The 72,089-nt window shown below is 41.2% G+C and overlaps 1 protein-coding gene across 1 annotated transcript; it reads right to left on the minus strand.

Moving 5' to 3' along the window:
* Positions 1–11,579: 11,579 nt before the first annotated feature.
* Positions 11,580–48,386, minus strand: MAB21L3 (mab-21 like 3). Its single transcript, XM_064282378.1, has 6 exons — positions 48,274–48,386; positions 37,941–38,081; positions 31,275–31,566; positions 25,139–25,320; positions 24,135–24,329; positions 11,580–19,254 (listed from the first exon to the last, which is right to left on the minus strand). The coding sequence occupies exons 1-6, from the start codon at positions 48,319–48,321 to the stop codon at positions 19,021–19,023; spliced, it is 1,092 nt and encodes a 363-aa protein (XP_064138448.1). The 5' UTR covers positions 48,322–48,386; the 3' UTR covers positions 11,580–19,020.
* Positions 48,387–72,089: the final 23,703 nt, after the last annotated feature.

A 72,089-nucleotide genomic window follows, 5' to 3' on the forward strand; every position in this document is an offset into this window, starting at 1 on the left:
CAGCAATGGAGGTGCTCACTCGTCTATGTCCAGAAATTTGCAAGACAGCTACCTGGCCAACTGACTGGGAGAGATCTGTATTTGTGCCCATTCTAAAGAAAGGTGATTCAACAGAATGCAGAAATTATTAAACAATATCATAATATCACACAAAAGTAAAATTTGCTGAAGGTCATTCAAAAGTGGTTGCAGTAGTACATTGACAGAAAGTCAATTGTCAGAAAGTCAACCCAGATTCAAAAGAGGAGGTGGAACCAGGGATATCACTGCTAATGTCAGATGTACCTTGGCTAAAAGCAGAGAATACTAGAAAGATGTTTACCTGTGTTTTATTGACTATGCAAAGACATTCAACTGCGTGGATCGTAACAAATTATGGATAACGTTGTTAAGAATGGGAGTTCCAAAACACTTTAATTGTGCTCTTGTAGAACCTGTATAGATTAAGAGGCAGTCATTCAAACAGAACAAGGGGATACTGCATGATTTAAAGTCAGGAAAGAGGTGTGTCACGGTTGTATCCTTTCACCATACTTATTCAATCTATATGCTAAGAAAATAATTTGAGGAGTTGGGCTATATGAAGAAGAACATGGCATCAAGTTTTGAGGAAGACTTATTAACAAACTGTGATATGCAGATGATACAAACTTGCTTGCTGAAAGTGAAGAGGACTTCAGGCACTTACTGACAAAGATCAAAGACCACAGCCTTCAGTATGGAAATCCTCACAACTGGACCAATATGCAACATCATGATAAATGGAGAAAAAACTGAAGTTGTTAAGGATTTCATTTTCCTTGAATCCACAATCAACACCCATGGAAGCAGCAGTCAAGAAATCAAAGGACATACTGCATTGAGAAAATCTGCTGCAAAAGACCTCTTTAAAGTGTTAAAAGCAAAGATGTCACTCTGGCAACTAAGGTACACCTGACCCAAGGCATAGTATTTTCAATCACCTCACATGCATAAGAAAGCTGGACAATGAATAAGGAAGACCAAAGAGCTGATGTCTTGGAATTATGATGTTGGCGAAGAATACTGAATGGACTGCCAGAAGAACAAACAAATCTGTTTTGGACGAAGTACAGCAAGAATGTTTATTAGAAGAGAGAAGGGTGAGACTTTGTTTTATGTACTCTGGACATGTTATTAGGAAGGACCAGTCCCTGGAGAAGGACATCATGCTTGGTAAAGTGGAGGGTCAGATGAAAAGAAGAAGACCCTCAGTGACATGGATTGACACAGTGGCTGCAACAATGGCCTAAAGCATAGCAATGATTGTGAGGATGGCGCAGAACCAGGCAGTGTTTCGTTCTTGTACATAGGGTCACTATTAGTGGGAACTAACTCAAGGCACCTAACAACAATCCTAAGTGCTATGGAAAGAAATAGAGAAGGAGAGTAGAGCTTATCAAGACTGGGGCAGCAAGTCATGGGACCAGTGATGTATTTTACATATGGAAGTTAAGGAAGGCCTTCAAACAGAGAGAGTAGCAAGTAAAAAAGTCCAAGACGGAATCATGCTTGTCATGTTCTAGGAAGAGCAAGGAAGCCAGTATGTCTAGAGATGAGTGAGCAAGGGGGGAAGGAGGTGAAGATAGGTTCAGATACATTGTGAGGCCCCAAATCATGTAAGGCCTTTGTATTTTAATCTGAGTGAGTTTGCAAGCAGTCAGAAGGTTGTCAGCAGAGGAATCACATGATGTGAAAAACTGAAAGAGGACCCAATTTTGAGTGATACATGGAGGCAAAGGAATCCCTGGGATATCAGATACCATGTCAAGATGCTTTCTGATCTAAAGAAACCACACGTATTTGTTCCTACAAATGCTTAAACCAAAATTCCACCCCTGCTAGAAACATCATTTATTCATCCACTGGAGGGTTATTGGTTGTTGCTGTGTGCCAGATATTGGATATACAATAAAGGTAAGACATAATCTCTACCCATGCCACAGAGAAGGGAGTCGAGGTTTCACAAAGTTTATTAGTAACTAAAGCTACCAGCAAGCAAGTAGTAGAGCTGAAATTTCAACCCAGGGATGTCTTGCTCTAGAAAAGCAAAGCAACATTTAGCTGGCTTTTATTTTTACCAAATACTTCTGCATACATCATTTTATTTAATTCTCGCAGCAATCCTGCAGGATATTCAAATGAACAAAAGCCTTCTGAGAAAGGAAGAGACTTGCTCAAGATCACAGAGCTAGTAAGAGGCATAACTGAGTCTCACATAGTCTCTCAGTGCACCATGGAATGGGAAACAGGCATCCCTAAGCCTTTTTTAGGTTACAGAAATATAGAATCACATGTTATAGTTGACTTTCTAAAAATTATCTTTAGGCTCTATTTCCTACTATATTTCCCATTAAAAATGTTTTCTTTACTTCTCTCTCATTCTATTTCTTTTTTCCCCTCATTTGACCAAATCTCCTTCTTTCCTTTTTGTCTTTGCTTTTTGGAGTTTGTGGCAATGGAGAGGGCGATACTCACGTGTTCTAATAAGACAGTTCCCTTTGTACAATTCAGAAAAAAATTGAGAAATGCTGCCTTTTGTATAGAAAACTACTGATGGCCAGTAGAGTATTAGCTTGAGAAAACTTCTATAAGAAGTACATGATTCTGCCTGAGCAAAGTCAGGGGTGTTCATCTTTGGCAGTAGGGGTTGTTGTTGCTAGGTGTCATTGAGTCAACTCTAACTTATAGCAACTCCATGTGATAGAGTAGAACTGCTCTATACGGTTTTCTAGGTTATAATCTTTACCAGAGCAAATTGCTAGCTTTTTCTCCTACAGAGCTGCTAGGTTGGTTTGAACTGCCGACCTTTCAGTTAGCAGCTGAGCACTTAACCATAGCACCATCAGGGCAGTAGGGGTTATAAAAGTTAAGTTGGAACTGGCTGTGAAACATCAAGGTAGAGGTGTTCTGTAGGAACTATCTGGAGTACACAAGGAAGGTCTGACTGCAGCTATGCATTTGGGCATTCATGGTTTATATATGGTATTTTGAGCCATGGGAGTGGGTAAAATTGTCTAGGCTGAGTGGCCAGGCTCAGGGCCAAGCCTTGCAGAGAAGGATGACAACATTTAGAGGTGAGCAGAGAAAGAATCAAAACAGAGAGTAGGAAGGAGTAATCTGAGAAGCTGAAGGAGAACTAAGAGGAGCAAGAGTGATTCAAGGAGGAGAGGTCTACTGTGCTGAATGCTTCTGAGAGGCTGTATAAAATGGGAACCGAGACGTGACATTTGATTTGACTTCTAGGGTCAGGTGGTGGGACAGAAGCTTCATTCGAAGTTATGTTTGAATGAATTTTGCAGCTGTCTTAGGACAGACTATGGACCTAACAGTAGGACAAATTAGGTCTGCTGGATGACCCACCCAACCTGAAAGAGCTAAAGTGCTTGGTTAAATATACATATTTAAAAACTCTTATAAATGCATCCTTGAGGTGGAATGGAAGTAAGGATTATACAGACTCCAAAAATGAAGTAAAACCAGAAAACCTGGGAGGTGAGTAAACACCAAAGCTGGCTTTTGCCCTGAGGGGTTTGCTGAACTGCAGAGATTTTAAGGTTTTTTTTGGGGGGGGGGGGATTTTTCCAGAGATTTTTGAGGTCTAGAGGACAGATGAAAACATCTAGGACCTGCCTACAGTGGGAAACCTAGAGGATTTTCCTGCAGAAATGTGGAGCTCAAAAGGCTATACACTCAGAATAAGGGTAAATAAGGAAAAGGCCTGCCATGCAAAAGGAAACTTGTTTATCTTGATCTTGGCAGTGGACAGAGGGGAAAAAAATTCCCTGATGATTTGTAACCACAAGCTGATCTCAAATGGTTTCTGTCTGAATTCTTCTATCTGTTGGCCTGAAAAACCTCAAGCATCAAATTTAATTTAAGTGGTCTTGGGTTGATAGTGCTCTTAGATAGCTGAAAGAATCAAAAGCAAATTCTTTCTAGGTACTTCAACTTCAACCAGACTTCAAACAATCTTCGCAGATAAAGTCTTAAGGCAAAATGAGCAGTTACATTTAAAATTTAGAAAGCAAACAAAGAAGTAAGGCACGATGATTGACAATCAGCACAAACAAAAAGCAGAAACAAGCCCTGAAAGATTGCAGGTATTGTAATTTTAAGACTTGAATGTAAAACAATTGTTTATTATGTCTAAGCAAATAAAAGAGAAGCAAAGCATGATCAAGAACAGGAAACCTTAAAGAACAACTGGGCAGATTTGAGAGAGAACCAAATAGAACCCTTAAAAAGGGGAATTCTAACACTTGAAATTTAACACTCAGTAGATAGATTAAATGTTAGATGAGATTCAACTGAAGAGAGAATTTGTCAACTGGAAGAAACTATTAATAATGCAGTTCTGAGAGATAAAAAGGAGTAAATTATAAAAGGGAAGCTAAGACCACAAGGGAGCCAAGATGGCAGAATAGCTAGATGCTTCCAGCGATCCCTCTTACAACAAAGACCCAAGAAATCAAGTGAAACGATTATATTTATGAAAAGCTAGGAGCCCTGAACATCAAAGGCAAAGTCAGAAAATGGACTGAGTGGAAGGGGGAGAAAGAGATGGTTCAGAAATGGAGAGGAGTTGCCGGACCTGAATTGCTGAGATCCCTCAGGCACCATTCCTGGGAGCAGCTGTGGTGGGCTGGTAGTAGCGGTAGTAGTGCTCAGCTGCAGTTTCCTCAGGGAGAAACAGCCAGCTTCACAGCCTACTCACACCTTTGGAACCAGAGAAGAATGGCGCTCTTGGCAAAAGCTAAGTACTTGCGTATATTTAACCACACTTGCTGCCCCCAAGCTAGCTTCAGTGCCTGTTCATTTCCCTGGACCTGAAATAGGCCCATTTGAGCATCCTGTGCCATGCTCCCGGACTTGGAGAAGGAATAAATTCACAACAGGTGGAAAGATAATTTGCCAGCTCCACTAACCTGGGCACCTCAAGGCAGAAGCAGCTCCTGTCCAGGCATAAATGGTCCATGAACTTTGAATACCTTTCCCCCCTGCATGGACCTGTGTGGGCCTATTTCAGGAGAATAGGCCCTTGCTGGCAGACTGCAACTGTTTAAGCTGTGCAGTGAAGAGATGGGTGTTTGATATTTGACACCACTTTGCCTATTAAACAGGGTCCTCATCTACCCACATCAGGGGCCTAGGGACTGGTGGCTCAACACCCAGCCACCCACAACAGGGGTCCAAGGATAACTGGTACCTCCCAGTCCTTACAACCAAAAACATTTGGTGCCCATGGTCCATCTGCAGAACCCACCCACCTGCATGCTTTAGGGAACAGGGACGTGCTTTCCTCAGAGACACTTAGGGGATGGATCTCAGCCCCCTGCCTTGTTCAGAGTGTGATCCCCTGCTGCAACCAGATACCGGTACCAATACCAAACACCCCTGCCCCTCTAAGACTGTAGGACAGAGGCTGTACCACATACTTGATGACCAGCTACCTGGACACCTGAGCTGAATCCACACAAGAAAAGCAAATGGACTCATAAGCTCATATACCTGATAACAGCTCTAGCCATCTGGTGACAGGATGTCAGAGCTCCAAAGGTGAAAATAATCAAGCAACTCACTCAAGCAATACATTGGGGCATATCAAAACTAAACAAATCAAGAAACTAGGATACAGTAAGCAAACATAAAATAAACTAATACAATATCTTGTAGATGACTTGGAGACAACAGTCAATATCAAACCACATAAAGAAACAGACCATGATCGCTTCAACAAGCTCTCAAAACAGAGAATCAAAGGATCTTCTGAATGAAGATGCCTTCCTGGAATTACTGGAAATAGAATTCGAAAGATTAATATACAGAGTTCTTCAAGACATCAGAAAAGAGATCAAGCAATATGCAGAACAAGCCAAGGAACACACAGATAAAACAGCTGAAGAAATTAAAAATGTTATTCAAGAAAATAATGAAAAATTTAATAAGCTGGAATAATCCATAGACAGACAGCAATCAGAAATTCAGAAGATTAACAACAAAATTACAGAATTAGACTACTCAATAGAAAGTCAGAAGAGCAGAATTAAGCAAGTGGAAGGCAGAATTGGTGACCTTGAAGATAAAGCACTTGGCACCAAAATATTTGAAGAAAAATCAGATAAAAGAATTTAAAACAATGAAGAAATCTTAAGAATCATGTGGGACTCTATCAACAGAAACAACCTATGAGTGATTGGAGTATCAGAACAGGGAGGGAAAACAGAAAATACAGAGAGTTGTTGAAGATTTGTTGGCAGAAAACTTCCCTGATATTGTGAAAGATGAGAAGGTATCAATCCAAGATGCTCATTGAACTCCACATAAGGAAGATTTTAAAAGAAAGTCACCAAGACATATTATAATCAAACTTGCTAAAACCAAAGATAAAGAGAGAATTATAAGAGCAGCTAGGCATAAACGAAAAGTCACCTATAAAGGAGCGTCAATAAGAATAAGCTTGGACAACTTGGCAGAAACCATACAGTCATGAAGGCAATGGAATGACTTATATAAAGCATCAAATGAAAAAAAATTACCAGCCAAGAATCATATATCCAGCAAAACTCTCTCTCAAATATGAAGGTGAAATTAAGACATTTCCAGATAAACAGAAGTTTAGGGAATTTGTAAAAACCAGAACCAAAATTATAAGAAATACTAAAATGAGTTCTTTGGTTAGAGAATCAATAATATCAGATATCAACCCAAGACTAGAACACTGGACAGAGCAATCAGATGTCAACCCAGATAGGGAAACAGCAAAAATAAATCAAGATAAAAAAAAAAAAAAACCAAAACAGGGAAACAGCGATGTCATTATGGAAAAGAAGACAACATTAAAATAATAAAGAGGATCAAAGAAATGTAGTCATAGATCTTTCATATGGAGAGGAAGACAAGGCAATATAAAGAGGTAAAAAACCAAACCTACTGCTGTCAAGTCGATTCCGACTCATAGCGACCCTATAGGGCAGAGTAGAACTGCCCCATAGAGTTTCCAAGGAGTGCCTGGTGGATTTGAACTGCCGACCCTTTGGTTCACAGCTGTAGCACTTAACCACTATGCCACCAGGGTTTCCAAAGAAATAAAAGTTAGGTTTAAACTTAGAAACATAGGGGTAAATATTAAGGTAACCACAAAGGAGACTAACTCTCCTACTTATCAAAATAAAATACGAGGAAAAAATAGAGACTCAGCAGAAACAAAATCAACAACAATGAAGAAGAGGAAAAGATAGTATATAAACTACTCACCACAAAAAATTAAGTGGGAAATAGAATCTGTCAACAACACACAAAAAAAAGACATCAACATGACAGCACTAAACTCGTACGTATCTGTAATTATGCTGAATGTTAATGGACTAAATGCACTGATAAAGAGTCGGAGAGTGGCAGAATAGATTAAAAAAAATGATCTGTCTATATAAAAAAAAAAAATTTTTTTTTTTTCACTGCCTACAAAAGACGCACCTTAGACTTAGAGACACAAACAAATTAAAACTCAAAGGATGGAAAAAAATATATCAAGCAAAAGGGAAGTTAAGAGATATAGAGAATAGAGAGAGAGAGTGAACTACCTACACATTTAAATTGGATTTCCTTCCAGAATGGAATGATAAAGAGAATGGGGACAAGGTAATATTCAAAGAGTTAAATTCTGATAATTTCCTACAATTGCTGAAAATGATTCCTCAGATTCAAGAAGCCTAACAAATCCACAGCAGAATATATAGAAATAAATCCACCATCCTTTATTATAGTAAAATTGAAAAATACCAAAAGTAAAAAAAATAAATAAATAAAAGGGATGGGTGAGAGAGAGAGAGAAGATATTAAATGCAGCCAGAGAGAAAAGCAGATACCCTACAAAGAAACAACAAATAACCTGATGATTGACTTCTAAATAGCAACAATGGAGCAAGAAGATAGTGGGAAAATATCTTTAATATGCTTAGAAAATTGTGAACCTAAAATTGAATACTCAGAGAAATGATCTTTCAAGAATGAAGGTGAAATAAGGACAATTTCAGGCAAACAAAAACATACAGAGTTTACTCTCAATGCCCTCACTATAAGAAATCTAGAAGAAATAGTCCAGGCAGAAGGAAAACGATCCCTGATAGAAAATGTTAGATGCAAGAAAGAATGGTGAACAAAGATAGTGACAAATATGTAAGTGAAATAAGAAAATGTGGACTTTATAAAATAATTATAATAAAAAAATATCTACTTTGTATATGTGTATGTGTGTAGGGAAATGGCAAAAACAGGCTAAAATGAAAATCTAGATCATAATAGCACATTAACTGGGATGTGAAGTGATAGGAGCCAAACCCTCCTATGGAACTTCTTAGAAAGGAAAATAAAGATATTAACTTTCTATAGTCTGCAAAATTTAGTCTATATGTGTAAATAGCCTTGGTAACCATTAAAATGACAGAGGTAGAGTACAGATCTTTCAAACTAGGAAAGAAAAAATAAATGAAATGAGAAAAAGAAAAAAAAACTTAATTTTTAAAAAAGACAAGAAGTGAGGCTCACCCTCCAGCCAAAGATTAAACAAGCCCATAAAATAAAATGAGACTAAATGGGCACACCAGCCACAGGGGCAAGGACGAGAAGGCAGGAGGGAACAGGAAACCTGGTAATGGGGAACCCAAGGTCGAGAAGGGGAAGTGTTGACATGTTGTAGAGGTGGCAACCAATGTCACAAAACAATATGCATATTAATTGCTTAATGAGAAACTAATTTGCTCTGTAAACCTTCATCTAAAGTACAATTAAAAAAAAAGACAAGAAGGTGTGATGGTGGGGTACACAGAGGAAGAAATAAAAATGGATCCATCGGAAAGTAAATAATAAGGTAGAAGCAATAAATTCAAATGTATTATTAACCACAATAAAAGGAAACGGACTATACTCCAGAGTCAAAAGACCATGTGATGGTTAAAGTTGTGTGTCAACTTGGCTGGCTATGATTCTCAGTGGTTTGGCAGTTATGATGTAGCTTGGCAGCTATGTAATGATGTAATCACCTCCATAATGAGATCTGATATAATGTAATCACCTCAATGATGAGATCTGCTATGAGCAGCCAATCATGTTGCTGTAAAAAAAAATTAGCGTAGCACACTTAGGAGAGTACCTCAAGTGGTGAGAGAGCAGATGGCGAACAAACATAGAAGGTACATGGTATTTGCATAAAAATACAGTATTTAAGCAAAACTATTTACAAGAGTTAAAAAAATCACCTCATAATGATAAAAGATGCAATTAACTGGAAAAATATAAAAATTTTAAACCTGTATGTCCCTAATAACATACTTGCAAAGCAAACAAGCAAAATTTTGACACAACTATAAGGAGAAATTGAAAAATCCATGATAAAACCGAAACAACCAAACCCATTGCCATCAAGTCGATCGCCATCAAGTCAATCCCAACTCATAGCAGCCCTATAATACAGAGCAGAACTGCCCCAGAGGGTTTCCAAGGAGCACCTGGTGGATTTGAACTGCCGACCTTTTGGTTAGCTGCCAAATTCTTAATCACTACGCCACGAGGGTTTCCAAAATCCATGATAATAATGGAAAAATTTAAAACAACTCTCTCAATAAGTATTGGAAAATGCAGATGAAAGAAATAAGTAAAATATAGAAGGAGCCCTGGTGGCGTAATGGTTAAGAGGTCAGGAAATACAGAAAATTTGAACAGCAAATGATATAACTGACATTTTTAAAACATTGCACTCAAATTCGCACATCTTCTTTGTATGCATATAGAACAATGAAGAAGTGCTAGCCAAAAAGTTAGCCCTAAGATCAAGGCCATAGAGACTATTCTCTCTGACTGTAATGCAATTCAGTAAAAAATCAACAACAAAGATATAAGTAAGAAACCCAATGTGTTTGGAAATAATAATTTAAAAAACCTTCTAAGCAACTCTTGCATCAAAGAGAAAATCATAACAGAAATTAGAAAATAAATAGAACTGAAAGAAAATGAAAATACAATATACCAAAACTTGAGGAATTCCACCAAAATGTATTAACAGAAAATTTATATACCAAGAAAAGAGGAAAGCTGAGAATTTATGAGCTAAGCATCTAGCTTAAGAAGTTATGAAAAAGAACATCAGAATAAACCCAAAGCAAGTAGAAACAAAAATATAAGCAGAAATTAATGTAACAGAAAACAAATATACAATAGATAAGATTAACAAAACCAACAATTAATTCTTTGAAAAGACTAATCAAATTGATGTCTCTAACAGATTTATCGAGAAAGATGGGTACAGATGCATCAGAATTTAAACAAATATTATGAATAACTTTGTCAATTTGAAAACTTACATAAAACGGAAAAATTCCTAGTGAAATACAAATTAACAACACTCACTCAACAAGAAATAGAACATCTGAAAATTCTTCATCCCTAAAAGAAAATGAATTAATAATTTTAAATTTTCCAACAAAGAAAACACCAGGCCCAAACAGTTTCTTAGGTAAGTTCTATCAATCTGTCAAGCAAAGAAAGTATTCCAATATTGCATGAACTCTTATGGAAGATAGAAAAGCAGAAGACACTCCCTAACTCTGGTGAAAGGTGCAACTATAAAAATTTGAGAATAATATAGGAGAATATCCCTGTGACCTTAAGATAGAGAGCAATTTCTTAAAAAGATGTAAAATATGCTCTGAATGGAGAAAGTCACTGAAAATTCAACTATATTAAAATAGAGAATTTAGATCACTGTAATCACTTTGGAAAATATTTTGGCATTACCTACCAAATTTGAGCATGCATATATCTTATAAACCTGAAATTTTATGTATATATGCTTAACAGACTCTTGCACACTTGGGTGCATCAGAAAACATATAAAGAATGTGCATGAAAACATAGTTCAAAATCACAAAAACCTAGAAACAACCCAAATGCCCAATAACAGTAACACAAATAAAGTGTGGCATATTCCCACACTGGAATATTATAGAACAGTAGAAAGAACACACCAATGCCATAGTCATCTATGTAGGAGAGCTTCAAAAGCACACTGTGGACATCAGAAACAAAGTACAGACAATTTCATACAGTATGATTCCATTTATATAAAGCTCCAAAACTGGCAAAAATAAGAGGCATGCAGGCCATTTTTCATTGATTCTAAAACATATCTTTTTTTCACATTTTAATCTCTTTAAGTTTGGGATGCATCTTATAATCAGTGGTGTTTTACAATTACATTTGGCAGCACTTTTTCCTTTCTTAACATGCGTGAAACAATGACACATCTTACAACTGTTGGGGGCTTAGCCTTAATGAAATGTGGTTGTTGTTGTTTGGTGCCGTCAAGTCGATTCTGACTCAGTGACCCTATGTACAACAGAAGGAAACATTACCTGGTCCTGCACCATTCTCACAATCGCTGCTGTATTTGAGCCCATTGTTGCAGCCACTGTTTCAACCCATCTCTTTTTCTGTGGTTTAAAAAAAAAAAAAAAAAATCTATTGCTATCAAGCTGATCCCAGCTCATAGCAACGCTAAAAGACAGAGTAGAACCATCCCATAGGGTTTCCAAGGAGTGCCTGGTGGATTTAAACCGCTGACCTTTTGGTTAGCAGCCATAGCGTTAAACCACTATGCCAAGAGAGTTTAAAAGAAAAGCAGCAGAACGATTGACACAAAATTTGGAATCACGATTACCTATGTAAGGGAGGAGAGGACACGTAGGGAGGTTCTAAAGAACTGGCAATGTGCTATTTTTTCACCTAGGTTGTGAGTATATGGGTATTCATTTTATTTTATTATTGTTCTTTAAACAGTTTAGACTCTTGTATGTATGGTATTTTTCACAATTGAAAAAAAACAGTGTAAAAGGAAGGTGAGAAAGTGGCGACAACATGTATAAATGACTCAGGAAGCTGCACAGTGAAATGGGCAAGAGAGACAGGCAGTAGCTAGGAATAAGCAATGGAAGATGTCACCAGGAAGCTGGGAGGGATCAGTTCCATCACAGCTGGAAGAACTGGACTTTCAGAGGAAAAGATGAACTTAAAGAATTTGCAGTGGAATTTTGTGCATGTTTTCCTTATAATGGTTTCTGTTTCCTCTGGGAGGAATTTATATATGGGGTGGGGAAGTTATTGAGAATGGCTGAGGTGAATGAATGGCCTGAAGGGGGTGGCATCTAAAGTGACAAACATTTATTCAGCAGTTACCCCATGTGTTATGGGCTGACTTGTGTTTCTCAGAAGCATGTGTTGAAATCCTGGCCTGTATACCTATAAATATACAGGAATCAAATTGACTACATGTGTGGAAAGAGATGATGGAAAAGCTCGATATCATCTGTCAGAACAAGGCCAGGGGCCATTAGAATAGACCATCAATTGCTTACATGGAAGTTCAAGTTGAAGCTAAAGAAAATTAGAACAAGTCTACAAGAGCCAAAGTATGACCTTGAGTATATTCCACCTGAATTTAGAGACTATCTCAAGAATAGATTTGACTCATTAAATACTAATGATCGAAGACCAGAAGAGTTGTGGAATGACATCAAAGACATCATACATGAAGAAAGCAAAACCACATTAAAAAGGCAAGAAAGAAAGAAAAGACCAAAATGGATGTCAGAAGAGATTCTGAAAGTTGCTCTTGAACACAGGGTAGCTAAAGCAAAAGGAAGAAATGATGAAGTAAAAGAGCTGAACAGAAGATTTCAAAGGGCAGCTCAAGAAGACAAAGTATTAGAATGAAATACACAAAAACCTAGAGTTAGCAAACCAAAAGAGAGGAACACACTCAGTGTTTCTCAAGCTGAAAGAACTGAGGAGAAATTCAAGCTGCAATTTCAAGTTGTGATACTGAGCGATTCCACAGGGGAAATTTTAAATGATGCAGGAAGCATCAAAAGAAGATGGAAAGAATACACAGAGTCGGTGTACAAAAAAAGAATTGGTCGATGTTCCACCATTTCAAGTGGTAGCATATGATCAAGAACCAATGGCACTGAAGGAAGAAGTCCAAGCTACACTGAAGGCATTGGTAAAAAACAAAGTTCCAGTAATTGATGGATGCAGCACTGGAAGTGCTCACTTGTCTATGCCAAGAAATTTGGAAGACAGCTACCTGGTCTACTGACTGAAAGAGATCCATATTTATGCACACTCCAAGGAAAGGTGATCCAACAGAATGCAGAAATTATTGAACAATATTACACACAATTAAAATTTTGCTGAAGATCATTCAAAAGTGGTCGCTGCATCACATTAACAGGGAACTGCCAGAAGTTTCACCCAGAGTCAGAAGAGGACATGGAAGGAGTGATATTATTTCTGATGTCAGATGGATCTTGGCTGAAAGCAGTGAATACCAGAAAGATGTTTACCTGTGTTTTATTGACTATGCAAAGGCATTTGACTGTGTGGACCATAACAAATTATGGATAACATTATGAACAGTAGGAATTCCAGAACACTTAATTGTGCTCATGCGGAATCTGTACATCGGCCAAGAGACAGTCATTCGAACAGAACAAGGGGATACTACATGGATTGAAATCAGGAAAGGTGTGTATCAGGGTTGTATGATTTATCATACTTATTCAGTCTGTATGCTAAGCAAATAATCTGAGAAGCTGGACTGTATGAAAAAGAATGTAGCATCAGAATTGGAGGAAGATTCACTGACAACCCACGATATACAGATGACACAACTTTGCTTCCTGAAAATGAAGAGGATTTGAAGCTCCTATTGATGAAGATCACAGATACAGTCTTCAGCATGGATTACACCTCAACATAAAGAAAACAAAAATCCTCACAGTTGGACCAATTAGCAACATCATGATAAATAGATAAAATATTGAAGTTGTCAAGGATTTCACACAATCAATGCCCATGCAAGCAGCAGTCAAGAAATCAAATGATGTATTGCATTGGGCAAGTCTGCTGCAAAAGACCTCTTCAAAGCGTTAAAAAGCAAAGATGTCACTTTAAGGACTAAGGTGCACCTGACCCAAGCCACAGTGTTTTCCATCGCCTCGTATGCATGCAAAATGAATAAGGAAAAGCTGGACAATGAATAAGGAGGACCAAAGAAGAACTGACACCTTTGAGTTATGGTGTTGGAGAAGAGTATTGAATATACCGTGGACTGCCAGAAGAAGGAACAATCTGTCTTGAAGGAAGTACAGCCAGAGTGCTCCTTAGAAGGGAGGATGGCAAGACTTTGTCTCACATACTTTGGACATGTTATCAGGAGGGACCAGTCCCTGGAGAAGGACATCATGCTTGGTAAAGTAGAGGGTCAGTGAAAAAGAGGGAGCCCCTCAATGGGGTGGATTGACACAGTGGCTGCGGCAACAACAGGCCCAAGCATAACTATTGTGAAGATGGCACAGGACCAGACAGTGTTCCATTCGGTTGTACACAGGGTCACTATAAGTCGGAACTGACTTTATGGCATCTGATAAGAACGTACCTATAAATATGATCCTGCTGTGAAATAGGGTTTTCTTTGTTACATTAAGTAGGTCATACCTTAGTAGAGTGGCTTCTAAATCTTATCACTTCCAAGTTATAAAAAGTGCAGAATAGACACACACATACACACACACGGGGGAAGACTGACACCGTGTGAGGACGACTACAAGCCAAAGAACCAAGGAATACCCAGGCCTACTGACAAAGAAGAAGTCGGCATGGCCGAGACCCGGATTTGGATGTTTAGCCTCCAGAACTGTGAGGAAATAAATTTGTTCTTTAAAGCCACCCACTTGTGGTATTTGTGTTACAGCAGCAGTAGGTAACTGAGACAACTGTGACAGGTACTAAAGTAAGAGCTTTCAATCCATTTTTTCATGTGTCCCTCTCCTCAAAGCTATGAGATATGTATTCTCTCAGGACGCCCATTTTCAAGGTAAGGAAGTGGAGATTTTTCAAGGTTAAACAACTTGCTATTAGGCAGCCTCAGAGCTGGGACTTAAATGCTAGCAGGTCAACTGCAGTGCCTGCATACTCAACCGTTGGCATGAAATGTAGTCCTGTGCTTGGAAGGGTGGTCGCGGATGGAAAGTGTATTAGAGAATAAAAGAAAAAGCTGACCAAAGTAAAGGAGTGAGAATATCAGTCTTCTCCGAGCTGTGCAATCTGTCCCAGGAAGCAGAATGGAGCTGGGTGCTCCACAGTCTCCAGGATAGACTTTCCTCATAGAAATAAAATCTGTTTGAGCTTTAGGCAAAAAGACTGTGACTGGCCAGAGTGGCAGCAAAGGTCAACAATTAAAACATCGACTGGAATCCACTCTCCCTGTTTCCTTTTTTGTTGAAGCTAGGTGTAAGTTGTGGGCTGAGTGGGGGTGACACCTGCTGGGCTCTGGGAATGAGTCTGGGCAGGATCTAGCCCTTTTCATATGTTGTCCCCCACTGGCCTCTGCTGGCAATCAGTGGGAACACTCAGGAATCTGCAAACAGCTCTGTTGTTAGCTGCCAGCAAGTCTGCCCCTACTCTGGAGATGCAGGGAACAAGATGCTGCCTGGTTCTTGATCAGTTGCAGATCGGACGATTATGATCCATACGATTTTCATTGACTGATTTTCGGAAGTAAATTTATAGGTCTTTCTTCCTAGTCTGTCTTAGGAAAACCCACCGAAACCTCTTCAGCATCATAAAGCATTGACAGGAAACTGAACCCCAAGTCCTTGCCACTGAACTACCACTGCTCCCATGCAAACAGTTCTACTGGGGAGAGGTGGAAGAACCTACTGGGCTCTGATGGGGGAGTATGGCAACCCCACACTTCTCCCACACAGACACACAGTTTGAATCAATGGTACAGTCATCTTTATTCTTTGCCATTCTGGGACTATAAAGGTGTTTCAAAACTTGCTTCAGTTGTTTTCATCCTTTAAATAACCGTGTTTCATCTGACGCCTTCTCAAAAATGATGCTTCCCCAGATCCAGGAATACGAGAATTAAAAAGCAAGTTTTGATGACTTAACACTGGTTCGTTCATCATTTAGTGTTTTCAAAAATTGTACACTTACTATATGCTTGGAAAGGCTCTTCCCCCCCAATATTTTAAAACCATGATTTCCTTATTGAAAACCCAAGGACCCCACCATCTGGTTACAGTGCTTTTGCAAGAATATTTATTTTTATTTTCAAATGTAACTTCTTATTAAACAAATCAGTAGTTCACGCTTTTAGAAAATTTCCTTTGTTATATATTTGGGACAAAATGTTCAAAAGTAATATAGGACTCCCTTGAGTTAAAAAGCATAAATAAATTCTAGGAAAAAAACATTACTCTCATTGAGAACTCTACCAATTCCCAGTCATCTCTGCTGGGCAGGATGTGTGGCTTTGAGGTGTCTCAGTGAATTCAAAATAGGTGCGCTCCAGGGCCTTCGGTGCCCTGACTTTTGGGTGAGCCCCAGGCCCTCTTTAGGAGTGGCCACATGATCATTTAAAATGCATTTCAGATCATAATACCCCTCTAGTTTACCTGTTGGCAACGAGTTGATCTGATTCCGACTCATCACAGCCCCACAGGACAGAGTACAACTACCCCATAGGGTTTCCAACGAGTGGATGGTGGATTCGAACTGCCAACCTTTTGGTTAGCAGCCATACTCTTAACCACTGCACCACCAGGGCTCCCCCTCTAGTTTGGCAGAGGCTAAATACCAAACCACTGGTATTAGACTAAAATAGAGATCCCTTATCAGCTTTACAAGGCTGCTGTGGAGTGACCCATGCCAAGCCCTCCAGGCCTTTTGTCGGTCCCCTTCCCTTCCCCTCCAGCTGTCTGCACTTGCATTCTTTAAACCAAACACAAACCGAACGCTGTGCCATGGAGTCGATTCTGACTCATAGTGACCCTATAGGGATCCTTCAAATCTCAGCTTACATGGTAGCTTCTTGTTTTATTTCAGGAGGCACAACATTCTGTTTATTTCAACATTTTGTTTACTTCCTTCACAGCACTTATTGTTGTTGTTAGCTGCCATGGAGTCGGCTCTCAACTCATGGCAACGCCACGCATCACCAGATAAAATGCTGCCGGATTCTGCACCATTCCCGTGACCAGTTTTGGATTGGGCCATTGTGATCCACACGGTTTTCACTGGCCGATTTTTGGAAGTAGATCACCAGGCCTTTCTTCCTAGTCCATCTTAGTCTGGAAGCTCCACAGAAACCTGTTCAGCACCGTAGTAACACGCAAGCCTCCACTGACAGACAGATGGTGGCTGCACTTGAGGTGCGTTGGCCGGAAATCTGTAATAATTGTGTTTGTTCATTTCCTGTCTCCATCCTTAGGCATCATCCCCATCAGGGTAAGTCCTTGTCCATCTTGCCCTTGCTGTATTCGCAGTGCCTAACAGGCACACATTTATCAGCGAGTGAGTGAGGTGAGCAAAGGAATGCATTGAGAGAGAGATGAGTGACATCAAAGCCATTCCATGCAGATCCCAGCACACAGCCCATTCCGTAATTATAAGGAAGCTCCATCCTTGTCTTATGGCACAGGAAGCAGAGGGGGCGGTGGCTTGGATCAGGCTGCCAGAGTCACGCTTTCATCTGTGGCTTACACTAGCCGTCTAAATCACTGTCTCCGTGTTTCCCTACTTTGAGAACACCAGGGAAGCAGAGCCAGCCACAAACCACTGCTTGGGAGAGCATGGAGGGCAGAAAATGAAACACAGGTCTTATGGATTGAGTCGTGTCCCCTCAAAAAGATATGTTGGAGTCTTAATCCCTGTACCTGTGAATGTGACTTTGGGTTTTGTTTTGTTTTTTGCAGATGTTACCAGTTAAGTTAAACATGGTCATACTGGAGCATGGTGGCCCCTAATCCTAACCCCTTCTGAGTGGTGTCTTATAAAAGGAACGGAAACAGTCACACCAAGAAGACACCACATGAAGATCTGTGTGTCAAGGAACACCAAGAAATGACCAGAAGCTGATACAAGGAAGGACCATCCCCTTGGAGCCAACACAGCGAAAGACAGAGCACAGCCCTACCCATACTGTGAATTTTGACTTCTACCCTCCAGAACTGTAAAAAAGTAAATTTCTTATCTTTAAAGCCACCCACTTTGTGGTATTTTCTTGTGGCTGCCCTAGGAAACTAAGGTAGCAGGCATGCTAACTCAACAGGCCTTATCATTTAATCAGGTGTGTAGATAATGATCCAGGATACAAACCAAACAAACAGTTACCATGGCTTCTATTCCCATTCAAGGTGACCCCATGTATGTCTGAGTAGAACTGTGCTCCGCAGGGTTTTCCATGGCTGATTTTCCAGAAGTAGAATGCTAGACTTTTCTTCTGAGGTACCTCTGGGTGGCCTCGAACCTCCATTCTTTGGTTTGCAGCCCAGCTCATTAACTGTTTGCACCACCCAGGGACTCTAGGATGCAAACACTGGCTACTAAACCAAGTAGTAACACTTTGTGTTGATCCGCTGCCTTTCCCTTGGAAGGGCACCAGCACAGTCCCATAGGCTCAAAGCCCTGAACGAGTATGCAGGGAGGCATGTTCACAGTCCCATTTTACAAATGGAAAAATAATGAGCCTGTGGTCAGTAACCTGGAGAACTACTTCTGGGCAGCAGGTTAATGCCTGCCTCCGGGGGTTCTCGTCCCCATCCTCCCTGGCAGATCATCAGAGCCTGAGCAAGGGAAAATAAACTCAGAACTGTCATCAGTTCATAATCTGTGACTTGGGGAAGCTTGATGAGAGCTGTCCCCAAGAGAGGTAGTGAGAGCTGAAATGCTTGATTGGCTCTGGGTAGACCTGAATCAGACATCATGGGACAGTTTTCCCCTGATGTCCACTTGTAAGTGTGACTGACTCAACAGAATTTCCTCTGTGGTAGTTAGCCTATCTCCTGGGCAAGATCCTGGCACTGGACTGAGGAATGATCCATAGAGAGGGCGGTCATGCCCATATGAAATGTCCAAGAGCCTTCTGCGCAGGGGCTGCCCTCAGGGCAGGTTGATCTGGGGGTTCTTCAGGAAGGTGGCCAGTTTTTGAGCTACAGCATCCAGTTCAACCGAGTTGGCATACCGAAGGAGGTTGCTCTTTCGCACGAAATAGTGTCTCAAAAAGTGCTGGCTCACACACTTGTGCAGTTTCTGTACCAGGCGCAGGAGTGATTTGCTGAAAACCTTCCAGTCCTTGGAGTGAGGGTATTTCTCACAAGTCCAAAAGAGCACTGTCTGAGGAAGGAAGAGATCGGTGTCAGACATTGGTTTCAGCCATTGAAGGGAATCTCTTCAGAGGCATAATTGAGTTTACACTAGGGAAAGAGGGAGCAAGGAGTCCCCCAGGGTAAATGGTTTCTGCCATGAATTCATGATCCTCAACCAGGGGTGACTCTCAGCCTTGCCCACCTAGCCTCCTCCGCCTCTTTGTTGATTTATTCTTTCATTCTACATGGACATTTCCAATGATCACCATTCCCCTTAAAGTGGCAATACCCTACCCCTGTCAGATGCCTTTGCCTTAGACTTTACAGGAAAATAGAAACTCTCAACCTCCCCAACCAGACAAGCCTGCTCCATCTGCATCCTCCTATCTTCCTGCTGGGGCTAATCCTTCTGCTGAGCTCTGAGTCCAGTCTTGCTGGAACTGTATATGATTGATTACCCTCCTCCTCACTATTTAAAAAAAAAAAAAACATTCAAAGCTCTCCTACTCCTTCATCCCTACATCTGCCTCCTACTTAACTCTTGTTTTTAGCTGTCATCCATCCTAATTTGGAAGCTCTGCTACAACCTGTTCAGCATCATAGCAACGCGCAAGCCTCCACTGACAGATGGGTGGTGGCTGTGTATGAGGTACAGTGGCCGGAATCAAACCTGGGTCTCACACGTGGAAGGCAAGAGTTCTACCACTGAACCACCAGTGCCTCACCCTAACTCTTACCTCTCTGTAAATCCAGACTTCTCCAAAGAGTCATCTCTAGTTTGTCATTTCTCTGTCATTCCCTACCTCAATCCACTGCAATATGGATTCTTCTGCCGTTAATCCTCAAAAGCTACTCTAATTAACATCCAATGATCTCCATGTTGCAAAACACCACAGGCCTTTTTTAACTTTCCCCTGATTACCTTTCAGCAGAATCTGACTCTCTTGTCCATACCCTTCCTCTTGAGCCATTCCTCACCTGCTTTCCAAGCTATCATAGTCTCTTGGTTTTCTCTCAACATTACAGCTACTCTTTGGCAGACTTATTCTTTTCAATAAACCAAACCCGCTGACATCAGGTCGATTCTGACTCATAGCTACCCTACAGGACAGAGTAGGACTGCCCCTTAGGGTTTCCAAGGATTGGCTGGTGGATTCAAACTACCAACGTTTTGGTAGGCAGCTGACTTCTTAGCCACTGCACCGCCAGAGTTTGATCCTCCTTTATCTACTTCTAAATGTTGGCATTCTGAAGAGTTAGTCCTAGGCCCCCTTCTCCTCTCACTGCGTTCATTCCCTGGACACTCTAATCCGTGTCAGTGGCTTTACTTACTGCTAAATGCAGGTGACTTGCAATTTTTTTTTCTTTTTTCTCCAGCCTAGTTTTCTCCTCTGACCTGCTTACTGGATATCTCTTAGATATCTAAAAGTTACTTCAATCTCAACATGTCCAAACTGAACTCAAAGTCTTCCACCACAAACCTCGTCTACCTCCAGAGTTGTTTACCCTGTCAGTTTTGCAAGACACAAACCTCAGAGTCACCTCTCTCCCTCACCACCTCCTATCAAGTCCTGCCAATCTTTCTAAGTATTTCTCAAGTCTATCCCTTATCTCCATTCATCCTCTTCCATGTGTCATCATATCTGACCCTGACCTCTACAACAGTTGTCTAACCGATCTGCGTACACTTGTCTACTTTGCAGACAGAGTGATCTATTTCAAAAATAAAAATATATTCATTTTTATTCCCTCTTCTTTAAAATACCTTAAGGGCTGACTCTTGTTTGTCAATTAAAAATACATTCCTCAACATGGGGTGATTTGGTCTCTACTTTCCCTCCTAGCCTCATCTTGCCCCATATTCTCCCTTGTTCTCTCCATTGGGTCCACAATGAGTTCGTTTCATGCTTTCTTCTACCACAGATCCTCTGCACATCCTATTTTTTCTGGAGCACTCTTCTATCTCTGCTTTGCCCAGGAAACTTAAACACCAGGTCAGATTTCCCCTAATACACCCATGACACATACTCTTGGCCATGTACTTCTTATAAGAGGCAATGATCACATTAGTAAGGCTTTTTGTTGTCGTTGTGGTTATTTATGTACGTGATTATTTTATTTTTTTCATTACTCCTACTAGGGTATAAATTACATGAGAACAGGGAAATGTGTTTTTATGCATTGTTAGGTCACGAGTCCCCAGAAGAGGGAGTGGCCATGGGAGACAGTCGAATTTTATTGAATAAGTAATATGTTAATTATTTAATGTCATGGTTTAGATATTGAGTATATTTTGATTTAGATTATATTGTTTTGAGTAAATGAGTCAGAGATATTTTCATGCTCATCAAGATAATCTAGATAGGGAAAAAAAATAAACCCCACTTGTTAGTTAAAACATTTATCTCTGTAAACAAACTGAAGCTGTTAAGCCAATTACAGTCAAGCCTGTGTGCCTCTGAGTGGGTTTTAGGAATAAATGAGCCAAGGAAAAATAAGCTCCTGCTTAAGATGAAATAACTTTGGGGGAGAGCCTCTTCGGGAAGAAGGTGAGGCCCTAATAAGACTTAAAAGGTGAAAGGACGGCAGTTGGCACATGATTCCTGATGTTTTGTGACCCGACTTCCTCCACTTTCCCCAGACTGAAGCCTTGGCGAGGATTCAACACACTCAAGCCATCATCCAGGATGAGTGTCTAATACCACAGCCACATCCATCCCAAGGGAGCGAATGCCTAATTGTGGGGGAATTTTGCCCTTGGACCAAGGGTGGAAGGCCAGAGGGAAAGGCAGTTCTAATTCCATTCTTCTTCATAAGCAACTCCCCACCCCCTATGCCCAATCTTGAAAATACACAATTCTATGTGCTGGGGGCATGTGGAGAATGTTGAAATTCCAGAGAAGTGCCTCAGGGATGTGTAAATGAGATGCTCACAGATTGTCTGGCAAGTGAGGGAGGACAAGTTATCGGGAAAGATAAGAAAGCAAAGCAAAGGCCAGTGATTTTATGAAGAAAAAAAAAAAGGTTGAATGATATGTGAAGTCATTCCTGCATTCAATCAAATACTTACTGAACAACTACTAAGGATAAAGCATTGGGTGATGTGTTGCTGTTTGTGACACAGAATGGCTTCTGACAGCTACCCTCTAGGATGGAGCAGAACTGCCCCATAGAGTTTATCAGAGCAGATTGCCAGGTCATTCTCTCATAGAGCCACTGGGTGGGTTTGAACTGCCAGTCTTTCGGTTAGCAGCTTGGTTGTCCCACCAGGGCTCCTTTTAATGGGAGAGGTATTTGCCCTTAAATAGGCTACACTAGTGTAAAAGGAAGAACATGGAACCCTTGAAGATGGTTCTGACCACTGAATGGGAGGAAGCACAGGTAGGAGAATGCAAGGAAGTCACCAACCAGGTGGCTGTCCCAGTGACCTGGGTTTACCTGCAGAGAAAGAGAGCTGGTCCTCTCCGCTTAGGCCTGTTTGGGGTGAGGGAGAGGCACAGAAGCTCCTGGATGGATACAAGCTTGTCTGGGGTTGAGACCTCCCGTAAGAGCCTGACACCTCCCAATTCCAGTGTGCTTTGCATAGCTGCTGCATGAGCCTCCCACTCACTCTATGTGGTCCACAATTTGAGAAAGAGGTAGGTGGGAGTGTGATCAAAGACCGCTTCCTCAGGAAAGGCCCCCTGACCCAACAACCCAGGTCTAGCCCTGTTGCTCTGAGCCCTCACCCAGCCACACTCCTCTCCTGCCTAGCACCCCCACTGTGCGTGATTCCACAAGTACTGTTGGGATTGTCTGATCAATGTCTGTCTTCCCCATAGAACGTAAGCTTCAAGAAAGCAGGAACCACAACTCCATCATTGTAACTCTGGGTGTCAAGCACTTAGCAGGTGCTAAGGGAGGTGTTAAGCCTATAAAAAAAAATAGCCTTAATATACATTGAGGCTGAATGAATGAATGAGCGAGTGTATTAATGAATGTCCAATGTTGAGTTGGGGGCAAAAGGAGTCGGGGCTTGCAGAGTGATGAAAAATCCCTCCCTGATGATTTGGAACCTGGAAGTCCTTAAGCCTGGAAACATGTTTACGGCAATGTCCATGTGGTAACTTCTGTGTTTCCTGGTCTCCCTACTGCTTGCAGGCTCTGCGTGCGTGTGCATGTGTGGGCAGTTGCACTTGGTGCGTGAGTAGGGACTGAGTGAGTCATAACTCCAGGGAAAACATGAATTCATCAAAGGTTTGAACAATTCACAGGACTTCACCAAACTCTATTTCTCAAGGGCGGAGGCCACATTGTATAATTCGTTTCTGAACCTCAGCAGGGTTTCTGGCACACAGTGGGGACTCACAGTGGTTTGATGAATGAAATAAGTGTGGGGACAGGGAGAGGGGAGGAGAAGAAGAAGGGAGGAGGGGGGAAAGGAAGGGGAAGGGGGACAGGAGGAGAAGGAGAAGGGCAGAGGAAGAGGAGAGAGGAGGGGAAGGAGGGAAAGGAGGAGGAAAGGGGAGAGGAACAGGAAGAGGAGGGGAGTGAGGAGGGGGAGGAGGAAAAGGGGAAGGAAAAGGAGAAGGGAGAGAAAGGGAAGAGACGAAAAGAAAAGGGGAAGAAGGGAATGGGAGAAGGGAAGAGAGGGAAGCAGAGGGTATTTGCCACCCTGGCTCAGGGGTGTTGTGGATACACCCATACAGCCTGGTTTGTATATTTCCATAAAAAAAAAAAAAAAAATTGGCAGGACGGCAAATATGGACACCAGCGCCCCACCCTGAACGCATTCCTCACGTACTCACACGTACTTTCACATGCACTCACACACACACCCGCCTCTGCGTGGCTTTGGATGTAGAGGGGGTGCCTCCAGACCAAGCTGCTCTGCTCATGTGCCCTCAAAAATGGGTCTGGCCTGCTCACCTGCAGATGGTGGGATGTGAGAACCGGCCTCTTCCCCGGACACCAGACATCCTCCTTCATCTGCCGCATGACCTGGAAGCACTTCCTGCGGCAGCCCCCGTCCTCATCCAGCAGCTCCAGCATCACTTGCTCTGCCCTGCAGAAGCTCAGCTGCCAGTGATAATTTGCACGGGCCAACAAGTCAAACCCAAACGACTGCAAGAAGAAGGGAGAAAAAGGGAAAATGAGAGGGACAATGCGTGTTGAAGTAGAAAGCCATCTCTGGAGCAGTCCACTGGTCTGGGGGATCTATTACTGGCAGTCAGTGCGTTCTCCCTGGGGACAAGGAGGTGAAAAACCAGTTGCTGTGGAGTCGATTCCGACTCACAGTGACCCCATATGTGTCAGAGGACAACTGTGCTCCATAGGGTTTTCAATGGCTGAGTTTTGGAAGTAGATCGCCGGGTCTTTCTTCCAAGGCAACTCTGGGTGGACTCAAACATCCAACCTTTCTGTTAGCAGCCAAGCAATTATTTGTGCCATCCAGGGACTCCTCAGGGAAAACACAAACCATCTTTAACAAGGAAAGTTAACAGAAGACTGTTCTCCACGTTCTGTATTGCCCTGGTTCCCAAACTGGCATGTGCATCGGAATCACCTGGGAGGCTAATTAAAATATAGACTGATGGGTCCTCCTCACAGAGTCTTTTTCAGTAGATTCAGAGTGGGGTCCAAGAACATGCATTTCTATGAAGTTCCCAGGTGATGCTGCTGCCTCTGCTGTCCGGGAACAACACTGTGAAAACCAGTGATCTATTGAAACTTGTGGGTAAATTCAACTTTCCTTTGGAAGCCGGTTGGCAGTCAGTAGTGCTGGCAGTCACTGCCCTGGTGAGCTGGGGCCCACCCACTGCCCTGGTGAGCTGGGGCCCACCCACTGCCCTGGTGAGCTGGGGCCCACCCACTGCCCTGGTGAGCTGGGGCCCACCCACTGCCCTGGTGAGCTGGGGCCCACCCACTGATACCTTGACACACTCCACTCTGTCTGGGGCAGGCCAGCGCTTCAGACATCGGGGCCACCGGGCTTTCACAGACCAGGAGGTGGGGATCTCCACTGCGGGGACCAGCTCTACTTCCACCTGACATGCAGATGTTTCCACGGCAACCCAAACCACAGAGCCGTAACTCTCTAACATGCTGACTTTACCTGGTGGGAAATGACCAAACACACATGAGAAGAGAGAGCCTGGCTCAATACAAGCATTCAAAGAAGGGATTTGTGAGCAGCTGCCCTGACCAGCTCCTCGCAACTGATGCGTCAACTTTCACGATGCAAGCAGTCCATTCAGGGGTGAGGCTTCTACGTCAAAACCAATTGGCTGGGTAGATATTGCTAGAAGCATCACTAGAAAATCTTTGTTGATGGCTTTTCTCTTCTTCCCCCTTCCCCCTAAGGCTTTTATAGTATGTTTTCTTTTAAATAAGAGATTCTTTTAAAAGAAGGCTAAATGGAAAGAGCCACAAAATAAAAAGGAAGCAAACTTTTTATAGAATTTGCACTATAAAATAAAATAAAATATAGCCATTCTTCTATATCTTGCTCCATTCCACCCAAATATCTAGATGTGGGTTTTCAGAGTGGGACAGGGTAAGACAAGACAAACATATAGCTAATGCCGTATATTTTGCTTTTTTTTTTTTTTTTTGCTCTTTGTCTAGATGTTCTGACATTTTTTAGGCATAGCTTCAGTCCCCTCACTTTTTCATATCCTTGGTGGGGTTCAGCTTCAGCTGCCTTTTATCTGTGTCCAAGTCTCTGAGAAGATATTTGTTTCCACTACCCAATAAGCCAGCCTACCCTCAGATGTCTTTGTCATCATAAGCCCTTGTAATCATAAAACACTTCAAAGCCCATCATAACTGCCACCTTAAAGGAAACTCTCACTGCCTTGTTTCCCAGTCAGGGAAAGAGAGGGAGAGAAAATAAATGCGTGTGGCAAAGTCTGCCAGCTCACACACTAGCATTTCCTCATTTCTAATTTGTTCCCCCCTCTCTCAAAAGATACAGGAGCCCTGGTGGTGCAGTGGTTAAAGCACTCAGCTGCTGACTGGAAGGTCAGTGGTTCAAACCCACCAGCTGCTCCACAGGAGAAAAATGTGGCACTCTGCTTCTATAAAGATTTCAGCCTTGGAAACCCTATGGAGTAGTTCTATTCTGTCCTATACGTTCTCTATGGTCGAAATCGACTCAAAGGCAATGGGTGGGTTTTGGGGCCTTTCCAAAGATACACAGGCTTTTTTTGTTTGTTTGCTTTCATTACTGCTAAAGATGAGCTCTCTTGAACCAAGATCTATTATTTTGCTTTTTCTTCCTCAGAGAAGAAAATTGGATCTTATTAGTTGCAATCAGGTTTTCAAAAGGAAAACATTTCTCTCTGTGGCCAGGGTGTCATAAAGGGCTACTCTCTGCCTTTCATCAGAGCTGGCCAGACAGGAACAATATGGCACCTGGCACTTGAGCATTATTCACTGAGAGCTCCTCACCAGCCTGGCCTGGTTTTAATCTCTCTTTTGGACTTTCACTACTAATAGTGTTGCAAAGTCAGGAGGTGGGCCTGCCTGGCCCACGCCTGGTTCTGCCACTGGCTCTGCTTAAAAGGTGTGTGACCCCCCGGCAAGTTTCTTAATCTCTCTAAGCCTCAGGTTTTCCATCTATAAAACAGGTAGAAAAGTAATTCTTACTCTATAGGGTTGATACGAAGAATGCATTAAATAGTTCATGAAAGTGTTTTATCCATAATAAAAACCCATTAGATACCATTATGGAAACTTTCAGAACCCTTCTGTCTAGACAAGCAAATATATAAACTCATTCTCTTCTTTCCACACAAACCGAATCACACACTGTTCAGCACTTTGGTTTTTGACTTAATTATCTAGCATAGACAGATGTGTGCCTGTGATTGTGCGTGTACGTATGTCTGTATGTCTGTGTGTGCATGCGTGGGTACCTCGCTCTTTTTAAAGGTGGCATAATAGCCCGCTTGAAGAGGTAGCATAATTTACTTGGCCATTTTCCCTTTGTTAGCCATTTAGATTATCTCTAGCTATTTATTATTATAAAACCTTGTTGTTGTTGTTAGGTGCTGTCCAGTCGGTTCTGAGTCATAGTGACCCCATGTACAACTGAACCAAACACTGCCCAGTCCTGCACCATCCTCACAATTGTTGCTATGCTTGAGTCCATTATTGCAGCCACTGTGTCAATCCATCTCGTTGAGGGTCTTCCTTTTTTTCACTGACCCTCTACTTTACCAAGCATGATATCCTTCTCCAGGGACTGGTCCCTCCTGATAACATATCCAAAGTACATGAGATGAAGTCTTGCCATCCTCACTTCTAAGGCGCATTCTGGCCATACTTCTTCCAAGACAGATTTGTTCATTCTTTTGGCAGTCCATGGTATATTCAATATTCTTCACCAACACCATAATTCAAAAGCATCAATTCTTCTTTGGTCTTCCTTATTCATTGTCCAGCTTTCACATGCATACGAGATGATTGCAAACACCGTGGCTTGGGTCAGGCGCACCTTAGCCCTCAGAGTTACGTCTTCGCTTTTTAACACTTTAAAGTGGTCTTTTTTTTGCAGCGGATTTGCCCAATGCGATGCGTTGTTTGATTTCTTGACTACTGTTTCCATGGATGTTGATTGTGGATCCAAGTAAAATGAAATTCTTGACAACTTCAATATTTTCTCCATTTATCATAATGTTGCTTACTGGTCCAGTTGTGAGGATTTTTGTTTTTTATACAGAAGGGTGTAGTCTTTGATCTCCATCAGTAAGTGCTTCAAGTCCTCTTCACTTTCAGCAAGCAAGGTTGTGTCATTTGCATATCACAGGTCATTAACGAGTCTTCCTCCAATCTTGATACCACATTCCTCTTCATATAGTCAAGCTTCTTGGATTATTTGCTCAGCATACAGATTGAATAAGTATGGTGAAAGGATACTTTCACCTTTCCTGATTTTAACCCACACAGTATCCCCTTGTTCTGTTCAAACAACTACTTCTTGGTCTACGTACAGGTTCTGCATGAACACAGTCAAGTGTTCTGTAATTCCCATTCTTTGCAGTGCTAGCCATATTATGTTAAGAGCCACACAGTCCAATGCATAGCCAATAAAACACAGGTAAACATCTTTCTGGTGTTCTCTGCTTTGAGCCAGGACCCATCTGACATCAGCAATGGTAACCCTCGTTCCACAGCCTCTTCTAAATCTGCCTTGAATTTCTGGCAGTTCCCTGTTGATGTGCTGCTGCAACTGCTTTTGAATGACTTTCAGCAACATTTTACTTGTGTGTGACATTAATGATATTGTTTGGTAATTTCCACATTCTGTTGGATCACCTTTCTTTGGAATGGCACAAATATGGATCTCATCCAACCAGTTGGCCAGGTAGCTATCGTCCAAATTTATTGGCATAGATGAGTGAGTGCTTCCAGCGCTGCCTCCATTTGTTGAAACATCTCAATTGGTACTCTATCAATTCCTGGAGTCTTGTTTTTCTCCAAAGCCTTCAGTGCAGCTTGGACTTCTTCCTTCAGTACCATTGGTTCTTCATCATCAACCAACTCTTTTTGGTACAGTGTCTCTGGGTATTCCTTCTATCTTCTTTGGCTGTTTCCTGTGTAATTTAATATTTTCCCTGAAGAATCATTTGATATTGCAACTCAAAGCTTAAATTTTTTTTTTTTTCCATTTCTTTTAGCTTGAGAAATGCTGAGCATGTTCTTCCCTTTTGGTTCTTAACGCTAGATCTTTGCACATTTCTTTATAATACTAATGCTTGTTCTTCTCGAGCTGCCCTTTAAAATCTTCTATTCAGCTTTTTCACTTCATCAATTCTTCCTTTCACTTTAGCTACTCTACGTTAAACAGCAAGTTTCAGAGTCTCTTCTCCATTTTGTTTTTTTCTTTCCTGTCTTTTTAATGACCTCTTGCTTTCTTCATGTGTGATGTCTTTGATGTCATTCCACAACCCATCTTTGGTCATTAGTGTTCAATGCATCAAATCTATTTTAAATTCGGGTGGAACATACTCAAGGTCATACTTTGGCTCTCGTGGACTTGTTCTAATTTTCTTCAGCTTCAACTTGCGTTTGAGCAATTGATGATCTGTTCCACAGTCAGCCCCTGGCCTTGTTCTGACTGATGATATTGAGCTTTTCCATTGTTTCTTTCCACAAATGTAGTAAATTTGATTCCTGTGTATTTCATCTAGCAAAGTCTACACATATAGTCACTGTTTATGTTGGTGAAAAAAGTTATTTGCAGTGAAGAAGTCGTCGGTCTTGCAAAATTCTATCATGTGATCTCCAGCATCCTTTCTATCACCAAGGCCATATTTGCCAACTACTATTCCTTCTTCTTTGTTTCCAGTTTTCGCATTCCAATCACCAGTAATTATCAATGTATCTTGATTGCATGTTTGGTCAATTTCAGACTGCAGAAGTTGGTAAAAATTTTCAATTTCCTCATCTTTGACATTAGTGGTTGGTGGGTAAATTTGAATAATAGTGGTATTAACTGATCTTTGCAGATGTATGAATATCATCCTATCACTGACAGCATTGTACTTTAGGATAGATCTTGAAATATTCATTTTAATGATGAATGCAACACCATTCCTCTTCATTTGTCACCTGTCTGTCAGTTGTTTGTATTGTGGCAGCTTTCACATTGCTGTGATGCTAGAAGCTATGCCATTGGTATTTCAAATACCAGCAGGTTCACCATGGCAGAGAGGTTTCAGCTGAGCTTCCAGCCTAAGACAGACTAGGAAGAAGGAGCTGACGGTCTGTTTCTGAAAAAATTAGCCAGTGAAAACCTTATGGATAGAAGCAGAACGTTGTCTGATATAGTGCTGGAAGATGAGCCCCTCAGGTTAGAAGGCACTCAAAATACGATTGAGGAAGAGCTGCCTCCTCAAAGTAGAGTCAACCTTAATGACGTGGATGGAGTCGAGCTTTGGAGACCTTCATTTGCTGATGTGGCATGACTCAAAATGAGAAGAAACAGCTGCCATCATCCATTAATAACAGGAATGTGGAATGTATGAAGTATGAATCTAAGAAAATTAGAAGTTGTCAAAAAATGAAACGGATTGTGTAAACATCAATATCCTAGCCATTAGTTTGCTGAAATGATAAAATCTACTGCAGTGGATATCCTCATGTATATTTGTGTATCTGAAGGAATATATTTCTAGGCTGGAATTGCTGGACTGCCAAGTAAGCATATTATAAAAATAAAAATTGTCCAATTTGGAGGCACTAATTTATACTCCAAAAACAATGTCTGAAAATGCTGAGCACGATCACGCTTTTTCCTCTCCGTCAACCTGCTAGGTGTTTTAAAATGCACTGAAAACATACATTAAATACTTAAAATTTTTTTTACTGGCTATTTATATTCTTTTTCTGTGATTCACATTTTCATCATTATTTTTATTGGGCCCTTCATCTTTTCTCTTATTGGTTGATAAATTCTCTTTGATAACAAAGGAAATTAGCATTTTTTTTTCCCAGTTTGCAATTCATCTTCTTACTTTGTGTTGAACAAAAAGGACGTGTGTGTGTGTGCGTGCGTGCATGTGTGTGTGTATGCCACACTGCACAGCAGCTTAAAATTTGGGGATTGCCAGACTTCTGGCTTTTGGATTTTCTGTTTTGGTAAAGTCAGTGGGTTTTAAATGTGGAAACTGCTGCCAGGTGGAGGGTGTTGCATTAGACATGTGCTGATACCAAAGATCTAAGGCTGGTGAATAATTTACTTTCTAAAAACAGTGCATTGAAGTTTTGAAGCTAACTTCCTGGAAAGGGTGCATACCTCCCAGCCCCTCGTATCTGTGCCACAGCCAGTAATCCAGTTAAATCCATGGAAGTGTGTTGTGGGAATGAATTCCATTCTTGTGTGTGTCACAGCAGAAAAAATAGCAAATTGAAGTTATGCAGATTATGCAAATGTAAGGGGCACATCAATTATTATCTAAAACATGGGCTTCAAGTAACAGGGCATTGCCTATTCAGCAGAAGATTTTTAGAACAAAGGAGAAATGCCAGAAAATTCCCTTGTGCTTTTCTGGAATAGCTCACCGGAGACGTGACAGGTTCTAATTGCATTTTCTACCAGCTTCTGGAACACCTGGAGGACCTTGCCAGGCACGATGTCACCCTCGATGTTCACATCTGCCTCATGCCACTGCCACAGGCTCTTCATAAACTGCTTCACTTCCAGCCACTGCTGATGGTCCTCTGGGCTCCGCACAGGGGCACAGAGCCTGCCCCCCTGCAGGGTGTAGTACCGCCAGTGCCGCTTCTTGGCCTCCCTGTACCCGGCCAGGCCTTTCACCGGTACTGTGACAAGGAAGTGGCTGGGGGTCAAAACCTGGGGTCAGGAAAGGAGAGAGAAGGAGTGTGACTGCACAGACTTGGGAGGCAACAGAGGTCCTTGGGGAGTCAACCTGTGAGGTCAAGCAGCTCAGTGGACCACTTAGCCCTCAGCAATGTGATGAGGTGGGCAAAGAACTGCACCTGTGTGTTACAAAAGGGTTCCACCTTTGCTCTGCCATTAACCCACTGTAACACTTTGGGCAGGTGAATTAACTTGCTGAACCTTAGTTTCATGAATCCACAAGTAAAAGCGTGAATAAGGCTTGGAACTCTATATGGGACCAAGTTTGGGAGGAGACAAAAAGGAAGGGGATGGAACTAGTATTCACTGAGTCCTGTACATACTACGCCTTGTGTTATAATTCTCATGCATTGGTCCATTGGATCCTGACAATCACACAGTGAAGTGGGCTTTGTTCCCATTTCCCAGACGAAAAACTTAAGGCTCAGAGGGGCTTGGAGGTCTCTCCCACATGTAGCCAGTAAGTGGTAGAGTCAGAATGTGAGCTCGGCTTTCTGATTGCTTGTTCAATGATCCTTCTCTCTACTCTGGGCTGATTTCAGCCAAGGATGAATAACCTGGAGTGGGTGAAAGGTCTGGTATGAATAAAGGGTGGGAGAGAATGAGACAGAAAGGGAAAGAGTTCTGCAAAATGCCTCCTTTTCTTTTTGCCTGTACTGATAACCCCATGGCCAGTATTAATGACTAATCCTTATAAAAACCAAAACCAAACCAAACCCATTGCCATCAAGCTAATTCCAACTCATAGAAACCCTATGGACAGAGCAGAACTGCCTCATAGGGTTTCCAAGGCTGTCAGTCTTTACAGAAGCAGACTGTTACATCTTTCTCCCACGGAGAAGCTGCTAAGTTCAAACCACTGACCTTCTGTTTAGCAGCCAAGTGTTTAACCACTGGGCAATCAAGGTTCCTCTAATCTTTACAAAATCGAAGGTCAAATGAAAGCTTGTTTGTTGAGGCAATGGAGCTATTATTAACACGATTCTAAGTTTAATGGGAAAAAGCAACCAATCAGAATCCATCTGCTCCCTTTCTGTAGGAACCGGTTAAGCAAGAGTGAGGATGAATGTGGACAGGCCGATAGTCCAAGGGTATAACAAGTAAGGTCAACAGTATAGGTACCACTAAACGGAACTTGAACTTGACCACATCATGTGGCAGCCCACTCCACACTGCATCTTCCCCTGTAAGACAGCTGTATGCTAGAGGAACCACCTCCTCCTCACGGAAAATTCTGACAATGGAATTTGGTTAACCTTTGCCCAGGATCCAATAATTAACTAGTTCTGGAGATGAACTCCAAAATCCACTATAACGACCCTGCCTCACTCTCAGAGAACAATGATAAGATGTTTTAGGTGATAGGCCCACATGCCTTCTGGTGTCCATAGAAAGGTGGCTGAAATTAAAAAAAAAACAACTACGGAATTCACAATCTGTACATTATATGAATCCACTTGCATGTGAATTCAAGATCTATCCTGAAGTACAATGCTGTCAGTGATAGAATAATATCCATACGCCTAAAAGGAAGACCACTTATTACGACTATTACTGAAATTTATGCAACAACCACTAATGACAACGATGAAGAAATTGAAGATTTTTACTGACTTCTGCAGTCTGAAATCCATCAAACATGCAACCAAGACGTATTGATAATTACTGGTGATTGGAATGAGAAAGTCAGAAACAGAAAAAGGATGAGTAGTTGGAAAATACTGCATTGGCGATAGAAATAACACGGCATGACAAAATTTTGCAAGACCAATGACCTATTCTTTGGAAATATCTATTTCAAACAATATCAACAGTGACTACGCACATGGACCTCGCCAGATGGAATCAAATTGACTACATTTGCAGCAAGAGATGATAGAGAAACTCAATATCATCAGACAGAACAAGGCCAGGGTCCAGCTGTGACCATGAATTGCTCACATGCAAGTTCAAGTTCAAGCCGAAGAAAATTAAAACAAGTTCACGAGAGCCGAAGTACTACATTGAGTACCTTCCACCTGAATTTAGAGACCATCTCAAGCATAGATTTGATGCATTGAACACTAATGACCCAAGATCAGACGAGTTGTGGGATGATACCAAGGATGTCATACATAAAAAAAGCAAAAGGTCATTAAAAAGACAGGAAAGAAAGAAAAGACCAAAATGAATGTAAGAAGAGACTCTGAAACTTGGTTTTCAATGTAGAGTAACTAAAGCAAAAGGGAGAAATGATGAAGTAAAAGAGCTGAACAGAAAATTTCAAAAGGTGGCTGGAGAAGACAAAGTATTATAAGGAGATGTGCAAAGATCGGGAGTTAGAAAAGCAAAAGGGAAGATCACGCTCAGCATTTCTCAAGCTGAAAGAAATGGGAAGAAAAAAAAAATTTCAAGTTGCAATATGAAGGATTCTATGGGCAAAATGCAACCCTGGTGGTGCAGTGGTTAAGAGCTTAGCTACTAATCAAAACATCGGCGGTTCAAATCCACCAGCTACTCCCTGGAAACCCTGTGGGGCAGTTCTACTCTGTTCTGTAGGGTGGCTATGAGTCAGAATCTACTCTGTGGCAACGAGTTTGGTTTTTGGTTGGGGCAAAATATCGAACAACACAGGAAGCATCAGAAGAAGATGGAAGGAATACACAAAGTGACGGGACCAAGAAAAATTGGTCGACGTTCAACCATTTCATGAGGTAGCATATGAGCAAGAAAAAACGGTAATGAAGGAAGAAGCCCAAGCTACACTGAAGGGAATGGCAGAAAACAAGGCTCCGGGAGTTGATGGAATACCAGTTGAGATGTTTCAACAAAGGGACGCAGCACTGGAGGTGCTCACTCATCTATGTCAAGAAATTTGGAAGATAGCTACTTGGCCAACTGACTAGAAGAGATCCATATTTGTGCCCATTCCAAAGAAAGGTGATTCAAGAGAAGGCAGAAATTATCAAACAATATCTTTAATATCCCACACAAGTAAAACTATGCCGAAGATAACAACAGTTGCAGCAGTACTTCAACAGGGAACTGCCAGAGATTCAGGCCAGATTCAGAAGAGGGTGTGGAACAAGGGATATCATTGTTAATGTCAGACAAATCTTGGCTGCAAGCAGAGAATACCAGAAAGATGTTTGTCTGTGTTATTGACTATGCAAAGGCATTCAACTGTGTGGATCATATCAAATTATTGATAATATTGTGAAGAACAGGAATTCCAGAACACTTAATTGTGCTCATGTGGAAACTGTACATGGAAAAAGAGGCAGTCATTTGAACAGAAAAAGGGGATACTATGTTTATTAGAATTAGAAAAGGTGTGTGTCAGGGTTACATCGTTTCACCCTACCTACTCAATCTGTATGCTGAGCAAATAATCTGAGAAGCTGGACTATATGAAGAAGAACATGGCATCAGTTATTGGAGGAAGGCTTATTAACAACCTGTGGTATGCGGATGACACAACCTTGCTTGCTGAAAGCAAAGGAGACTTGAAGCACTTACTGATGAAGATCAAAGAATACAGCATTCAGTATGAATTACCCAAACCAAAAAAAAAAAAAAATCCAAACCCATTGCCATAGAGTGGATTCCAACTCATAGCTACCCTATTGGACAGAGTAGAACCGTCCCATAAAGTTTCCAAAGCTGTAATCTTTATGGAAGCAGATTGCCTTATTTTTCTCCCCGAGAGTGGCTGGTGTGTTCTAACTGCCAATCTTTTGTTTAGCAGCCAAATGCTTGACTGCTGTGCCACCAGGGGTCGTATGAATTACACCTCAACATAAAGAAAACAAAAATCCTCACAACTGGACCAATAAGCAATATCATGATAATGGAGAAAATACTGATGTGGTCAGGGATTTCATTTTACTTGGATCCATAGTCAACACCCACGGAAGCAGCAGTCAAGAAATCAAACAACGTATTACATTGGGCAAATCTGCTGCAAAAGAGCTCTTTAAGGTGTTGAAAAACAAAGATGTCACCTTGAGGAATAAGGGGCACCTGACCCCACCCATAGTATTCTCAATCACCTCATTTGCATGTGATAGTTGGACAATGAATAAGTAAGACAGGATAAGAATTGATGCTTTTAAATTATAGTGTTGGGAAAGAATATTGAATATATCATGGACTGCCAGAAGAATGATCAAATCTGTCTTGGAAAAAGTACAGCCAGATTGTTGCTTAGAAGCGAGGATAGGGAGACTTCATCTCACATATTTTGGACATGTTTTCAGGAGGGACCAGTCCCTGGAGAAGGACGTCACACTTGGTAAAGCAGAGGGTCAGAGGAAAAGAGGAAGACCCTCAATGAGATGGATTGACTGGTGGCTGCAATGATGGGCTCAAGCATAGCAATGATTGTGACAATGATGCAGACCAGGCAGTGTTTCGGTTGTACGTAGGATTACTATGAGCCAGAACCAACTGGTTGACACCTAACAACAACAACTATCATGCTGTTAGTTATGTAAATGGTGTTTATTAAATACTTGTTGAATTTGGTCCATGATAAAATAAGAGCAATTTGTATATGCTACAGTGCAATTGTTTTCAAAGCTTAGTATGTCAGTCACGATGTATATGAATGCAAGATATATTTTAAGCTATGAATTCTGAATGGGAACATAGAAATATCCTGGGGTATGTTCTAGGAAAAGTGATGTCATCATTGTACTCCTGGTGACTTGCCTATATTTGTCCAGTTTATGTTTTCCTTGGGTGGGCAGGTGATGTTCTGACATTCCAGAGTCCAGTCTAGTTTTACAATTTTCATTCTGGAGTGAATTTCCTAAGATCTGACTCTGTCCCCAAGTCCACAAGTCCCAGAATCTTGTGCTTGGTACTTGTGCCCACCAACCTGTGTTCAACCACCCTCACGTGAGACGAGCAACAGTCTTTTGTTCAGGTACCATTTCTTTTGCTCATTCATTCATTCAGCATAAGTCGAGTATGTGCTATGTGTCCCAGACCATGCTGAGTGCTAGAATTGAAGCAAACAATAAACATGATTCTACAATTAAAGGACATATAGTCTGGTGTGAAAAATAGGGTATGAATACACATATGCTTAATACAAGGTAAAAGGGGCTCTTTTGTGGCACAAGAAAAGTCGAGGCAAGGAATTAGAGGAATTCAGAATGATTCAGTCTAGCTTTTCTCATTTCTAAAATGGAGATAGCCATCATGTGTCTTCATGTGGTGATTTGCAGGTTTATGTGAAAAGGGTGTTGCCCACGCTACAGTGTTGCAGGAATGCTCCTTGTCATGCACTGGCCCTATGGCTGACAGCTCTGGGGGGTTCCTCAGCAGGGAGGACTGAGAAGCTCCTCCTCAGTTTCTAAGGACTGCTTCTTTCACTTTCTTCCCCCACCTGCAACCTACAGACTCTCACTTTCAACTGTTTTCTCACCAGTGCCCTCTGTTTCTCCCCCCTCCCCATCCCCAACCTGGCTCAACCTAGTGGCTGAGCCTGTAGAGTAGTGTCAGATACAGAGCAGGTCACTGTTGGTTGAATATACATTCCACTATGCCTTCAGGAATCCTTGGTAGTACACACAGTTAAGTGCTTGGCTACTAACTGAAACGTTGGCAGTTCAAATCCACCCAGACATGCCTTGAAAAAGAGCTGGCTGGTGTGCTTCCAAAAGGTCACAGCCATTGAAAACCCTGTGGAACACAGTTCTACTCTACAACACATGGGGTCACCATGAGTCAGAGTCAACTCAATGGCGACTATTTTGATTTTTTGGCTTTTATTATGCCTTCAGAAAATGTCTCAGAAAATGATGTGCCTCTCCTTACTCTGATTCTCTGCTCAAGCAATCAAACTTCTGGAGAACTGTAGTTTCCCAGGTATCCTTATTAGGTCCCCACTATTAATAGATAAACTCAATCTCTGGGCATTTATTTAATGTGAGTCATTTCTCCAAAGCCTTTCACAAGCTAGCACAGAACAAGGTAGGTGCTTAATAAATAAATCTGTGCTTAAATGAACTTTAATCATTAGTGTGGGAAGTGCTTTGGAATCAGAAGAGTGAGTTCGCGTTCTGGCTTTCATGCCTAATATGACATGAGCTAGTTGTTTGACTCCCTATAGTCAGAATCGACTCCACAGCAGCGGGTTTTGGTTTGGTATGCTCCATTCTTATCATCTGTAAAGTAGGGCAGTGGGAACTTAAATGAGATAACATCTATGAAATGGTTTTGTACATGATAAATAGTAAAAGTGTCTGCAGAAACATAAGTTATTATTATTATAGTCTTAGCAGTGCAAGTGCTTGTCAGTCACCAACACTTCCAAGGCCCTCTCTGTAGGCATTGACAGACAGGTGACACTTGCTTACCTTAATGTTCCCATTGTAAGTGTCAGAGTAAGGGATGGCTTGAAATCTAACGTCTTGGTGGCTGATTTCTGTGGTCAAACGATGGACGACTTTCTGTATCTCCTCCATAATCTGGGAAATCAGCTGGCGCCTCAAGTCCACCTGGATTTGGAGGGATTGGCAAAGACGGTTATTTTAGGTACAGGCCACGGGGCTCTGGGACAAATAAGTGAAGAAATAAGGGCACCGTGGTGTGTGGCCAGAACAATTCAGCTCAGAAAATCCTGCCCTTCCTAGAACTTCAGGAGACATAAACTTAATTAAGTCTTTGGTTTAGGGAAAATAGATGTTTGTAGGAAATGCAAAGGAATTTTAGTAAACTCCAGGCAAGACAGAAAAATCCAAATCAAAGGAGAAATGGGAAAACTCTACAAGTTCTTCCTGAAATGTAGGGAGGTCTTTGTTCCATGGTTTAGGAAGTATATATAGGGTGGTGCCATCACAATGAGAGTCTCCAGAGAGATGTGGCCTCCAGGGGCTGATTTTAAGCAATATTTGCTACATCTAAATTTGAGCTCCATTCATAAATCTTTATATTTCTTCAGAGTTTGATATAATGGCTGTTTCTATCCGTTCTAGAAGGAGCCCTGGTGATGCAAAAGGTAAAGCACTTGGCTGCGAACTGAAAGGTTGATGATTCAAACCCACCCAGTGGCTCTGTGGGAGAAAGACCCGGCGCTCTGCTTCTGTAAAGATTACAGGCAAGGAAATCCTATGGAGCAGTTCTACTAAATCAACTCGATAACACCCAACAATAACAAAAACAACGCACAGTCTAGAATAGTTTTGAGATACCCAGATCTCATACCGCCTACCAACCAACAAGCCAACTATATATGAACATAGAAAAAAGAAGTACGTGTGTATCTATTCACACCGTCGTCTATCAGTTTGCTATACTGTGGTGTCTTGCATGTTGTTGTGATGCTGGAAGCTATGCCAGTACTTCAAACAACAGCAGGGTCACCCCCAAAAAAGAAAAAAGACTCAGACATAGTTGGAAGAAAGGCCTGGCAATCTACTTCTGGAAATTAGCCAATGAAAGCCTTACAGATCACAACAGATCACTGACTTCCTTGCTTTGGATGCATCATCACAAGGGGTTAATCACAAGGTGAGAACATCACGTTTGGCGAAGTAAAGGGCCAACAAGGGCTCTCTGAGAGACCCTTGGTGAGATGGATTGACACAGTAGCCATAATGACAGACTAAAACATGCTGGTGATTGTGAAGATGATTCAGGACCAGGCAACAATTTGTTCTGTTGTACATAAGGTCACCATGAATTGGAGTCAACTCGATGCCAACTAACAATAATGACATCTATTTACACATATGTTTTACATCACATAAGATCACTTAGCACCTGCTAAGTGCTAGGCAGGATCCCTGGGTGGCACAGTTAAGTACTTGGCTACTAACCAAAATGTTTGCAGTTTGAATCCACCCAGAGGTGCCTCAGATGAAAGGGCTGGCAATATACTTCTGAAAGATCACAGTCTTTGAAAACCCTGTGGAATGCAAATCTACTCTTACACATATAGGGTCACCATGAGTCATATCGGCTCAAACGGTAACTGGTACATGCCAGGCACTTTGTTACATGCTGGGGCACAATAATGAGTAAAAGAGACACAGCCCCCACACTTACAGTAATGGGAAGACAGACACAGGTGCATAGTACAAGTGTGGTGATGCCACAACAGGGCGGTGTCAAGGGTAAGTGGCTGAGTGAGAAAGAGCTTGAAAAACATCCAGATAGTTTGGCAACTAGAACAGGGTTGGTGAGAGGTTCCAGTCTCTCATTCCCCCCCGGGGGAAAAACAGGGTGGGTGTATTTAAGGATTGGTGGGCATTAAGCCAGACGGCAGGGGTTAAGAGTGCATGAAAGATGAGCAAGTAGAGAGAAATGTAAGAAGCTCCTTCAAGAGACACCAACAGGTTTTTTTTTTTTTCAAAAGGACACACAGGCTTGAACATGTTTAAATGCTGAGAGAAAGAGCCAGTGAAGGCAAGGTGGCAGAGAGCAAAACCACTGAGTAAGAACCCAGTAAAAAGGGCTACTCTGAACCTGGAAACGTGCATGAGGATTTAGCCTTTTATGTCAGAAGGAAAGAAATAAGAAAAATGGGTGCAAATATAGGTCAAAGGGTAACATATGGTGGGAATCTCAGAGATTTCCTGTCTGATGGTCTATTTCCTTTATCGAATTGGAAACAAGGCAATTTGCTAAGAGTGAGATAGAGAAGGGGAGGGCAGGGGATTTAAGTGTGATAGACTTTTGAAATAGCTTCTTCTATAAGGAATGAGAGGCTGTTTAGGTACATGTGTAAAGGTTGCCAGGCAGTGCCAATACTCAGTTGAAGTTGGGGCCCACAGGGCTGTAGAATACCAGTAGACTCAGTTGTGTGATATTCTCCAGCATCTGTCAGTCCTCCAAGGGGAAGAGTTGAAAGGCTAAGATTGCAGTTTGCTGTGCAAGAGCTGGAGGAGAAAACAGCAAGGGAGAGTTTGGGTGGTGGGCCATGGTTTCCAATCTGGGTAGGGAGAACCCAAGAAAAGTAAGGGAAGAGGCCTGAAGCAAGTTTGGTTGATTAGGGCATATTGAACAAGTTCAGGGATTAGAAGTCTGATTAGGTAGAGTGGGAGAAAAGTAATACAAGAGCTAACTAGATAGGACCTTGTAGCCAGAGTGTTAGAAAATAGTGTTCTCAAACAGTTAAGTTCTCAGAGTGTATTGAGAACTAAGGCTGTTGTTAGGCGCGGTCCAGACAATTCCTACTTAGCAACTCCATGTGAGAGAGTAGAACTGCCCCATAGATTTTCCTACGCTGTAATCTTTATGGGAGCAGATTGTCAGGTCTTTTCCCCCACAGAGCAGATGGTTGGTTCATATCGCCTACAATTCGATTAGCAACTGAGCACTTAACCATTGTGCCACCAGGGCTCCTTAGACTAAGGCTAACCCCCCAAATCCTCCAAGTCCACTGGTGTTATTCCATAGTACTTGAGTGTTAGTAACATACTGGAACATGTATTCTTTCCTGGGTTAATAAACTAATAAAAGGTTTGCCGCTATATTGGCACCATCAAATCAAATTTTTAACTAATAAAAGCTAGAGAGAAAGAGAAAAAGTGCATGTACACACACATGCACCCATGAAAAAGAGTTTTCCATTGGGAATCTCTTATATAAACCATTCCCTCATTTAATAGTGGAGTTTCCTTACTGGGCACAGCAAAATTACACACTTCCTAGAAGACACCTAGAACCTCTCGCTCATTACACAGGGTTATTATTAGCTTACCTTTATAGCCTGTTTTGATTTCCAAAGGTGAAAGTCAGAACAAGGAAATGCTTTATGGGGCCTACAGCCTCAAATTCCACCTTTGATTTTTTATCCATCAATGAAATTGCAATTTAGACTCAGGATCTCAGAACTGAAAAAGACTCAAAAATCATCTTGTCTTTTATCATTTTATAGAGGCCCAGCATGACAAGATGGCTCACCTCATGCTAATGGTATCTAGCAGTAGAACTAGACCTAATGGCTAGGTTCCTTGACTCTTCTTTCCATCAAACTGTGCCACATTTCCAAATATGGAAGCACTACGAGTAATACCTACCCTTTATCCTCTTCCTGAACCTAAACACCGCCTCAGTTTTGAGTCAAGGCTCATGAAATAATGAGTCTAATATCTATTCCTTAGGGCATCATCAACCGTTCCTGGCATCACATGAACACCCAAGGGTGGTGTCATGGATTGAATTATGTCCTCCCAAAAATGTTTGTATCGACTTGGTTGGGCCGTGATTCCCAGTGTTCTGTGGTTGTCCTCCATTTTGTAATTGTAATTTTATGTTAAGAGGATTAGGGTGGGACTGTAACACCACTCTTGTTCAGGTCACCTCCCTGATCCAATGTAAGGGGAGTTTCCCTGGGGCATGGCCTGCACCACCTTTTATCTCTCAAAAGATAAGAGGAAAGGGAAACAAGCAGGGAGTTGGGGACCTTATACCCCCAAGAAAGAAGCACTGGGAGCAGAGCGCATCCTTTGGACTCAGGGTCCCTGTGTGAAGAAGCTCCTAGTCTAGGGGAACATTGATGAGAGGGCCGACATAGACAGAATATCTTCCCCTGGAGCTGATGCCCTGAATTTGGACTTTTAGCCTACTTCACTGTGAGGAAATAAATTTCTCTTTGTTAAATCCACCCACTTGTGGTATTTCTGTTATGGTAGCACTAGATGACTAAGACAGGTAGTCCAGCAGGGGCCTGATGGTGACACTGGGTTTGGATCAGAGCAGTGGAGAAAAAGAGTCCTGCCTTGGACAAGCCAGTTCCCACAGTGTCCGAGATGCTGGAGCTGAGTGGGAGCATCTTTCCTGCTAGGTAATGCACAGCCTTTTCTTTCCCATGGAGTCCCTGGGTGGTGCAAATGGTTTTGTGCTCTGCTGCTAACTGAAAAGTTGGTGGTTGGAGTCCACCCAGAAGCACCTCAGAAGAAAGGCCTGGCAATCTACTTCTGAAAAATCAGCCATTAAAAACCCTACTCTGACACACATGGAGCCACCATGAGTCAGAATCAACTCAATAGCAACTGTTATAGTAGGAATTGCCCTTCTTTGCAAGGAGGTACTTTCTTCCTGAGTTTTGAGAGGTAATAAAGGCATTCTGCGGTTGGGCTTCTGATGGGTCTCTACTTGTGGAAAGCCTTCTGATTTGCAGGACTCCTTCGTCCACCAGAATCACTCCCTATAGGAACACAACAGAGTTCCTGATGGAGCAGGAGAAAAGTGGGGTGCAGAACTCAAATTCTAGCAAAAAGACCAGACTTAATGATCTGACTGAGACTGCAGGGACCCCAGAAGACATGGGCCCCAGATTCTCTGTTAACTTAGGACTAAAACCATTCCCAAAGCCAACTCTTCAGACAAAGAAGAGACTGGCCTATCAGACATAAAATGATACTCAGAAAAGTGTGCTTCTTAGTTCAAGTGGATACATGAGACTAAATGGCGAGCCCCTGTCCTGAGGCGGGATGAGAAGGCAGAAAGGGACTGGAGCTGGTTGAATGCACACGGGAAATCCGGGGTGGAAAGGAGGAATGTGCAGTCACATTATAGGGCAAGCAACTAGGCTCACATAACAATAACGTGTGTAAATTTTTATATGAGAAACTAATGTGAGCTGTAAACTTTCACCTAAAGCACAATTAAAAAAAAAAAAAATCATTCCCTGTAAAACTGCCTCAGGCCCCACCCCCTGCTTTTCTATACCCTGAAATGGAATCTTCTCGCTCTGCCATTCCAGGCCATGGTCAGGACAAGTGAAGGAAAACAGCCTGGGGTTTCTGGATTGGTGTTTACACTATGGGTGTGACAAGAGTTACATGGGAGCCTGGGAAAGCTACAGCACAAACCATTTTTGGGCTTGCTGAATAGTAGAGCGACCCTGAATAAGTAAGAACATACTGAGGAAGTGTAGCTGGAGATGTGGGAAAGAAAACAAAAGTTATCATTGAGTAGATTCTGACTCATGGTGATCCCATGTGTTGCAAAGTATAACAACCCAACCTCCTAAAAGCCAAAAAACTCCTTGCCATGGAGTCGATTCTGACTCATAGCAACCCTACAGGACACTTTAGAACTGCCCTCTAAGGTTTCCAAGGAGCGGCTGGTGGATTCCAACTGCCGACCTGTTGGTTAGCAGACAAGCTCTTAACCACTAAGCCACCGGGGCTCCCTTTATTACCTCTCCAACTTCGGGAAGCAAGCAAGAGACTAGCAGTAGTCTTAAATCAGCCTTATCATCATTTTTTTTTTTTTTTTCATGGCAAAGCTTTAAAACGAATTTAAGGGGGAAGTATGATAATTTAAAAAGATGGAATCAGACACATTCAGTCCAAACTTGACCTTTGGTACCTACCTATTCATGTTATACGTATCTCCACTGTTGACTGAATTAATTAACAAAGGTAGGTTTTTCTTTTTAAAAGGCTGCATTTGTAGATGTGACAGAGCAAACACAGAAATGAATTGTATTAATCAGGTAGACGGATGCCAGGTGTGGTGAGATCATCACCTTGTCCAACCCTTCTAATGCACTGACCTCAGAAGAGTTATGCCATGCTTATTAGCATGCAGATTCAGTTTTTCTGATTAATCACAGCTTACATAAAAATAGTAATCAAAGAGAACCTTTAGAGTGTCATTCATAGCCTTCCATTTGTGTGGGCCTCCTTTCTGGGGCATGTCCACGTACCTGTACACATGTACACATTCCCATGCTTGGCTGCTTTCCTCTCCTCCTCACCGACCACAGCACCAGGGCCCATTGTTGTCCCCAAAGTCATTTGTTACTATTAATAGCTCAAGTTTGTGAATAATGTACTGTTTCAAATATAAATTATTGGGGATTCAATGTTATTTCCTATAATAACATCACTCTGACTCACTTGTACTCCAATATGCTCTCTGGAGAGAGACAGGATGCACTAAACAGCATGCCAGGAATGTCACACAAGCCTGGTCACACTCTGAGCACATGGCCTGTGCGACTGTCATCCACAACAAGTAGCACTGGGGAAAAAAGCTGAGAACTTCCTTCCAGAAAATAGGAAGCCAGTCTTTTAATTCTAGTATTGCATTAAATCCAGTAATCAGCTTTAAAAAAAAAAAAAAAGAGTGGCCATCTAAAGGAGAGTGGTAAAAGCTAAAGGCTCAAGGGAGCAATTAGTCCAAAGGACTGGTGGACCACGTGAACCACAGCCTACATGATCCTGAGACCAGAAGAACTAGATGGTGCCCATCTGCTCTGACTGGGATTATAACAGAAGGTCCCGGACAGAGCAGGAGAAAAATGCAGAACAAAAGATCACAGTCACAAAAAAGGCCAGACTTTCTGATATGACAGAGACTGAAAGAACCCCCAAGATTCTGGCCCACAGATACCCCTCTAACTCAAAACTGAAGGCACTCCGAATGTTCATCTTTCGGCCAAAGATTACGCAGATCTATAAAACAAAGAGTAACACACATGAAGAACGTGCTTCTTAGATCAATCACATAGACAAGACCAAATGGGCAATACCTGCCCAAAAGCAAAGACAGAAGGCAGGAAGGGACAGGAAAACTGGACAAATGGAACCGGGGAACCTGGGGCAGAAAAGGACAGGGGGAGAGTGCCGACACAATGTAAGATTGCAACCAATATCATGAAACAATTTGTGTATAAATTTTTGACTGAGGGGAAAAAAAAACAGACACCATCACCTCTGTCTTCTAAAAAAAAAATTTTTTTTTTTTTTTTAGGAGCTAATAATTTAAAGGCATGGAACCTTAAGTTCAGTGACAGATACAGATGAGGCAGTAGACTTTCCACCATCCTATCCCTGTCTTTTCAGTCTAAGACTTCCATGAGCCAAATGATTGGGCCACACAGGATATTTGCAGCTCCCAAATGTAGCAGAACCTGTAGCGGCATCATCACCATGGAGCTAAGATTATTGAGTCTTTACTGTGTGCAGGGCACTTTATAAGAGTTAGCTCAGTTCAGCCTACAAATAACCCTTTAAAATGGATACTATTATTATTCCTGTTTTACAGATGAGGAAACTCAAGTTCAGAAAGATTAAGTAATTTTCCCGGCATCCCAGAATCAGTAAGTCATGGATCAGGGATTCACACCCAGGCAGTATAATTCCAAAGCCCATATTTATAACCTGTTCTGCCTTCCCAAAAGACAAGGTGAATGGGAATAAAACTCACATCAGCTGCTTGGATGGGGTTCACTTAGCCTGGAAGGTCTTTCCTGTGCTTCTCTACTTAGCAAAACCCTAGAAGGCTTTGCTTCCACTCCCCTTCCTGTGAAACTCCTCTCCCTTCAGAGCTAACACTCCTCTGCTGTCCTCCAACACTCAGCTCAAATCTCTCTTGTAGCCCTGATAGTTGCCTTGACTTATATTAAGTGTTGCCTGTCTGCACATGGAACTTCTTCCCTTAACTTTTTGGAGCTATATGCAAAGTCAGCCACTGGGATAGGGCCATCCTTAAAGTTACCCAAATCCCAGAATTTCTCTCATCTGGCAGGCCACATCCCAAACTTGGGTCTATCTTCAAACCATTGCACAATGCTTTGCACAAAGCAGGTGCTCAGTGTTTATTTTTGGAGATACAGATGGGTTTAGCAGAGGAAATGTTGCCTTTGGAGTAACAGAGACTGTGCCTTCACTGTGTAGCGGGGTGACATTGGTCAAGTTATTTAATCTCCAGAAGTGTCTATTTCTTCCTCTGTAATAATGCTGGTGATATACACACATATCCCAGGTGGGTGATTAGATTAAATGAGATACTGTGTGTGCCTCAACCTACCAACACCTCCTCCACTACTGTTGGTTTCTCTTCAATGAATTCTGAAGACATTTCTGCCCAAATATGTGCAAGACACTTGGTGAATGTTAAGGGAAAGAAAGATATCCAAGACATTGTTCCTCTCTCCAGAAATTTATAAAGAGTAAAATAATATTAGATCACCAAGCAAGACGATAATAGGGAAGATGAGCAGGAGTCAAGATGCAATTGCTTATTTAAATAAACATTATCAGTAATAATTATAGTAGGCGTTTACAGGAGGGCAAAAACGCTCTGTGCTGGGGTGTCAGGGAAGTCTTTCCTGAGAAAGTGAACTCTGAGCTAAGCTTGAGGGATGAGTATGAGCCAGAAGGGTGGGGAGGAGAAAGGAGATCTGAGATAGATGGGAGGGGTAGCTCATTTAAATAAACATTATCAGTAATAATTATAGTAGGCGTTTACAGGAGGGCAAAAACACTCTGTGCTGGGGTGTCAGGGAAGTCTTTCTTGAGAAAGTGAACTCTGAGCTAAGCTTGAGGGATGAGTATGAGCCAGAAGAGTGGGGAGGAGAAAGGAGATCTGAGATAGATGCGAGGGGTAGCTCGAGCCTTGAGGCAGGAGTAGAAGACACAAAGACCTACGGGGGCAGGCTAGGGAGGGGCAGGCCAGGTATCAGGCACGGCAGCTGTGAAGATTCTGAAACATGCTCTAACAGGTGCTTGGCTTCAGTCAGTCCTTGCTGGCCAAGATATTGGGCCCTATATTTGCCAGGTATTTCCAGGGAAGGTAGATACCTGGATATTTATGCTAAATCAGGCCATTTTCAAATGTTCATACAAATTTGAAAAAAAAAAAAAGTTAGAGACTGCCCAAAAAACATGAGCACAGGCTAGACTCAATGTGTTGTAGAACATAAGCCATTGGAAATGAAAGAGAAGAAGAGGGTAAAAAGACAAAGTTGCTGAAGTTACCTGAATGCCAGGCTAAAGAACCTGGACTCTTTTCTTTCAGAAAAGACAAGACCATGAGAAGATGCCAAGTAATACCCTTCCATTTAGAATGCCCCAAAGGAGGAATAATAGGAAATCATTTTGTTTATAGTAATTTTTATCATCATAACCTGAAACTCAAACCCATCGCCATCGAGTCGATTCTGACTCATAGAAACCCTATAGGACAGAGTGGAACTGCCCCATAGGGTTTCTAAGAAGCACCTGTTGGATTTGAACTTCTGATCTTTTGTCAACAGCCTTCTCTTAACCACTACACCACCAGGGTTTCCTTTATCATCATAGGCTTTCCCTATTTATCACCCCTAATGATTTTGTCAAAGGAATCTACTTATCACTTTGTTTACCTGCAAAGGCATGAAAACCCATAGACTTGTCCTTAACATTTGCTCACTTCAAATGTTATTGTTTTAAATGTGCCTTACAAGCTTCATCTATAAATGTAAAGGGTTGAATTAGTTAATATTGAAGGTTCCTTCAAGAGCCTATGATTCTATACAGAAGAAAATAAATTAGTTCTTAATAGGTATATACCAGTATAATGATATCTTTTTAAAACCTTGCAATTTAACAGTTTTCAAAAAGCTTTGTCTTAATTTCATTAACTCTTTTTCAATGATCCAGCTAAGACCTAATTATCCCTCCATTTTACAGAGAAGAAAGCTGAAGCTCAGAGAGGTCACGTGACTGTGACTTGCTCATGACCACACAGAATTAGTGACAGAGCTGGAGTTCCTACCCAAGTTCTAGCTCTCTGTTCTGCACTCTATACCTAACATGCTTCAGGGCACGAGAAACTGAAGTATGAGGAGAATTTTACGTATCTTTGGAAGGAGGCTTCAATCTTTTCTGGATCAGGCTTTGGGAGTGGGAAGCGGCACAGAGGCGGTGAGGAAGGGGTGTGTGTGGAGAGACAGGCATATATCCTTACCTTTTTCAGTAGGCAATCTTCTAAGTTTCCCTCGGTCAGGGATTTCATGGTTTCTCACTCAATTCTGAGTACAGCAACAAATTCCTGATTTGTTTCTTAGTAGGAGAACCACGCTGGTAGGTAGCCTTCCCCAGCTCTGTTCAGTCTGTGTGTGTGAAGCTTTTCTTGAAATGTAGACACGGACCAGAGACTTGCCTTTTTAACTCTTTACTCAAGTTCTTATTTCCAAATTGTGAGAACCCATCTGTCATCCTTTGTGGGACTAAAAAATAAACAACAACAATAATAATAATAGAAAGAGTTAGTGAAATTGAACCTGAGTCCAACCTAATTTTACCTGTTAGCTCTATTGACTGGTACTTTGACCTGAGAGCAATTTTGAAAGTTGTTTCCTACCCAAACACTTAAAGTTTCATCAAGACAGAAATGCCCTGTAGTTGACTGCACCCCACCTCTTTCCTCTCTTATCCTGATACATACTAGAAGCACCCCTGAGCTCAATATCTTACATCTCGTTGTCCTTATCCTGTTGACAGTAAACAACCCTGGCCCTCCAATCCAGAAAATCCCACAGGCTGATTTACCTTCTTTACAATAAACACCTAGGAAACTGCCAAATAACTTGCCTGGCACCCATCATTAGGCCTAAAAGCAGGTGACCAGGTCATGTCAACCGAATCAGGACACAACAGCATGCGTTTGGAAAAGTGCGCACGTACACACACATGCGCACACACAAGCACACGCACACATCCGCACATGCACACACCCACAGGAAAGGCAGGACAGGGCTCCTTCTGCTCACTTGCTGACCTTTAAGCATGATTTCCCTCTTCCTACTTGAAAGCTGGCAGTAAAAATAAAGTCAGTGTAAACAGGCCCCTTGAATGTCAAGGAAACACCCATGTCTGGATTTACCAGCGAAACCCATGTTGGAAAACAGCTCAGGCAGTAAATTCCCAGTCTGACGGGCTAGGGCTAGTTTTACTACAGAAAAAAATTTCACAATGGCCTGATCTCCCTGAACCTGGTAAACATCACAGAGTATGCTATCAGATGACCTAAAAAAAAAAAAAAAAAATTAGAGCTTCTGCGAGCCCAGCAACGTTCCAGAGGCAGGTATCCGTTCAGACCTGCCTCCATGTGCTGCCTCTGATGACTCGGCAACCTTGTTGGGAGCCCTCGGCTTTCTGTGGCCCCTGGATTTGCACATCTTCCTAGATTCTGCCCGGTCTGAAAGCCACATCACACTTCTCTGGCTGCTCTCTGCTCCACCCACCTGATTAATTCCAGTTTTCAGTCCAGCTTCTACAGACACCTTATACAAATCCATAGCCAACGTAAATATCATGAAGCTACAGCCTCTCCAACGGCCATCTAATAAGCCCCCTCAAAACTGCCTTGGTTTTCCATCTGCTTCTAAATCTCCCCCTTTTTACACCAAATGCTCCAGAATATTTCAGAATCTTATTCCCTCGGCTTCTCTTACCACTGTTTGGTGACCTCCAAAATAATCAACTTTTCACAGACAGAAAAAGAGTCCCTCCCTCTGAACTCTGTGCCATTCAGGATTCTCTTCACCTCGTTTTCAGCTTCCTAAAGTCCTCCTGTTTTCCCATGTCCCCCTGTTTTTGTTCTTACCTCTGTTTTCCCTGTAATCATTAACTCCAGAGGCCTTTTCCTCTGCTGAGCCGGCTTCCCAAATGTTCTAAGGTTGCCCCAGATGCCTGTCACCAGATGCGAAAACTGGCATCATTTTTGTACCCCTGGTTGCTCTCTTGCAATTGCTCCAGTAGTACAGCTGATCAAAACGTTGTAAGCAGTATTCTTCTCCTGCCTAGGGCCCAGGGACGCGTGCCAGGTGGGAGCAGGGAAAACAATGAACAGGGCCTGGGAGAAGGAGAAGGAAGAAGCACATGCTCATGGAGGCTTACTGCAGTGTGATTTAAGAGGTTGCCACATACAGGAAATGCTGTTGTGTGCTGTCGAGTCTCATAGCAACATTATATGACAGAGTAAACCTGCCCCATAGGGTTTCCTAGGCTGAAAGTCTCACGGGAGTGAATTTCCAGGTCTCTTCTCCTGCAGAGTTGCCAATGAGCTCAAACCACCGACCTTTAGGTTAGCAGCTGAGCACTTAACCATTGCGCCACCAAGGCCTTATCCTGGAAATATGAGCACAACTCTGTGATACAGTTCCTTATGGGGAAATGTTCTGAAATATAGTGCAGTCCCACAAATACAGGCTCTCTGACAGCTTCTGTCTGACAGATTGGCAAAGACCAGCTATCTTCCGTAGATACAGATCCCTGACTAACTGACTCTTAGATAAACAAATATTTATTGAGCAACGGTATGCCTAAGGCACTATGCTAGGTCACTGATGGGGATTCAAAGTTAACTCACATTCCCTTTCTTCCTCAGGAAATAAGAATCCTCATATCTCAAGACTGACATCAAGTGCAAGTATGAAAATATTATCCAGTTGTGAGAACCAAGAATTTATTTTCAAAAGTCAGCTTTGCAGGGCTTGTACTTCTAACAAGTTCCCTGCTGGAGAATTTTCATTTCTACCCCAAGTATACTGAATAAGAATCTACATTTTAGCAAGATCACCAGGTGACTCTTACGTATAACTTCCTGGGAACTTGTCAGAAATGCAAATTCTCAGCAGGGAACTTATAAGAAACCCAAGTTCCCAGCAGGGATTCAAACCAGGATGAACAGTTTGAAGCTTGCAGCTTCATGAGGTATTCAAAATCCTAAACCAACGATAGAGTAGTCCTGGGAAGGTAACAATTGTTCATTTTCACCAGCGGGTGTTACTGACTTACTCAAAAAAAAAAAAAAAAAATCCCATCGCCATCGGGTCGATTCTACCTCATAGCTATCCTATAGGACAGAGTAGAGCTGCCGCACTGAGTTTCCAAGGAGTGCCTGGTGGATTTGAACTGCCAACCTTTATGGTTAGCACTCAACCACTATGCCACCAGAGTTTCTACTGATTTAGCTAGTACTGAGAATTTCATTATAAGAAGGAAAGGAAGTTTAGCTTGATCCAATTCATCTTAAACATGTATATATATTAAAGTTCACCAGGGTTACAAATACTAACTTATACTTTCAAAAATTTCCTTCAATCCTGGCTGGTTCAACTCTGATGGCTCAGAAGACCAGACAGAGATTGTTATCTGTGCTGTGATGAAACCAGAATGTTGGCAGTTTGAACCCACCAGCTGCTCCATGGGAGAAAGATGGGGCAGTCTGCTTCTGTAAAGATTTACAGCTTTGGAAACCCTATTGGACAGTTCTACCCTTGTTCTATAGGGGTGTTATCGACTCATTGGCAATGGGTTTCGTTTTTGGTTTTTTTTTTTTTTTTTGGTTATCCCCTGTTACAGTGCAAGCCCCTTGAAGGCAAAGATTTCTCTTGTTGGTCATAGTGCCTGGCACATAGTAGGTGCTCAATAAATATTGGTAGAATAAATGAATGAATGCATGAATGAACAAATGAATGAATCAGGATAATCCTTTTTCTCATTTTACAATCTGATTCCATCCTGCCTACAGGCATAAGTGGGAAAACTGAAAGGTAAATCATGAGCAAGCTCTCATCGGTTTATTTGGGAGCACTGTTAACAAAAGTGGCAAGGGAAGTATCCCTTGGAAAAGCTGATTTCAGCTCAGAAAGAGCAAAGCAACAGGCTAAGATGTGGTTACACCTGTAGGAAGCCATTATTCAGAACTCATGACTGTCAGGACTGCTGACAAATTGTCCAATAATTAGAACATGCCACGTGGATCTTGGGAGCTAAAACCTACACGTCTTTGTAAAAGTCACAGCCCCATCTGACCTTTTCAATAAAAAGTACGTTATTTCTCAGTTTCTAATATTATCCTAATATATCTAGAAAGAGTAGTAATCCTCCAACAGCAGCCTTAAGGAAGAAAACAGATTTTCACTAAACACCAATGGCTCTACCCCTTGTATGGCCTGTGATCAACAAAAAATGCTGAGAAATAATTGGTGCTACAGCTTTCTGTGCAGTAAAGATGATCTGTTTTAATTACAAAATGGTATGTAAAACATGGTCTCGGTTTGGGCTGGGGGAAGGGGACTCTCAAGATCTGTTTCCATCTGTTTGTGTGTTCCTCTGTCTGTATTTGTGTCCACTAGAATCCCACTCTGGATCCACCTGCTCTGAATGACACATGCTGGAAGGCAACCCAGAAACATTTTTTTATGGTAACATTTTATTGTTGTCTAGGTGAGAGAAACTTATTTTTAACAGAGACCAGTTGCCAATGTAATAAAACTCCTATAGTAGGCTTACACGACACTTTATTTTCAAATCAAATGGTGCTACTATTTTTATATCTCCCTACAGGGCAAAAAGAGTTATATTTCAGCTGAAAATTTTCCTGAAGTCAGGGTGCCACTCCCTCCCCTCTGCCCTGGGCCATGAGGCTGATGCATTTTTTAGTTGATACCACTGGAAAAAAACCCAGAGAGTGAGGAAGACATTTAAGGAAGCAGACATTTGGTTTTATTAACTTGTTATACCAGGAAGCTAAATGGTAATTTTAATGAGCTGTTCACCTCAGCTTCTGTGATGTTTGAATTCAAGGGTGGCAAGAAATAGGTGGCGGAAGGAACTAATTATTGTAAGCTCTTGGGTACACCAGAGGACTCCTTTATTCCTCCACCTCTATTGCTCACAACATAAACATGGCAATTGTGTCTCTTTCTTAGTTAAAAGAGACCCAGAGCAAAGATATAGAGACATAGATCAATATAACAGAACAGACAGTCCAATAATAGAGCCACACAAGTACGGCCATTTAATCTTTGACAAAGTGTAAGAGCAATTCTATGCAGAAGAGATAGTTTTCTCAACAAACAGTGTTGGAACAACTGGTCATCCATAAAATGGGGGGAGGAGGCAGGGGGTGAGGAATCTTGACATAAAGCTCACACTTTATACAAAGAGTAACTAAAAATGGATCATAGATCTTGTTATGGATTGAGCTCTGTCCCCCCCAAAATGTGTATCAATTTGGCTAGGCTATAAATCCCAGTATTGTATGATTGTTCACCATTTTGTCAACTCATATGATTTTCCTATGTGCTGTAAATCCTATCCCTATGCAGTTAATGAGATGGATTAGCGGCAGTTATGTTGATGAGAGCTACAAGATTAGATTGTGTCTTAAGCCAATCTCTTTTGAGATATAAAACAGAGAAGTGAACAGAGAAAGAGGGGGACTTGATACCAGCAAGAAAGAAGCACTGGGAGCAGAGTGCATCCTTTGGACCTGGGGTCCCTGAGCCTGAGAAGCTCCTAGACCAGGAAAAGATTGATGACAAGGACCTTCCTCCAGAACCAGCAGAAAGAAAGCCTTCCTGAGGGGCTGACACCCTGAATTTGGACTTCTAGCCTACTGGACTGTGATAGAATAAACTTCTATTTGTTGAAACCATCTACGTGTGGTATTTCTAGCAGCACTAGATAGCTAAGACAGATCTAAATGAAAAACATAAAACTACAAAACTTTTAGAAGACAACAGGATAAAATCTTTACGACCTCGGGCTAAGCAAAGAGTCCTCAGAAATGATGCCAAACAGAGAATCTATAAAAGAAAAAAATCGATAAGTTGGACTTCTCCAAATTTCAATTTTTTTTTTCCCTGCCAATGACACTGTCATGAGAATAAAGAGACAAGATACAGATTAGGAGAAAATATTTGCAAAATCAGTGTCTTCCAAAGGACTTGTATCCGGAATGTATAAAGAACTCTCAAACACAACAAAAAGAAAACAAACACAATTTAAAAATGGGTAATGAGTTTGAATAGACACTTTACCAAAGAAGACAAATAAACACATGAAAAGGGGTTCATCATTAGAGATTAGCCATTAGGGAAATGAAAATTAAAACCACAGCAAGAAACATTACTTACATACCTATTTAAATGGCTAAAATAAATACTGACAATATCAAGTGCTGACAAGGATGTGGAGCAATACAGTTCTGGTGGGAAAGTTACAGTCAGTCTGGAAAATGGCTTGGCAGTTTCTTATAAATTTAAATATATATTTGCCATATGACCCTTAACAATTCCACTCCTAGGTATGTACACTAAAGCAACGAACATTTGGTTTACACAAGAGTTCTTTATACATTCCGGATACAGGTGGAAGATACTGAGTTTGCAAACCCATCCGTGAAATGTTCATAGCAGTTTTATTTGTGACAGCCAAGAGCTGGACACGACCACAATAATCTTCAACAGGTGAATGGATAAACCAACTGTGGTACATCCCATACCACTGAATAGTATTCAACAATAAAAAGGAACAGACTATTGATATAAACAACTTGGATGAATGAAAGAACTCAGTTTCAAAAGGTTACGTAATGTATAATTTAATTGACTTGACATTCTCAAAAAGACCAAGCTATGGAGACAGAGAACAGATCAGTAGTTGCTGGGGGTTCTTGGATATGGTGAGGGTATGACTATAAAGCCACAACATGAGGGAGTTTTTTGGGATGATGGAACTGTTCTATACCCAGGTTTTGGTGGTGTTTACATGAATCTATACATGTGTTAAAATTCATAGACCTTTGCACCAAGAGAGAAAAAAGTCAATTTTACCATATAATTTTGAAAATAAAGAGATCCAAGGATCCAAAGAAGACTGGGGAAGAGCTGCCTCCTCAAAGTAGAGTCAACCTTAATGGCATGGATGGAGTAAAGCTTTTGGGACCTTCATTTGCTTATGTGGCATGACCCAAAATGAGAAGAAACAGCTGCAAACATCCATTAATAATTGGAACCTGGAATGTACAAACTATAAACCTAGAAAAATTGGAAATCATCAAACATGAAATGGAACACATAAACATCAACATCCTAGGTGTTAGTGAGCTGAAATAGACTGGTATTGGCCATTTTGAACCTGACAATCACATAGTCTACTATGCTGGGAATGACAACTTGAAGAGGAATGGTGTTGCATTCATCGTCAAAAAGAACATGTCAAGATCTATCCTGAAGTACAATGCTGTCAGTGATAGGATAATATCCATATGCCTACAAGGAAGACCAGTTAATACAACTATTATTCAAATTTAGGCACCAACCACTAAGGCCAAAGATGAAGAAATAGATTTTTATCAGTTGCTGCGGCCTGAAATTGATCAAACATGCAATCAGGATGCATTGATAATTACTGGTGCTTGGAATGTGAAAGTTGGAAACAAAGAAGGATTGGTAGTTGGAAAATATGGCCTTGGCGATAGAAACAATGCCAGAGATCACGTGATTGAATTTTACAAGACCAGCGACTTCTTCATTGCAAATACCTTCTTTCACCAACATCAACAGCAACTATACACATGGACCTTGCCAGATGGAACACAGAGGCGTCAAATCGACTACATCTGTGAAAAGAGACAATGGGAAAGCTCAATATTATCAGTCAGAACAAGGCCAGGGGCCGACTGCGGAACAGACAATCAATTGCTCATATGCAAGTTGAAGCTGAAACTGATGAAAATCAGAGCAAGTCCACGAGAGCCACAATATGACATTGAGTATATCCCACCTGAATTTAGAGACCATCTCAAGAATAGATTTGAGGCACTGAACACTAATGACCGAAGACCAGACAAGTTGTGGAATGACATCAAGGACACAATACGTGAAGAAAGCAAGATGTCATTGAAAAAAACATGAAAAAGAAAAGACCAAGGTGGATGTCAGAGGAGACTCTGAAACTTGCTCATGAACGCTGAGCAGCTAAAGCAAAAGGAAGAATTGATGAAGTGAAAGAACTGAACAGAGGATTTCAAAGGGTGGCTCAAGAAGACAAAGTAAAGTATTAGAATGACATGTGCAAAGACCTGGAGATGGAAAACCAAAAGGGAAGAACACGCTTTGCATTTCTCAAGCTGAAAGAACTGAAGAAAAAATTGAAGTCTTGAGTTGCAATAGTGAAGGATTCTATGGGGAAAATATTAAACGGCGCAGGCATCATCAAAAGAAGATGGAAGGAATACACAGAGTCATCATACCAAAAAGAATTGGCCGATGTTCAACCATTTCAAGAGGTAGCATATGATCAGGAACTGATGGTGCCGAGGGAAGAAGTCCAAGCTGCTCTGAAGGCATTGGCGAAAAACAAGACTCCAGGAATTGACAGAATATTAATTGAGATGTTTCAACAAACAGATGTAGCAATGGAGGTACTCACTCATCTATGTGAAGAAATATGGAAGACAGCTTCCTGGCCAAGTGACAGGAAGAGACCCATATTTATGCCTATTCCCAAGAAAGGTGATCCAACTGAATGCAGAAATTATAGAACACTATCATTAATATCACACGCAAGAAAAATTTTGCTGAAGATCATTTAAGAGTGGCTGTAGCAGTATATCAACAGGGAACTGCCAGAAATTCAGGCTGGTTTCAGAAGAGGATGTGGAACCAGGGATATCATTGCTGATGTCAGATGGATCCTGGCTGAAAGCAGAGAATACCAGAAGGATGTTTATCTGTGTTTCATTTACTATGCAAAGGCATTCGACTGCGTGGATCATAACAAATTATGGATAACATTGCAAAGAATGGGAATTCCAGAACACTTAATTGTGCTCATGAGGAATCTTTATATAGATCAAGAGGTAGTTGTTTGGACAGAGCAAGGGGATACTGATTGGTTTAAAGTCAGGAAAGGTGTGCGTCAGGGTTGTATCCTTTCACCATACCTATTCAATCTGTATGCTGAGCAAATAATACAAGAAACGACTATATGAAGAAGAATGGGGCATCAGGATTGGAGGAAGACTCAGTAACAACCTGCGTTATGCAGATGAAAGTGAAGAGGACTTGAAGCACTTACTAATGAAGATTGAAGACCACAGCCTTCAGTATGGATTGCACCTCAATGTAAAGAAAACAAAAATGCTCACAACTGGACCAATGAGCAACATCATGATAAATGGAGAAAAGATTGAAGTTGTCAAGGATTTCATTTTACTTGGATCCATGATCAACAGCCATGGAAGCAGCAGTCAAGAAATCAAAAGGTGCATTGCATCGGGTAAATCTGCTGCAAAGGACATCTTTAAAGTGTTGAAAAGCAAAGATGTCACCTTGAAGACTAAGGTGCGCCTGACCCAAGCCATGTATTTTCAATTGCCTCATATGCATGTGAAAGCTGGACAATGAATAAGCAAGACCGAAGAAGAATTGACCCCTTTGAATTGTGGTGTTGGTGACAAATATTGAATATACCATGGACTGCCAGAAGAACGAACAAATCTGTCTTGGAAGAAGTACAACCAGAATGCTCCTTAGAAGCAAGGATGGTGAGACTGCATCTTACATACTTTGGACATGTTGTCAGGAGGGATCAGTCCCTGGAGAAGGACATCATGCTTGGCAGAGTGCAGGGTCAGCGGAAAAGAGGAAGACCCTCAATGAGATGGATTGACACAGTGGCTGCAACAATGAGCTCAAGCATAACAACGAATGTAAGGATGGTGCAGGACCGGGCAGTGTTTTGTTCAAAAGTGCATAGGGTTGCTAGGAATCAGAATCGACTCGATGGCACCTAACAACAACAACGACAAGGATATTGGTTAAAATGAAAATACAATCAACGTACCAGGTGGAGCTTTTCTGTGTTATTTTATTGGAAAATATATTATGTAATCAAATAGAGCCTGTTTTAAACTCTCCTATTTGCTAATTATTAAAATGCTAACGATGATTTGGAGCCCGGTGTGTAGTGGTTAAGAGCTTGGCTGCTAACCAAAAGATTGGCAGCTCAAATCCACCAGCCGCTCCTTGGAAACCCTATGGGGCAGTTCTATTCTGTTCTATAGGGTCGCTATGAATTGGAACTAACTTTACGGCACCTAACAACAACGATGATTTAAAATTTTAAACACCAGACAGCTAACAAGCCAGGTTTAAATAATCAAGTCTAACATTAGGGAAAGATCACCAGTGGTATTCTGGCTTTGTAAATATTCTGTTATAGCCTCCGATCTATATATACTTTGTTTCCTTTTTTTGTGACCTTTCTGAATGATACATCTTAATAAACAGGTATTATTCTGAAAATTTTTAAGAGTATGTAGAGAAAGGAGCCCTGGTGGTATAACAGTTGAGTGCTCAGCTGTTAACCAAAAGGTTGGTGGTTCAAATCCTCCCAGGGGCTCTGTGGGTTGACCTGGTGATCTGCTTCCGTGAAGATGATGGCCAAGAAAATTGTATGGAGCAGTTCTGCTCTGTCACACGGGGTCGCTATGAGTCAGGATCAACAACAACAGTAGCAAGGAAAATAGGGGAAGAGAGAGAGAGAACACAAAGAAGTTAACAGGTTTTTTTGTTTGTTTTCCCAATGGTGGAATAATTTGGATTTTTTTTTCTTTATGTGAATTTGTTACACATTTTCTGCAATGAGCGTATACTATTTATAATCAGAAGATGTAAATGCTACAAATGCAATTTAAAATAAAATAAACTCATTTCTTGATGCTTCTTTTTTATTTGCCTTCCACTTTTACCAACATTATTTTGCATAATTGGGAAATAGACCCAATCTCATAACATAAATGTTTGAAAATAGGAAAAAAAAAATCTCAGCAAGATTATAATATATATATTCTGTGGTAGTTTTCTTTATTAAGAGGTAACATGCTGAGGGAGGAAAGACATAAACAAACAAACAAAAAGAAGCAAAAATATACATAGGTCAGAGTCAGCAAGAGAAAGTTCATAAATCATTTTGTAGAACATGCTATCTTTTCAAGGTAGCTACACAATTTCAAGGGCAAGCATTTAATAGAACTGTTTGAAAATACACTGATAATTTTTTAAAAATTCTTCTGACTATATTACAAAAACAAGGAGCCCTGGTGGCCCAATGGTTAAGCATTCGGCTGCTAACCAAATGTCAGCAGTTTGAATCCACCAGGCACTCCTTGGAAGCCCTATGGGGCAGTTCTACTCTGTCCTATGGAGTTGCTGTGAGTCAGAATCTACTCGACAGCGATGGGTTATACAAACAAACTCATTTCTATTGCACTCCTGATTGGTACAAGTTTGGTGCTGAGCAGGTCTTTGAACCGGTTCCTTCTGGTTTGAACCCCTGCAGAGAATGCGCATTTCTAACAAGTTCCCAGGCTATACTAATGCTTCTGGTTAAGGACCAACTCTGAGGACCACTAGTAGAGCATTGGTTCTCAAAATTTATTATACATAAGAATCACCTGGGGATCTAGTTAAAATGAAGATTCTGATTCAGTATATCTGGGTGGAAATGCAAATTCTCAGCAAGGGCTCACACCAAAACAAACCGTTTGGAAGCCCTAGTGTGAGGTGCTAAAAATGCAAAAATCCTGTGGACTCCTCAGGTTCCTTCCTTAGGAAGCTATCTTACGTTGCTGTAACAGAAATACCACAAGTGTGCAGCTTTCTAGAAGAGAAATTTCTCACAGTTCAGGAGGCTAAAAGCTGGAATTCAGAGCATCAATTCTAGGGGAAATCTCTCTGTCAGCTTTGGAGGAAGATCTTGTGGTATCTATATTCCCCGCTTGTGCTTCCTTCTACGTCTAATCTGCTCTTTTTACACTCAGAAGTGATTAGTTTAGGATACTGTTCTGGTTTTATTAACATAACAAAGAAAATCTATTCTCAAATGGGATTAGATCCACAGGTATAGGGGTTAGAATTCCAACACATATTTCCTCAGCCTTGTATGGATGGGTCATGTCCCAACTGGCCCAGACAGTAATCACCACAAGGAAGCAGGGGAGGGAAGGCTAAGTGCCCACTGAGTCAGTGATGGCTAACAGAGGTGGAGACATCCTAAACCAGGAGTAACAGCTATACACAGGCCTAGGAACACACAGGGGCTGTAGCTGGAGCAGTCCACCTGGAAGACAGGAGGTAGAGACGGGAAAGGGTTTATCAGATTAAGGGGAAGGATGGCAGAGGCCCTGAATTCAAGGCAAAAATATTTTGATTTCTCCTTTACAGGCAATGGAGAGCCTTTAGAGGATTTAAACAATAGACTGATATGATAGAGATCGTTCTTCAAAGTGATTTACTTTGTAGCCAATTGTCTATGAATTTATCTCCACCAGCCTGTCTGCCTTGAGGGCAGAGATTATGTCCGGTTCTTTGTTGTCATGGAACCAAGAGCTGCTGCTAGCCTCTTCCACATTACTATGCAATTCTGAAAGGGGTGGCCCCTCTGGTGAACCCAGCCTTGCAGGCTACGTGAGGAAGAACACGATGTGCCACTCCTTCCAGGAGGAAGCAGCCCACACCAGGCTTCACGGCTTGATGAACAGAGCATGCTAGGTTTCAGGCCCCACTCGCCTCTCACCGAGGCATCCTTATGCAGTAACCCCACCTGTACAACATCAGGTGGAAGCCCTGAGGAACCAGTTAGGGGGCTGGCTCAGAAGTGATTGGATTAGGCACTGAACTGGAGTGATGGCAGTGAGACTGGTAAGGAGAGGTCTAAGAAACACATTCTCCTGTACCCTAAAAGGAATGGCTGCTCTCAGGGATCCTGGGCATTGTCTGCCTCAGGCACGGTCCTCTCTAACAAATCTGCTCCTCTGAGCTCCTCGATGATGCCTCTGTTAGACAAGTGTGCTCTCAGAGTCTTGTCCCAAGGCATTGGTGTCTCCATAGATTGACCCATGTCCTCTGTGCCCAAGTGACAGTGGTTAAGCCAGAGAGCTTATCCATGGAAGCTTTGTTTTTTTCTGAGCTGTGAGTATTTATAAATAGTTGCCCTCATGCTGTCTTGGAAAGAAGCTGTGCAGAGTGCTGAATGTTGAGTTGGCAATAATTTTTTTGGCGGTGGAAGAGAATGGAAAGGAAATGTGAGAGTTTTGGTTTCTTCTACAGGTTTCTGAGATACTCAGAAAGACCACGCCTACCAAAGTGAGGCTCATTTCAACCTCCGCACCACTCAGTGTCTACTATCCCAGAAACGCCGGCTTTCCTTGTGGCACTTTTCTGGTCACTCCTTCTCTGTATCCTTCATTGGCTCTTCCTCCTCCACTCAGCTTCTCTCAGGTGGAGCTCCTCCTCACTAGGTCTTGGGTTCTATTTTCACTAACTCTACACATGCCCCACCTAGCCGTCCCTTCCACTTCCATGACTTCATATGCCACAGCTGCAATGACTGCCACTGTTAGCCTGCACCTTGCTTCCATACATCAGATTTTACAGCATCCTGAACACTTAACACCTCTATGTAGATCTCTTGAAGATGTCTCAACATCGATATCTCCAAACCTCAACTGATTAGTTTTCATTTTTATCATAAAAGTTATATAAATATGATACTTCTTACTAGTAAGAAGTAAAACCATATAAAGAAAACTCACCACCACTACATTCGTACGAACATATCATTTTGGTTTTGTTTTTGTGGCTTCTCTTTACAAAACTAGAATAATATTATATACACTTTTCTGTTTTTTGTTAACAATGTCGTTGTTGTTGTCAGGTGCCGTCGAGTCGGTTCCGACTCATAGCGACCCCATGCACAACAGAACAAAACACTCCCTGGTCCTGCGCCATCCTCACAATCATTGTTATGCTTGAGCTCATTGTTGCAGCCACTGTGTCAATCCACCTCGTTGAGAGTCTTCCTCTTTTCCGCTGACGCTGTACTCTGCCAAGCATGATGTCCTTCTCCAGGGACTCATCCCTCCTGACAACATGTCCAAAGTATGTAAGATACAGTCTCACCATCCTTGCCTCTAAGGAGCATTCGGGCCGCACTTTTTCCAAGACAGATTTGTTTGTTCTTTTGGCAGCCCATGGTACGTTCAATATTCTTCACCAACACAATTCAAAGCCGTCAACTCTTCTTCAGTCTTGCTTATTCATTGTCCAGCTTTCACATGCATATGATGCGATTGAAAATACCATGGCTTGGGTCAGGCGCACCTTAGTCTTCAAGGTGACATCTTTGCTTTTCAACACTTTAAAGATGTCCTTTGCAGCAGATTTACCCAATGCAACGCACCTTTTGATTTCTTGACTGCTGCTTCCATGGCTGTTGATCGTGGATCCAAGTAAAATGAAATCCTTGACAACTTCAATCTTTTCTCCATTTATCATGATGTTGCTCATTGGTCCAGTTGTGAGCATTTTTGTTTTCTTTATGTTGAGGTGCAATCCATACTGAAGGCTGTGGTCTTCAATCTTCATTAGTAAGTGCTTCAAGTCCTCTTCACTTTCAGCAAGCAAGGTTGTGTCATCTGCATAACGCAGGTTGTTACTGAGTCTTCCTCCAATCCTGATGCCCCGTTCTTCTTCATATAGTCCAGTTTCTCGTATTACTTGTTCAGCATACAGATTAAATAGGTATGGTGAAAGATTACAACCCTGACGCACACCTTTCCTGACTTTAAACCACTCAGTATCCCCTTGATCTGTCTGAACAACTGCCTCTTGATCTATGTAAAGGTTCCTCATGAGCACAATTAAGTGTTCTGGAATTTCCATTCTTTGCAGTGTTATCCATAGTTTGTTATGATCCACACAGTCAAATGCCTTTGCATAATCAATAAAACACAGGTAAATATCCTTCTGGTATTCTCTGCTTTCAGCCAGGATCCATCTGACATCAGCAATGATATCCCTGGTTCCATATCCTCTTCTGAAACCGGCCTGAATTTCTGGCAGTTCCCTGTCGATATTCTGCTGCAGCCGTTTTTGAATGAGCTTCAGCAAAATTTTGCTTGTGTGTGATATTAATGATATTGTTCTATAATTTCCACATTCAGTTGGATCACCTTTCTTGGGAATAGGCATAAATATGGATCTCTTCCAGTCAGTTGGCCAGGAAGCTGTCTTCCATATTTCTTGGCATAGACAAGTGAGCACCTCCAGTGCTGCATCTGTTTGTTGAAACATCTCAATTGATACTCCATCAATTCCTGGAGGCTTGTTTTTCGCCAATCCTTTCAGAGCAGCTTGGACTTCTTCCTTCAGTACCATTGGTTCCTGATCATATGCCACCTCTTGAAATGGTTGAATATCGACTAATTCTTTTTGGTATAATGACTCTCTGTATTCCTTCCATCTTCTTTTGATGTTTCCTGTGTCATTTAATATTTTCCCCATAGAATTGTTCACTATTGCAACTTGAGGCTTGAATTTTTTCTTCAGTTCTTTCAGCTTGAGAAATGCCGACTGTGTTCTTCCCTTCTGGTTTTCCATCTCCAGCTCCTTGCACATGTCATTATAATACTTTATTTTGTCTTCTTGAAAGGCCCTTTGAAATCTTCTGTTCAGTTCTTTTACTTCATGAATTCTTCCTTTTGCTGTAGTTGCTCAACGCTCAAGAGCAAGTTTCAGAGTCTCCTCTGACATCCGTCTTGGTCTTTTCTTTCTTTCCTGTTTTTTCAGTGACCTCTTGCTTTCTTCATGGATGATGTCCTTGATGTCATTCCACAACTCGTCTGGTCTTCGGTCACTAGTGTTCAATGCGTCAAACCTATTCTTGAGATGGTCTCTAAATTCAGGTAGGATATACTCAAGGTCATATTTTGGCTCTCGTGGACTTGCTCTGATTTTCTTCAGTTTCAGCTTGAATTTGCATATGAGCAATTGATTGTTCCACAGTCATCCCCTGGCCTTGTTCTGACTGATATTGAGCTTTTCCATCGTCTCTTTCCACAGATGTAGTCAATTTGATTTCTGTGTGTTCTATCTGGAGAGGTCCATGTGTATAGTCACCGTTTATGCTGGTGAAAGAAGGTATCTGCAATGAAGAAGTCGTTGGTCTTGCAAAATTCTATCATGTGACCTCTGGCATTGTTTCTAACACCAAGGCCATATTTTCCAACTACTAATCCTTCTTCTTTGTTTCCAACTTTTGCATTCCAATCGCCAGTAATTATCAATGCATCTTGTTTGCATGTTCGATCAATTTCAAACTGCAGCAACTGATAAAAATCTTCTACTTCTTCATCTTTGGCCCTAGTGGTTGGTGCGTAAATTTGAATAATAGTCATATTAACTGGTCTTCCTTGTACATGTATGGATATTATCCTATCACTGACACTGTTGTACTTCAGGATAGATCTTGAAACGTTCTTTTTGACAATAAATGCAACACCATTCCTCTTCGAGTTGTCTTTCCCAATATAGTAGACTATATGATTGTCCGATTCAAAATGGCCAATACCAATCCATTTCAGCTCACTAATACCTAAGATATCAATGTTCATGCGTTCCATTTCATTTTTGACGATTTCCAATTTTCCTAGATTCATACCTCATACATTACAGGTTCCGATTATTAATGGATGTTTGCAGCTGTTTCTTCTCATTTTGAATTGTGCCACATCAGCAAATGAAGGTCCCGAAAGCTTTACTCCACCCATGTCATTAAGGTTGACTCTACTTTGAGGAGGCAGCTCTTCCCCAGTCATCTTTTGAGTGACTTCCAACCTGGGGGGCTCATCTTCCAGCACTGTATCAGACAATGCTCCGCTGCTATTCATAAGGTTTTCATTGGCTAATGCTTTTCAGAAGTAGACTGCCATGTCCTTCTTCCTAGTCTGTCTTAGTCTGGAAGCTCAGCTGAAACCTGTCCTCCATGGGTGACCCTGCTGGTATCTGAATACCAGAGGCATAGCTTCCAGCATCACAGCAACACACAAGCCCCCACAGTACGACAAACTGACAGACATGTGGGGGTTGTAAAACAGACACGTGGGGGTTGTTAAAAATAGAGTGTGGAAATTCCTACCCCCTCACCCTGCCGCTTTTACAGCTATAGACATAACCCATTCTTTAAATACCAGTTGCCCTCAAGTTGATTCCAGAGTAGAACTGTGCTCCATAGGGTTTCAATAACTAATTCTTCAGAAGTATGTTGCCAGGCATTTCAGAAGTATATTGCCAGGCATTTCTCCAGAGGTGCCTCTGGGTTGGCTGGAGCCTCCAACCTTTTGGTTAGCAACTGAGTGCATTAACTGTTTGTACCACCATGAAGTCTATTCTTTAAATTGTTGTTTTTATTGTTAGTTGCATCAGGTCGATTTCAACTCATGGCTATGTAATATTTCGCAGTGTAAGTGTGCCACAATTTACCCTACTTTTGATGGGCATTCCCTTTGTTTCAAAGTTTCTGCCTGGAAACAAACAATGTGGCAATATGCATCATCATAAATGTATTCTCTCATGCCAGTGTTTTAATTTATACAGCTTTTCAAATGGTCTATTTTGTATTGGGTGGGTTGTGGTAGTTGGTGCTTTCTGAGGACTTCATGCATTTCATCTAAGTTCTTAAATTTTTATGTGTAGAGTTGTTTGTAGTATTCCCTTATTATTCAAGGTCTGGAGGGTACGAAAAGATATCTCTTTTTTTTCTTGATAATTGTAATTTCTGTCTTCTCTCTTTTTTACTTTATCACTGTGGCTAGAGGTTTTTCTAATTCTTTAGAACCAGTTTTTTGTTCTTTTGTTTCATGGATTTTTCTCTATCATTTTTCAATTTTTGAAGTTCATTAGTCAATGAATTTAGTCTCATTATTTACTTCCTTCTGCTCATTTTGAGTTTATTTTGCTCTCCTTTTTCTAGGTTCTTGAGGTGCAAGCTTCGATTATTGATTTGAGACTTTTTGTCTTTTTTAATGCAAGCATTTGGTGCTATAAATTTCCCTGTTGGCACTGCTTTAGCTGTGCTCTACAAATTTTGATTTGTTGTATTTTTATTTTTATTCAGTTCAATGTATTCTTTAAATTTTTTTCCCTTTGAGACTTCCTCTTTGTCCTGTGGATTATTTAAGAGTGTGTTGTTTAATTTCCAAGTGTTTGGAAAATTTCCTGTTAGCTTTCTGTTACTGATTTCTAGATTGATTCCATTTTGGTCAGAGAACATATTCTGTATGATTTCAAGTCTTAAATTTGTTGATGCTTGTTTTATGGAACAGGATACAGTCTATTTTTGTATATGTTTTGTAGGTACTTAAAACATATGTGTAATCTGTTGCTATTGGGTGGAATGTTCTATATATATTGATTAGATCCTGTTGGTAAATGGTGATACTGAGCTCTTCTATATCCTTGCTGTCTAGTTGTTCTAACTATTGTCGAAAGAGGAGTGTTTAAGTCTCCAAGTATAACTGTGGATATATCTATTTCTCCTTTTAGCTCTATGAGTTTTTGCTTCACATACTTTGTAACTCTGTTGTTTGGTGCATGTACATTTAGAATGGCTATCTTCTTATGGAAAAATCCTTTTATCATCATGTAATGTCCTTCTCTGATCATTTTCTCTACTCTGATCTACTTTATCTGCTATTAATATAGCCACTTCTGTTTTCTTTTGCTCAATGTTTATGTGGTATATCTTTCTCTGTACTTTTACTTTTAACCTACCTATATTATTATTTTTTTATGTTATTATATTTGAAGTGATTTTTTAAATTCACTTTGCCTATCTATGTCTTTTAATTGGTATATTTAGACCATTTACATTTAATTTTACATTTAATTACTGGAATGTTAAGTTTGTGATTTTCTTTTCTCTCTGCTCTGTTTTTTGTTTTCCAGTTTTCTTTTTCCTGTCTTCTTGTGTTACTTGAACATATTTTAGATGATATGTTCTAACTCAAAGAAATAAATAATAAGATATAAGGATATCAGATATAAGTAATAATGATGATATTGTCAATAATAACAACTAACATATATTAAACCAAACCAAACCAGTTGCCACAGAGTGGATTCCAACTCATAGCGACCCTATATTAAGCACTTTTTATATGCCAGGGACTGTTTTAAATGTTTTACAAATATTAACCCATTTTAGCTACATGACAACCCAATCAGATAGGTATTGTTACTACTTCCATTTTACAAATAAGAAAGTTAGGTTCAAAGAGGCTAAGTTACTTGCTGAAGTTCCCCAAATTAGAAAGTATATGTGCAAGGATTTTATTACAACAGTGTTTATAATGGAGATTATAAGGGGTTGCCCATCAATGGAGGAACAGTTGAACAAAAGGTTACCATCCATATTATGGAACAGGGTGTAGCTATTTAAAAGAATGAATTGGATTAGTGATTTTCAACCCTGGCTGCACATAGGGGCCTCTGAGATTTTTTGAAAAACACAGATGCTTGGGCCCCACCCCAAGTCAATTAAATCAGTCAGTCTCTGGGGGCAGTTAGGGCATGAGTCATTGAGTTAGACTGTTGACAGTTAACATATTGTTAAAGATTCCAAGAAAAGTACATGAGGTAATCCCACTTTTTAAAACAATGACATATTAAAAAAAAAAATCTGTGTGGATCTATATATACGTGTGTAGCTATAATAATATGGAGAAAGTCTGGAAATAAACACATGTGGTTGTTGATATTAGTCAAGAAATAGGATATGAGTGGGTGGAGACAGAGAGGGAACTAGAAGAAATCAAAAATAGAAAGAGAGGCTTAAAGCTGTTCACCAATCAAAACAGTACAGCAACGTCGCAAGAGGGCTTCGGGGGTTGTGGGCTGTACTGGGTAACACTGTCAGAGGAGGTGACACCAAAAGGACTGTCTACAAAATTTTTGTGCAGTGTTTCAGCAGGATTTTATTATTTTTTTATAAAAATATCCCTGTAGTTAGTTATAACAACAAAATTTTTCGTAAGCCCAGTTTAAATGTATCAATATACCTATAAGGCTAAAACTCTATGCTAATTTGCCTTTTGAACCTTCTAATACACTCTGGTCAATTACAATGATGCTTCGAATCATATGGTTTTGTCTGCACTCACTACAAGCACATGTTGTTTTTGTTGCTGATTTTGTCAAATTTTCAGCTGTTTTAGCTACAATATTGTGGTAATTAGCATAGGGGTTAGCAGGGGCAGGGGGTGACATCGTGAGTTACTGAACTGAGTGACACCAACCTTAGTGATGCCACTGAAACAGCATATAGACTCAAGGTAGGTATCTCAAAGAGGTGGGATTTTAGGTAATGTTTTTTTACTTTCTTATGTAAAAATATCTTATATAAGATGTATCATTTATATGATCAGAAAAAAAAACTTGGTAATTCCCTATTATTTTTAAAAAAGCCCTCTTTTGCTTAAGACCTTAGAACAAGCTTAAGGCTTTAGGGCACCCAATGCCATCTGCTGAAACAGTCTTAACTTTGGGTCTTTGCTTGGCTAATTCCGCCTTATCCTTGATGCCTCAGTTTATATGTCACTTCCTCAGAGTTCCTTTGAGCCAGGTCAGAATTAGTTCCCTCTGTCACACTTTCTCCTGACACTCTGTCCTTTGCTTTCAGAGCACTTATCACAGTTTGGAATTATCTGTGTTAGACCAGTATCCGTCTCTCCTCTAAAGTGGAAGCCACAAGCAGTCAGGGACCCTATTTGGCTCACCAATGAATTCCGAAGGCCTAGCCTACCTTTGTTAACTACTTGGATCCATTCTCTGTATTTGATAACTTTGGACATGTTCCTACCTTGGAAGTCAACAAGATTTTGGGCTCTCTGATGCCTGGGGCTGTGTCTTACACCTCTAGGTGTTCTCTTTGGTGATCAACAGATATCTGACTGGTCTGATATGTTGATAACCCTTGTTTTTCCCAGTTACCATTAGCATTGTCCCTTATATCATACATCCACTGCTACTGTCACTTTCTCCTGCTACTGCTACTCTGGGAGAGAGTCAAATTGGGGCAAAGGCCCACTCCACCAGAGATTTTAGTTGTTTTGACTACACTTAGATGGTCAGTAGTTGCCCAGTAAATCACAGCTTTTTTTTTTTTTTTTTTCCGGCTTTCTCCCACCTCCACCCACAATGGTGTTTACTGTCCCTCTGTTGAAGAAGTTCCTCAGAGCTAGAAGAGAGACGTCTTAGTGGTGCCATCCTGTGCTGCACTCCCGGTGACCAGTCAGCAAGTTGCACCAGAAAGGGATAATAACCTTTCAACTGGTGTCTACTGAAGGGTGAGTTTTTCGTTTTTCTGGGGCATGTTTCTTCCACTTTACGCACCTTCACCAGAAATTGGGGACAGCTCTATTTTTCCTATTTACTCAGGATTATTAAATTCTAGGATCATAGGAAGCTACTACCACCACTTCCCCCAATTCCTTTTATTGTTTTTCTCCAGGAAGCCTAGCAGGTGCCTTTCAAGTAAGTCTCCTAATGATGAGTTTTAATGACATAGAGTTCCTGATGTAGGCATACCAGAGAGAGAGAGCCACCTATAACTTTACATTTAGCAAAATGTAAAGTTATTGTTCTCTCCCTCAGGCTACAGTAGGGATAATATCCTGTGCTTCCTCTGAGGAAGGTAAAACTTCTCAAAGTAAATGCTGGAGGTATCAAAACCCACTGGAACATTCAGACCCCACTTCTCTGCTTCACTACTCAGAAACCACAATATTTGTTCTTGCAACACGATTAAGAAAACCAAATGGCAAGGAAAACATGGCTTTTTACCATAGGTTTATGGGAGTTTATATTCTGCAAGCAATGTTTAGAAAATAAAATTTGACCTTTTGGCCAGGTGCCCCTTCAATACAAGTGATCAAGGTTGGCCCATCCAGACAAAACAACAATAACGACAGGAAAAAATAGAAAAGAAATGGATGAAGTATGATATCTAAACATCAATGCATATTTATTACTGAACATTTCATTAAAAAAAAAAAAAAACTGGTGGAATATGTCACCAAATGATGGGTCACCAAGAAGGTAGTCCAGGAGTGAGGGGAGGGGGGCACAAAACCAAAAAACTGGTATGAAATTGTCATATAAATATTAAAATTATTCTTGCTATCAGGACTCTGCCTCAGTATCTAAGCCTTCTTGGGGTCATGGGATAACGTAGTGAAGAGACAGACAAGTCTGAATCTCAGAACTGTAGGATAATGTTATCGTCTTCATTCTGCACTCCAGCATCATGAGGGCCAACATAACATCTCAAGTCCTTCAAAGAAAGGCTGTTAACAACGTCCTATTAACAGAAGCTATGTGGTGAAGCCCCCTTTTTCCACACTGCAATGCCTTCCACAGCTACTTCCCAGTTCATTACCTCCTATCACTATGACAACCTCCATCAACCAAGACCAGTGAGGACATTATCCACCAAGAGGTAAAGAGTAAGCCTTTATCCTCAGCTCATGTGACTTCATTTCAAATAGTAATCTTGTCTCTCAATGGGTTTTTGCCATATTAAAACATCAAGTAGCCAGTCATTAGCACTGGATGGACCCAGGAGCTCCTGGTTCTTGGCAGCAAGGACTGCTTAGGTTCTGCTTTCCTCTTTAACATAAAATTAAGATCAAGATTACATAAATCCTCAGCTTCTCAGCTCCCTTTAACTATGCCCAGTCATTAAATGAGGCTAAAATGATCTAAGATTAAATGATCTAAGATTTTTTTTTTTTTTTAAGATTGAAAAGGGGATGTTCAATGATACTGAGCAGCAAATTAATCATACAAAGGTCCTATCAAAAAGAAAATGAAATAAAAGGCATACAGGCCAACTATATCTGCAGTTCTCTGTGCCTTAGCTTGGGTAGCCAGTACAGCTCACCCTCTTTTTAATTAACCATCTCTAGAAGCTTGTTTATAAATATTTCACGTTAATTGGAATGACCCAGTTAAAGATATGACAAGCCATGGCTATAATTACTAGGGAAACTTAATAGCTTTTCCTTCATATAGCTTCTAACCCTGAAACAAGAAGATCTAAGTGCTCCCATAAAGACTGTTAAGTAAGGTAGACACAAGAACACACAATTTGCAAATATCCCTGCCATTTGGAAGTCTATCAATAACTTGATTTTATTCTTTGATAGGTGGATTTCGCCCTTTCTGCTTTAAAGCCTTAAGCAAAATCTCTCAGGAAAGCTGTGTGCATTTAAATTAAGCTTTAGCACACTGATAACATTTTTCTTTACATTTAACATGACACCAAACTGAAGAGTTGCAAACTCATAGATGAGAAACCAAAAGTGTCCATTTAATGATGAAAGGGACATGGACAGAAAATTGTAATACAGGGTGATAATAAGTACAACAGAAACATAAGCAATACCGTTAAAATAAATAAAATCAATATTGCCTAGAAGGTTAAGAATGGCTTCACTGAAGACGGAACATTTAAACTAAGTCTTAAAAGGTAAAAAGGAATCACGAGGGAGTTTAGGAAGGGAATGGTATTCCAGGAAGAGACAATATGAGGTTGAAAAGCATGGAGGCAAGTGATGTCAGTGAAAATGGACAGTAAAGACCTCCCAAAATTTTCTTTTCCATAAAAGTAATGAGAGCACTGGCAAAAATTGTCAGAGTTAACTTTTTTCAGAACTCTAGAAATTAACCAAAGACTTTCAGCAATCTGAGGAGCATTCATTCAAGAAAATCAGCTGAATCTTAGCAAAAATAGCATTTTAATTTTCCCTAGCCCCATCTCTCATGCTCTAGTTCTGCTGTAGCATTGAAAATTAACAGTTTACATTTGCAGTGAAAACCAGCAGCTTGGCAGTAAACAGAGGAAGCAGAACAGGGCTGGACCTCCTTCAAAACTTTATTCCCAGAGAATTTTCATTATTTGTTCATTCTGGTGGTTCCCTGGAAGACTCCACTTCCAAGGCGGTCTGTATTGCACCTGATTCAGAGTTCCTCCAGTGCAAAAAGACTTTCCCCAGGACATTTGTTGAAAACAATTACAGGTGACTGTTTAACTTTGTGGCTGCCTGAAGCAGTGTATAACATTTGGGACAAGAAATAAACTAAT

This window comes from Loxodonta africana, chromosome 3 (genome assembly GCF_030014295.1).
Source record: "Loxodonta africana isolate mLoxAfr1 chromosome 3, mLoxAfr1.hap2, whole genome shotgun sequence".
Classification (NCBI taxonomy): Eukaryota; Metazoa; Chordata; class Mammalia; order Proboscidea; family Elephantidae; genus Loxodonta; species Loxodonta africana.

Bases quoted from the DNA above. Each gene is read 5' to 3' on its own strand.
- MAB21L3 (XM_064282378.1), bottom strand. From the start codon at position 48,321: ATGAAATCCCTGACCGAGGGAAACTTAGAAGATTGCCTACTGAAAAAG. The intron at 38,082-48,273 runs GTAAGGATATAT...CTCCAAATCCAG, and splicing joins AAGATTGCCTACTGAAAAAG to GTGGACTTGAGGCGCCAGCT. The intron at 31,567-37,940 runs GTAAGCAAGTGT...TCCTGACCCCAG, and splicing joins CTTACAATGGGAACATTAAG to GTTTTGACCCCCAGCCACTT.